This window comes from Bombina bombina, chromosome 4, assembly GCF_027579735.1.
Source record: "Bombina bombina isolate aBomBom1 chromosome 4, aBomBom1.pri, whole genome shotgun sequence".
NCBI classification, from domain to species: domain Eukaryota; kingdom Metazoa; phylum Chordata; class Amphibia; order Anura; family Bombinatoridae; genus Bombina; species Bombina bombina.
This window is the reverse complement of record NC_069502.1, coordinates 1152771818-1152843906: the sequence shown is the minus strand read 5'-3', so window position 1 is coordinate 1152843906 and position 72089 is coordinate 1152771818. Positions and strand designations below refer to the sequence as shown.

Below are 72089 nucleotides of genomic sequence, written 5' to 3'. Positions count from 1 at the left end.
GCTCCCGCTACCAGACCAGAGCAAGGGCGAGCTACATTAATTTTAATAGCGCAATCGGGCGCACTGTGAATAGACAGCATGCCCATGATGCGCTTAGCAGAAGAAAACAGACCCGCTCAGTAGAGCCAGGAACGGCATTCTGTTTTCTTTGCTAAATATCTATCTAACAATTTGCTTTAGAAACCTGGCGCTAAGCTAATGTTATATAATTCTGCACTTTGTGCAGAATTATATAACATTATTTGCTAGGTTTACCGGCCCTTAAATTGATCACTTCTAAAGAAGATGAGCTGTAACTTACATTTTAATCTAGCCCTTCCATTCTAATACCCTGTTCTCCGCCTGCCCACTTCCCCAAAATTTTTTTGAGAGTTAACTGTTCAATCGATGCTCTAGCTACAAAATATAGGAGAGCAGTTTAAACTGTTGGTTCACAAAAAAATATAAGTTTTGAAGTGGGCGGCCGGAGCACAGGGTATTAGAATGACGTGACTAGATTAACAAGTAAATTACAGCTAATGCTTTGCGACTCCGTTTTTTTTTCTAGGATAAGAAAGCATAAAAATATAATTTTTTGACTAGAATATCCTTTTAACATTGTGCAAATCTTTACTCTTACCAAATAATTTGTACTATATACCTGAGCTTGAAAGGGACAAATGTACTCAGTCAAGCATCTGATTGTATTCAAAGCAGCTGCAGGAAATACTTTCAAATGTGCTCTCCACCATCCCTATTGGGAAATTGATTTCTGCTGAAGTATTTTGTTTAACTTTTTAATAGATAATACTGCAGTACTGAAATTTGCATCATAGGTGGCATAAACAAAGCTATTTCAAATGACAAAATAAAGGTGAATTAGCTATTTGTAAACCATTTAAAACATTCCAGTGGTTACAATGGACCATTAGGAACATGTTACAGGGGAGAACATTTTACCGTTCTCTTCTGCAGAAAGAACAAACTGTGCAGAAAGAAGCTGCACCTGGGTGGGTACCATACCATAGGGTGGGCTATTAAGCACCATCCATTCCCAGTTGAGCATTTGTGTATTTTACAGTACAATATTACTTTAATTTACTGTATTTAAGATGAGCTTTGTGATGACAGCAGGTACTGTGCATTCGGGTAGCATTCCCCTGGCATCAGCCACACTCAGAGTCTTCCATCAAACTGCCAGATAACAAATGGTGATTCAACCTTCCAGAGGACACATTGCCACTACTCCAGAGTCCAGTAGAGCATTGCACATGTTCATGCGAGGCTTGTGTACAGTTGCTCGCCCCATGGAAAGCCAACTCACAAAGCACCAGATGAGCAGTTCTTGTGCTGATGTTTCCAGAGGTAGTTTGGAACTCTGTAGTGAGCGGTGATTTTTACACACTTCAGCACGTTGCAGCCCCTCTCTGTGAGTTTGCATGATCTACCATTTCATGGGTGGGCTGTTGTTGCTCCACAATAATAGCACTTACAGTTTACTGGGGCAGATCTAGTAGGGCAGAAATTTCATGAATTGACTTGTGTCAAAGGCCAATAGCATCCTATTACAGTCATTGAGTACGCCCCATTTACTGCAGATGTTTGTCTATGGAGATTTCATGGCTATCTGCTGGACTTTATGCACCTATTAGCAATGGGTGTTGCTAAAACACCTGAACTCAATAATTAGTAAGGGTGTCCACATATTTTTGGTGGAACTAACACTGAAACGTACCCATTGAGTTTGCTGGACTCCCTTAGTTCTCTAGCTGAACTGACATCCAAAGCACCACTGTTACTAGGTTGAACTTTCCAGAATCAACACAGAGTGTTACATGGAAACTAAGCTATCATAAAACCATTTGTTAAAACTATAAAAATAATTTGATTAAAAATCAATCTACATAATGGTAGTTATGACATTCGACCAGTTGGTGGTGTTGTTGCGCAGACTTCACTTTAGTTACTGATTCAACAAATTAGTGCAAGATTTATAGAAAGGTACAAAATCCTTTAGCTAATTCCAAATCTCTGTACAATTAAATCCAAAAGCTGAGATGATTATAGGATAGCTTTTAACATGCAATCTAAATAATACTATAGCCTTGATCAGTATTAACATCAGTAATTATGTTGTATCTATAATGATCGATCAGAGGTTGTTTAGGCTTTGAGGAGTACATTTATTGGTTTAAACAAGAACTGATATGTGGCTTTTCCCTTGAGAAAGAGTATCCAGGCATCTAGTACTCTGGTGTTCCCTGTAAACACCCTTGTGCTACTCTACTAATTATGGTAGCGTCCCAGGTGCACTCCTTCTAGTTGTTCCTGGTGATGCACCAGTGGTAGTATAGAGGAAAATGTTACTAGCCAGGACAGAAAAAGTTACTAGCCCCCCCCTTTTTAAATATAGGAAAAAGCCTACATCTGCTGGAATTCCTTACTAGTCAGGGCTTTTGTGTGTGTTTTGAGTGTGTGTGTATATGTATCTGTCTATGTCGATATATATATATATATATATATATATATATATATATATATATATATATATATATATCCATCTATCTATCAATCTATATATCAAAATAGTTTAAAAACAAACTAGCATGATGTCATGGGTGGTGCCATAAATGATGTCATTGTTGATGCCGTAGATGATTTCACTAATAATGCCATTGAAGTCAATGTAATATAATGCGTGATGCCTCCAGTGGGGTGGCAAGCAGTGTTCCATCTAAGGCCAGTTTTGTGAACGGCCCAGCAGTAAAATAGTTAATTATAGCAATTAGCAAACACTGCACAATGCAGACTGCAAGGTGTGGTTCCCTTATTATTTATTAACTGTTACACTGCTGGGACGCTCATACAACTGGCCTTAGAGAGAACACTGGTGGTGAGAGCAGTTTAATTTTGGAATTTTATATTTTTAAAATGTTTGAAAACTTTAAACTTAAAATCTGGCATTAAATAGGTTTCTTTTGCGAATTAACTTTTGTTTTTAAAGTTCAAGGAGAAATAGCAAAAGCGCTACTGAAATGGAGTGGGGATGCTCCGTCAGGTTTGACTGTGAATATACCTTTTGATCTAAAGTGCTTGAGCAACAGGACAACTTACAAACACTGGTTTGAATCACAAAAGTAATTGAGATTCTGAGGTTGCACTTATCTAGCACTTCTAATACCCCTATGAATGTCAGACATTCAACTTGGACAGAGAAGAGCCAAAGGAAAGAGTTAACAAATTAAAACATAACTTTTATTATTACAAAAAATATATAAAATCAATGTGTAAATGTGCGTAATTTAAAAACACATAGAAGCTCGAATCTGCATCAATATTTTCAGTGAGTTGCGTGGGGGTAGCTAACTGTGATATACTACAGTTGGCAAATATGTTTGGAGGATTATAAAATTAGTATAATGTAATATACTTTTTAGATAGTATGTAGTTCTATTGGTTGTTCACAAAGGGGTATAAATGTATCCCTATCAGGGCCGCCACTAGAAATTTTGGGGCCCCTGACTTAACCATTGATCAGGCCCCCCCCCCCCCTTTGACATGTGCAATTTTTTACCAAGTGACTAAAACGTATATGCACCTAATTCTTAAGTGTCTATTTAAACTTGGAAATGTTGTAAAGGTATTAACATACACAAACACAGACACACTCATACACTGAAACACAAACTCACACATAAGGATTCACATATAGACACTCTAGTCTAGCAGACACACCAAGAAACACACTCAGACACAGACACCCAAACAGACACTCAGCACTTGTTTACATTGACTTGACAAGTAATGAGGTAAACTACAGTTTTGTAAAAAAAGGAGATTTAGAAAACAAAATATGGAGTTCTGATTATCTTTTTGTAAAGGAAGATGCCAACTAAATGATGACAACAGCATGCAGTGGCTGAAAGGAAGGGCCCTGAACTGCCTAAACAATAATTTAAAGATTAAATGGTGGATTGGTGACTTCCGGAAAGGTCTCATTAGTCTCAAAGTCTGTAGAAAGATGTGAATAATCAGTAGTAAGGTCAAAATGTCCTAAAAAGGAACAGACAATGGACACACACACACACACAAACTTGCACATACACCAAAGGAAACACAGACAGAGACAGCCTCAGCAAACACACAGACATACACACACATACACACACAGAGAACACACAAAGACATACACACAGACATACACCCACACCCACAGAAAACACACAAAGACATACACACACACAGAGAGACAACCACATAAAACACAGAAAGACAGACATACACACACACACAAACCCTCACTGAGACATCCACAGAAAACACACAAAGACATAAACACACCCTCACAGAGACACCCACAGAAAACACACACCCTCACAGAGACATCCACAGAAAACACAGACATACATACATACACACACACACCCTCACAGAGACATCCACAGAAAACACAGACATACACACCCACCCTCACAGAGGCATCCAGAGAAAATATGCACACACCCTCACAGACATCCACAGAAAATGCACAAAGACATACACTCCCACCCTCACAGAGAGACGCACAGAAAAAAAATACATACACACTCATAGAGACACAAACCAAAGCACAAAGACATAAACACAGACACCCACAGAAACACTCACATGAGGAAACATTTATGCACCTTGTATGAAGGCGTGTCAACAGCGTGTGACATGCATGATAAAAAAATTGCAGAAATTAAGAGATCACTTTTTAAAGAATCATATTTGTAAATGTGCAAACAAAAATAATTCTGTGAATTCAAAATTGACTCAGGCACACATTGTACAAAGTGCCAAGTCTGTCTCACACTGTGCATAGTGGTTTAGTGCACACTCAGAAATCCTCTCAAATGCTAATACTTTACTCCTTGTAATAACATCTCCCATGCTCAATTAGCACCACTCTGCTGTAGTACCCACTGGTGTCACCCCTGTCACCCCCTGATGGCGGCCCTGATCCCTATGGTTAGCTTTATTGAGAGTACTGTCTCTTTAAAATTTAAGGATATCAGGTTTGTATAGTCGTCTTGTACACAGACAATTTATTAAGTTTAAGTGGAAAGCAATATTTCAACTATCTAAATCTGTAAGGATATCTATTTTGAAGCAAGAGACTTCAAAAAGTCCTATTGGATATGTCAATTTTATGTTTCCCCTCTATATAAGTTTACTAGATGTCATTGTAGTTGTCTAAGTTAGTTGAGAACTACACCACTTTAATTTATAGGGGTATGATCGTTTGTATTCTGCTTACATTCTCACTTTGAATAATAATAGTAACAGTACAATATACCTAGTGTCCACAAAGATGGCTAATATTAAGATGGATACCTAATTGCTGAAATTAGTTGTATCAATCTGTATATTTATGCGGGGCCCAAATATGGGATCCCTTCTAAATATAGATAGTATGGTTTAGGGGTTGCTTGAATTATCGCTATTGTCGTGGAGTGACTGAATACTTCATTGTCTTGTTATTATGAATATTCTCGTAACTGCTAAATCTCCAGTGTGATATAGTCAATAGCGTTGTTACATGTGGTTGCTAAATCTAAATTGGAATATATAGATATGCAGGAAGCAGCAAAAGTAACCTTGTATTATACAACCTTATTTTGGTGTTCATACATTTATATGTGTAGTTATTCAAGCAGAATTAGAGTATTGCAAGATATTACAGGCATCAATAATAGCCATATAGACTGCTATTAGCACTTCTGAAAATTTATTCACAATCATATAACCTTATTTTGTGTAAATACACTTAGGTATGTATTCAATCAAACGAGTTCTGAATATTTCTAGGTACTGCAGGTAGCAGCAGGTGTGACCATATCGGTTGTAATTAGCATCTAGGTAATAGATTTTATCCATCAATATAAAGCCTTATTTTTGGCATTTGGCATATCTTACCCAGAATTCTCTTGTGCATTGGTAACATTGTATATAAGGAATTTCTGGGAAAAAGCAAGCAGGGAATCTTGCCTAGATGTGCTAATTTCCTATGCAAATATTTACATTGATTTAATTTTGAGACATGGAGGATTTTAATTTCAGTTTTTTATCTCCCCCAATAATTTTAATGAATTTATATATATATATATATATATATATATAATACACACACATATTCAAGCATAGATATTCACAGACTTGCATACATGTACCACAATACCAACACATATAGACCTGCAGAGAAAGGGCAACAGCATTCACAAAAAAATAATCACTATCATTGCAGAGCAGGGTCTCAGTCTGTAAAGGCCCACGCATAGGCTAGCACTGTGCTGTGTGCATGGGCGCATGATTTAAAATTTAGTTTTCCTAAGTTCAGAGGCTAGAGCAAATAGCAAAATCATGTCGTGCGATGTGCCGCTGCTCCTTTTGCACCCAACCAATATAGAGGGAACCGGCCCTGAAGCCAGTAGAGATATGGTGTCGGTGGGGGAGTTGTTGCAGTACTGACTCTGACTGTGCAGCCTCTTGAAACCCTGGTGCGTGCGGTGCTGGGAACCTATTAAACACTGCTGGATCCTGGAGGCCTGCGGCTGTGTGCGTTCGTGGGGGTGGGTGTACTGGAGGGGGCAGTGCTGGTTGATCGGGAGGGGACCGTGGGGGGTGTGCCATATGATGCGCTGCGCTGCGTGCACGGCTAAAAGGAAAATAAACAGGATCAGGAACATAAAGTTAAAAAAAAAATCAGGCTGCTCTAAATTGCGCCCCCCTGCTCTAAATTGCGCCCTAAGGGGGTTGCCTACATTGCCTTACACAATCCGCCGGCCCGGTATATATATATATGTGCATATATATATGTGTGTGTGTGTATGTGTGCATATATATATATAAATATATATATATATGTATATATATATATATATGTGTGTGTGTGTGTGCATATAGCATATATATATATATATATATATATATATATATATAAAACACAGGAATGGACCGCACTCTCAAAGACTGGACTGGGTACACATCCTAAGTCACTGTTAACTCCACAGCCCTGAACATTGACAGACAGCTGCACAGTTCCCAGCAACCTAGGCAGTTAAACCCTGAACAGCCTGGGTGACAGGCCCGCAGGGAAGCATTACAAACATTATAAACACAACACGCAGAAAACCTGGCACTCACTAGCAGATACTCAGTAATGTTTAAAAGCAAAACTGGGGGAAGTCAGTTACATTTGGCGCCAAAGGATCAAGCCCAGGACCACATCAAGGTCTCCCCCTTCCTGGTACCCTAAACTAGCACCCACAAAATGCATACTTTCAAACAAACTAACTGGGAACCTCCCAAGGTGACACAGGCTTTTGTAATGTCCCCTATGTAAATACGAAACACAGGACTGGACCACACTCAGAGACTGGACTGGGTACACATCCTAAGCCACTGTGAACTCCAAAGCCCTGAACACTGACAGAAAACTGCACAGTTCCCAGCAACCCAGGCAGTTAACCCCTGAACAGCCTTGGTGGCAGGCCCGCAGGGAAGCTATATATATATATATATATATATATATCTGAAATACAAATAGAGTCCAGCACCAAACCAAACAAATTTTCAAAATGTATGCCTGTCACAATGGAGTATATGTGTTCCTCTAAAAAATACAGTCCATTCAAAAGATGTGAAAGCACCACAGTAGTTACTGGTGATAGGTATTAGGAAGCAAAAAACCTCAAAAGGTGCGACATTTGGACCAACATAGTCCTTAATCATGCATAGTAAGAACAGGTGAATACATGATATATATAGAAAATGTAGAAATGACTGCAGCACTCCTGATATAATTAAATAATTTTAATAACAAGCAGTGAACATACAGGCGACGTTTCGGGCGTGTGCCCTTTCTCAAGCAACTTGTTATTAAAATTATTTAATTATATCAGGAGTGCTGCAGTCATTTCTACATTTTCTATCAATATCTGTTTGAGGTGAGACAGAGACTGCTTGCACCCATTAACACAAGTGAATTGGTGCTGGACTTTCTACTATTTATATATATTATATATATATATATATATATATATATATATATATATATATATATATATATATATATATATTATATATATATATATATATATACTAGTTGGTAAGCCTGTTGGTAAGGGCAGTCTATGTGTTGTTAAAAAAATAGAACTACAGAAAATAATAAACAAATTATCAAAATTTAAAAAATTAAACCTAATCCCTATGAAAATAAAAAAAATCCCCCCCCCCCCCCAATAAACCCACCCTAGTCTAATGCTAAACTACCAATAGCCCTTACAAGGACTTTTTGTAGGGCATTGCCCTAAGTTAAACAGCTCTTTTGCAGTTACAAATAATTCCAAGTCCCCCTAATAGTAAAACCCACCACCCACCAAACTCCCCAAAATAAAAAACCTAACACTAAAAAACCTAAACTATCCATTGCCCTGAAAGGGGCATTTGAATGGGCATTGCCCTTTAAAGGGCATTCAGCTCTTTTGCTGCCCATACCTAATCTAAAAAAACAAAACAAAAAAAAAACCCTAAGTCTAAAACCCCCCAAAAAATAAAAATAAAAATAAAACCTAATCCCTATGAAAATAAACAAGCACCCCAAAATAAAAACACCCCCTAATCTTATGCTAAACTACCAATAGCCCTTAAAAGGGCTTTTTGTAGGGCATTGCTTTTCATCCCCCTAATAGTAAAACCCCCTGTCATGAGATGCAGGACACAGCAAAGAGGGTACAACACTATTTTATTGCAGAGCATGGAAGTATACATCTGGTACCATAGATCTCACTTAGTAACTGCGACATAGACAAATGGACCTAAGCCCTGCCCCCATCCGGTGACGTCACTTCCCACTCTCATCACATCTTCCCCCTTTTCAAAGGACAAAGCATACATTTTTTATTTTCATTTGAATACAACAAATAACAGGTTAAAGAGAATATCTGTATAAACAACATATATTACATCCTGACTTGAACATCGGGGTAGACTACCCTAGTCCACAGTGACCATGGGATTATTCTGCTCATACTTCCGGTCATTGTTCTAACTAGTGCTAATCCCAATATCGGGTTTCACCACTCTTCCGCTTGATGTAATTCTACATGAACTGTCCTCTGATACAGAAGAAGGTGATTCAGAGTCTGCTGGAGGCAAAAACGTATCCCTGCTGTGATCTTGCTGAGGGGAAGGCACCCCTCTCAAAACAGGGGATCACACCAGCGGTGGTACAGAGGCATCCAACTCCAAACTCTCAGGTACAGGCTGAAGATGTTTTCGATTTCGACGTGTGACTGTCCCTCCATCAGTAAGGACTACATAAGACCTTGGTTCTGGAAAGCGTCCAATTACCGTAGCAGGCGTCTTCCATTTCTTCTCATCATCCAGTTTAATTCTGACACTTTGGGGGGCGGAGATAGCCAGCAACTGAAGCAGAAGCAATTTTGCAAAGCTCTGTGCAAAACTTGCCATTTAACAGTTTTTAGGGCACTAATCTAAATTTGTTTAGAAAAAACCCTGATACAGAAGCTACACAGTCCCAGTCAGTCCATAACTGATTTTGGGCAGCTTTGAGAGATTTTGCTGCCCACCCAGAAAACAGAACCAGAGAATTCCTAGGAAAGACTGCGGACTACTTCGGGTGCACCGGCTGCAATAAAGACATCAAAGGCATCAGAAACCTCACCAAAAGCAGACGATAAGTGGAGTAACAAGTTGGAAGTAGTGATCTCGCAAACATAAAATTTTGGGTTTGCGAACGGCGAACGCGAACTTCCGCAAAAGTTTGCGAACGGCGGGCGAATCGCCATAGGACTTCAATAGGCAGGCGAATTTTAAAACCCACAGGGACTCTTTCTGGCCACAATAGTGATGGAAAAGTTGTTTGAAGGGGACTAACACCTGAACTGTGGCATGCCGGAGGGGGATCCATGGCAAAACTCCCATGGAAAATTACATAGTTGATGCAGAGTCTGGTTTTAATCCATAAGGGGCATAAATCACCTAACATTCCTAAATTGTTTGGAATAACGTGCTTTAATACATCAGGTATGATGTTGTAGTGTAAGGGTTACGCCCGCTTCACAGTGCGCAATGTAGGTGATATGCCTGCCCTGACCATGCTTTGCAGACCAGGTATCAGTGGTCAGATGGACCCTTGCCCCAACACTGTGTGCCAGACATGCCATTATAGCAGACTTATATGGCTTTGGCGTTGCTTTTTGGTAATTAGAAGGCTGCTAATGCCACTGCGCACCACACGTGTTTTATGCCCAGCAGTGAAGGGGTTAATTAGGGAGCATGTAGGCAGCTTGAAGAGTTTAATTTTAGCTTAAGTGTAGTGTAGTAGACAACCCCAAAGTATTGATCTAGGCCCATTTTGGTATATTTCATTGCCACCATTTCACCGCCAAATGCGATCAAATTTAAAAAAACTTAATTTTTTTTTGCAATTTTAGGTTTCTCACTGAAATTATTTACAAACAGCTTGTGCAATTAGGGCACAAATGGTTGTAAATGCTTCTCTGGGATCCCCTTTGTTCAGAAATAGCAGACATATATAACTTTGGCATTGCTTTCTGGTAATTAGAAGGCCGCTACACGTGTATTATGGCTAGCAGTGAAGGGGTTAATTAGGTAGTTTGTAGGGAGCTTGCAGGGTTAATTTTAGCTTTAGTGTAGAGATCAGCCTCCCACCTGACACATCAGACCCCCTGATCCCTCCCAAACAGCTCCCTTCCCTCCCCCACCCCCCCAATGTCCCCCCCAGCGTAAGTACTGGCAGAAAGTCTGCCAGTACTAAAATAAAAGGTTTTTAAATTTTTTTATTTTACATATGCTGTGGTGTAGCATCCCCCCCCTTAGCCCCCCAACCTCCCTGATCACCCCCAAAAACAGCTCTCTAACCCTCCCCATCTGCCTTATTGGCGGCCATCTTGGGTACTGGCAGCTGTCTGCTATTATTTCACAGTCAAAAAAGTGTTTTTTTTTTTAAATGTACAATACTGTTACACCAGATATGAGTGGTGGCACTGGGCAAGTGGGCACAGTACACGCTGTGAGCCTGACACACACTCTGGCAGGCAGGCAACTGCAATTAGATTACACAGGGAAAAAAAAAAAAGCAGACTGATGTTCTAGCCCTAAAAATGGCTTTTTGGGGTGCTGTCCTTACAGCAGAGATCAGATGAGTCCTTCAGGACTGTAGTGGACACTGAATACACTAGCCTAGCTATTGATTTCCCTATTAAATCAGCAGCAGCTACACTGTCCCTCCTCTCACTAAGAATGCAGCTTCCGAATGAATCTAAAATGGATGCTGTCCAGGAGGTGGGAGGGTCTGGGAGGGAGGGTCTGCTGCTGATTGGCTGGAATGTGTCTTCTTACTGTGAGGTACAGGGTCAAAGTTTACTCAATGATGAGGAATAGGGGGCGGACCGAACATCGCATATGTTCGCCGTCCGCGGCGAACGCGAACATGCTATGTTCGCCGGGAACTATTCACCTGTGAACTATTCGCGACATCACTAGGAAGACCAATAGGGGTGAGAATATATATTTTTTTTGCCTAATAAGAGCGATAAACGCTCCAGAGACTATACTTCAAAACGGAGGGACTTGTTTTTAATTCCACACACTGGATCAATAAGCCTTAACATTAAGGGTAATCTGTGACTGCAAATAACACTTTACAGAATTTAATCTGACAGCTGTGAGGCTTGTATTATTCATCTACAAGAAAGATTAGAGGCGGGAAAAACCGCCATCTTTACTCTCAGCTCCTGTTGCATGGCAGTGCTTTTATTATACTAGTTCTAGTTATACCTGGCACAACAGACCACAGATCCAGTATAGCCCTGTAGGAAGACACGATTGGCACTTTTTCCTTTTGTGTTGCTATATGACCCAAGGTTTCTCCACAACCAAGCTATTAACACGTATCACCATATGATATCAAAGCTGCTGGCCCCCTGCAGGACCTTAACGCAACTAAAAGTTTGGAAGTACTGGTCAAGCAGTAATAATCTCATAGTATGCACTGCTCTCTCGCCTCCCTCTTCCCGCCATCCTATGTGGTGGTGGGTCGTATCCTGAGTTCCCTTCTCCATTATCGTCCTGTGAGGACACTGACCCTGGGGAGTAGAGCCATGCTTGTGAATTTGTACACTTAAATTACATTATCTGAACAGGTGTGTTCCACAGCTAAGATACCTTAGACCAGCACTTTGTCACCTTCTCTGGACCTGGGCTTTTTCTCCTGGAGGTCTGAGATACCGCGGGAGGCACAACACACAGGCCTCAGTGCTGACACCCTATTGTCTTCAGATATATCTCCTATCAATGACCAGCCAAGCTTAAAGAGATGATACAACATTAGAATTCAACCCTGAATGTGGACTCAGTGGATTTACCTTGTTATGTATCTACCATAAATTATTCCAAACTACCTTAGCACCTAGGTCCTGTGTGCTATATACTGCTTTACTGTACTTCAAAAGCTATCAGCCAGTTACAATGAAAGGCTGGAACCAATCCGTCAAAGACTGCCTATCAAGGTCTCATCTTGAAACAGATTGCTTTGGATCTTTGCTCCAGACACAGACTCACAACCTTCCTCCCCTAAAAGTCCTCCACCAACATCCGCTGTGGTCTCATCAAATGGAGAGCTCCTGCAACAGATTAAACAACTATTCAAAGAAGAAATGAGAGCAGCCCTTTCTGAACTAAAGCAGGACCTTACAAATATTGGAGACCGCACCTCCTGCCTGGAGGATAAAGTTGATGATATCTCTGACAAAATACCCAACCTTCAGTCAACAATACAGGTGCAACAGGAACAGATTCAGAAGCTGGAGGATTCCTTGGAGGACCTTGAGAACAGGTCCAGGAGATCAAATATCAGAATTCGCAATCTCCCCAAATCATACAGCAACCTGTTAGAAACCATAAATTACTCATCAGAGCAATGTAAAACCCCAGAGACCAGGTTGCATTAGTTGAAGGTTAATTTAAGTTTAAGTACACTATCCGCCACCCACCTGTGATGTCTCACTAAATAATGCAGCAGTGTAACAAACTTAGGCCTAGATTTGGAGTTTGGTGGTAGCCGTGAAAACCAGCGTTAGAGGCTCCTAACGCTGGTTTTAGGCTACCTCCGGTATTTGGAGTCATTAAAAAAAGGGTCTAACGCTCACTTTTCAGCCGCGACTTTTCAATACCGCAGATCCCCTTACGTAAATTGCGTATCCTATCTTTTCAATGGGATTTTTCTAACTCCGGTATTTAGAGTCGTGTCTGAAGTGAGCGTTAGACTCCAGCCGCAGAAAAAAGTCAGTAGTTAAGAGCTTTCTGGGCTAACGCCGGTTCATAAAGCTCTTAACTACTGTACTCTAAAGTACACTAACACCCATAAACTACCTATGTACCCCTAAACCGAGGTCCCCCCACATCGCCGCAACTCGATTAATTTTTTTTAACCCCTAATCTGCCGACCGCCACCTACGTTATCCTTATGTACCCCTAATCTGCTGCCCTAACATCGCCGACCCCTATATTATATTTATTAACCCCTAACCTGCCCCCCACAACGTTGCCGCCACCTACCTACAATAATTAACCCCTAATCTGCCGTCCGCACGTCGTCGCCAGCTACATTATAGCTATGTACCCCTAATCTGCTGCCCCTAACACCGCCGACCCCTATATTATATTTATTAACCCCTAACCTGCCCTCCCTAACAACGCCGACACCTAACTTCAATTATTAACCCCTAATCTGCCGACCGAATCTCGGCTGCTATTCTAATAAATGTATTAAACCCCTAAAGCTAAGTCTAACCCTAACACTAACACCCCCCTAAATTAAATATAATTTTAATCTAACGAAATTAATTAACTCTTATTAAATAAATTATTCCTATTTAAAGCTAAATACTTACCTGTAAAATAAATCCTAATATAGCTACAACATAAATTATAATCATATTATAGCTATTTTAGGATTAATATTTATTTTACAGGTAACTTTGTATTTATTTTAACCAGGTACAATAGCTATTAAATAGTTAAGAATTATTTAATAGCTAAAATAGTTAAAATAATTACAAATTTACCTGTAAAATAAATCCTAACCTAAGTTACAATTAAACCTAACACTACACTATCAATAAATTAATTAAATAAAATACCTACAATTACCTACAATTAAACCTAACACTACACTATCAATAAATAATTAAATACAATACCTACAAATAACTACAATGAAATAAACTAACTAAAGTACAAAAAATAAAAAAGAACTAAGTTACAAAAAATAAAAAAATATTTACAAACATAAGAAAAATATTACAACAATTTTAACTAATTACACCTACTCTAAGCCCCCTAATAAAATAACAAAGCCCCCCAAAATAAAAAAATGCCCTACCCTATTCTAAATTACTAAAGTTCAAAGCTCTTTTACCTTACCCAGCCCTGAACAGGGCCCTTTGCGGGGCATGCCCCAAGAAGTTCAGCTCTTTTGCCTGTAAAAAAACCCATACAATACCCCCCCCAACATTACAACCCACCACCCACATACCCCTAATCTAACCCAAACCCCCCTTAAATAAACCTAACACCATACCAGGTTCACCGATCCGTCCTGGCTGCAAAATCTTCATCCAACCCAAGCGGGGGGCTGGCGATCCATCATCCGGCGGCTGAAGAGGTCCAGAAGAGGCTCCAAAGTCTTCATCCTATCCGGGAAGAAGAGTAGATCTGGACCGGCAAACCATCATCTTCCAAGCGGCATCTTCTATCTTCATCCTATGAGGACCGGCTCCATCCTGAAGACCTCCACCGCAGACCCATCTTCATCCGGCGACGTCCAACTGAAGAATGACGGTTCCTTTAAGGGACGTCATCCAAGATGGCGTCCCTCGAATTCCGATTGGCTGATAGGATTCAGCCAATCGGAATTAAGGTAGGAATATTCTGATCCAATCAGCCAATCAGATTGAGCTTGCATTCTATTGGCTGATCGGAACAGCCAATAGAATGCAGAGCTCAATCTGATTGGCTGATTGGATCAGCCCAATCGGATTGAACTTGATTCTGATTGGCTGATTCCATCAGCCAATCAGAATATTCCTACCTTAATTCCGATTGGCTGATAGAATCCTATCAGCCAATCGGAATTTGAGGGACGCCATCTTGGATGACGTCCCTTAAAGGAACCGTCATTCTTCAGTTGGACGTCGCCGGATGAAGATGGGTCCGCGGTGGAGGTCTTCAGGATGGAGCCGGTCCTCATCGGATGAAGATAGAAGATGCCGCTTGGAAGATGATGGTTGCCGGTCCGGATCGCCTCTTCTTCTCGGATAGGATGAAGACTTTGGAGCCTCTTCTGGACCTCACTTCATTTTTTTTTCATGCTAAAGACCAGATCATGCAAGCAGTGCGAAAACTACCTAAAACTACCTTTGCAGGCCACACGCTACAATTATACACAGATCTCTCCCCGACAACCCTAAGGAGAAGAAGGGAACTCAAACCGATCATATCAGTCCTCATTAAGGCGCAAATCAAATATCGATGGGGATTTCCATTTAAACTCATCTTCATGTATGATAGAACTTCCTACTATTGCTCTTCTCTCCTGGAAGGACAAGCAATCCTGGAAAAGCTGAACCTGGAAAAGACTTCCTCAGAGGTTTCTTCCTCTCCCAAACCGCAGCGTAAGGCAATAGGAAGTGAGTGGACGCCAGTGAATAAAAATGGAATGAACTCTAGACTTAGACAAGAGCCAGAGAATCCTACTTGAAGTAACTTATGCAAGTGATATGTGTCCTTTTCTAATATGACTTAAGTTTACAGCCCTACTGTTCTGGGTCTAAAATATGTAAACCTACACCCCATCGGGGGTTTACTAAGTTTAGAATATCCTGGCACATTCAGCTTTCCCCCCTTCCCCCCCTCCCGTCCCTACCCACTCCACTACTTTATTAATTAAGAATGGGTGACATTCGGTCCCCCTATGTTTTCAGGTTTTTTATCCTGAGTTTCAGGTTATGTTTGTTGTTAAAGTTTAATGTTGTACTGCAGTTGCAGTTGTTTGCAAATAATACTAACTTCACTTTCCTCAGCAGGTTTTGTCTACAGGTCCATTCAGGTATGGAGTACCACATATGTCTAAAATGGTCGTCAAGGTCCAATTTGTGTAATGTGCTTCAATGCTTTAGGTTCAGTTGTAATGCAATCAGATATGTATCTTGGATTTTTGTAAAAGTTATTGGTCAATTTATGAGATCTACTGCAATCCCTAACCAATTCACAACATGACACTTAATATACTTACACATAATGTGAGAGGGCTACACTCTAACATGAAACGTTGCAAGGCCATTATCACCTATAAGTCACTGAATGCACACGATGTATTCATGCAGGAAACTCATTTTACTAAATCCCTAATGCCTAAGTACTGGGAAAAAGCTTATTCTCAACAATTCCATGCTACATGCCATAAAAAGAAGTATGGAGTCTCCATCCTTCTCCATGATAGCCTTAACTTTCAAGAAGATGAATCCTATGTAGATAAGCAAGGTCGTTATATAATCCTAAGAGGTAGAATTCATGACACCTCAGTAGTCATAGGCAATGTATATGCTCCAAATGAGTCCCAGGCACCGTTCTTGTCCAAGATCAGTAAACTACTAACACACTGGAAACAATATAGATTAATTGTTGGGGGCGATTTTAACCTAGTAGTAGACCCCAAACTAGATAGATCAAATAGTAATACCCCTTCTCAGACCCATACCAATAGGAAAATCCTATATGATTTTTTGCTCCACCATAATTTGCTGGACAGTTGGAGGGCATATAATAGCAACTGTAAAGACTTCACTTTTTATTCACCAGATCACAAGGTATATTCATGAATTGACCACATTCTAGTCAGCCAAATTTTAGCACCACTGATTGTTGACTCTGACATTGTCACGAATGTCTGGTCTGACCACAACCTAGTTATAACTAGGCTCACAGGGTTAATAGACTTTCTGAGAAATAAAAGCTGGACCTTAAACCCCTCCCTACTTAAAGATAAGATATTTCTTCAGATTCTGAAAAGAGAAATGGGGGACTTTCTGGAAGCTAACACCCATTCAGTAAAGAATCCTACTTTCATTTGGGGAGCACTTAAGGCCTACATCCGTGGACTCTTGCTCAGAGAATCCAACAATAAATCCAAACAGTCTCATTACTTATAAACACAAACTTAAAACCGAAATAAAACAACTTCATACCCAACACTGCTCTGCCCATTGCTCTGCCCATTGCCCCGCAACACTTTGAACACTAAACTCCAAGAGGGCAGCTCTAGATGAGTTGCTATCCAGGGACGCGGCTCGATCACTTAAATTAATAGACACACAATATTTTATATATGCCAATAAGCCCGATAAGATGCTTGCACATAAATTAAAAGATTTAACGAGACTAACAACAGTTCCCCAAATCCAAAAACCCGAAGGATCCACCTCCAACCACCCACAAATAATTGCAGACACATTTGCAACATATTATCAATCTCTATATGCCCTACCTTAAACAGCGATAGTTGTACAACCAACACTCAAAAATTTCTGCATAGATGCAGTCTGGCTAAACTGGACATAGACGATTTAGATAGCCTCAATTCGCCAATTACACTGAACAAGGTCAGACTGACAATTAAAAACTTAAAATCTAACAAGGCACCTGGACCGGATGGTTATACAGGTATTTTCTATAAATTGTTTCCAGATGAAATAGGGAGATGTCCCCAGAGAATTCTTAATGGCCCGAATATCAGTTATCCCAAAACCAGGGAAAAAGCAAACAACATTGTAAAAAACTATAGACCAATATCATTGATAAATCAGGATGTTAAGATCTTTTCTAAAATATTTGTCCACTAGGCTTAACAAACTAATGCCTAAACTTGTACATCTGGATCAGGTGGGCCTTATTCAGAATAAAGAAGCCCCAGATAATGTTAGGAAAATAATAGACTTGATAGACTTTGCTAGTGTGAACAAGGTGCCTTCTCTGTTCCTGTCTCTTGACGCAGAGAAGGCATTTGCCCGTATTTATTGGGATTATTTGGATGCAGTGTTGGTCACTATGGGTATAACAGGCAAATTTAGGACTGCAGTTTCATCTATATATTCACATCCCTCTGCCTATGTTAAAATAGCTGGATGCAAATCGAAACCTATAAATATTGCTGATGGGACTAGGCAGAGTTGCCCTCTCTCTCCACTGCTCTTTGCACTTTGCATTGAACCCCTTGCAGCCCATATTCGACAAAAACATTGATTATAGCAGGGATAACTGTGAATTCTAAAGAATATAAGATAAGTCTGTTTGCGGATGATATCATCCTTTCAATCACTAAGTCTTTATTGTCCCTCCCCCTAATTTTCTCTACTATTGCCCAGTTTGCTATAATCTCAGGATATAAAATTAATAACGACAAATGTGAAGCTATCAGTGTGCATCTACCACCGCATACTAAAAAACTGGTAGAGATCAATTTCTTTCATGTTGTGACAAGACCAATCTCACCACTGTGCATTGGAGGAGCCTGGTTGCCCGCCTGCTGCCTTTAGACTATGGCCCCATGTTGAAACGCTTGATTTTCCCCTGCAGGGAACCGAAGGCCGGGTCGTTCGGTGCTTGCCCTATTTGAACAGTGATACCCCTGATAGCTATGCCATGGAGCCCATTTGTATAACGAAAGACTATGTGAAAGACTTTGGCTCCATGGCAATTGAACTGTATGTGTGTGATCTGAGCGCAATTCAGTAATAAGGTGCGCTCAGATCTAGGCTATGTGGGGATATCTTGAATGTGTCTGTTTTGTGCAGTGGCTGCGCAGTTGTATGTTTTTATGTATTTTATTGTCTTTTGCTACCATGTGTTCAATGGAGTTTTGCCTCTGTCCTTGGAGATAATTGGATTACTTCCCAATCATCTCCAGGATAGAAGACTCTGTGGAACTGGTTTTTGGGCAGAAAGCCATGCTTCATTTGGTCCCAAAGGACTCTGATCTATCTTTTGAACCACCGGACCAATTCGGATGATTTTGACATATGTTTGTATTTGGAGTGTGCTGAATCTGAAAATGTAAGTGTGATGTATACTTTTAGAGTTATGAATAATGTTGAAAAAACAGGCAGAGGGGAGGATTTTGTGGGGGAGTGTCTGAGTGTATTGTATGTGTTTATTGGTTGTTTTACAAAACCCTGTGGGTGGTACTAATGTGTAAGAATGTGTTTAAGAACAATAAACCCACAGCTCTGTCTGTTCACTGCTTTGACCCCTCAACACGGTGCCTTGTCTCGTCTTTGGGGGGATTTACTGTATGCTGTAAGAGACTGATTGCCAGAAGTGTAAGCCGCTTGGGTGCTTGTCCTGTTCGTCTGCTAGCAGCTATTTGTGAGGTTCCAGTTCGGGACTTTGGTGTTCTGCAGTAGCTGTGCCTGTGTCTCTGGAAGGGGAGATCTACTAAACGGCGGTTTAACCCCTTGTGTACAAAACGGTCCGTTACACATGTAATTAGCAAGAGTCCATGAGCTAGTGACGTATGTTATATTACAATCCTACCAGGAGGGGCAAAGTTTTCCCAAACCTCAAAATGCCTATAAATACACCCTCTCACCACACCCACAATTCAGTTTTACAAACTTTGCCTCCTATGGAGGTGGTGAAGTAAGTTTGTGCTAAGATTTGATATGCACTTCTCAGCATTTTGATGCCCGATTCCTCTCAGAATACAGTGAATGTCAGAGGGATGTGAAGGGAGTATCACCTTTTGAATGCAATGGTTTTCCTCACGGGGGATCTATTTCATAAGTTCTCTGTTATCGGTCGTAGAGATTCATCTCCTACCTCCCTTTTCAGATCGACGATATACTCTCATATTCCATTACTCTACTGATAAAACGTTTCAGTACTGGTTTGGCTATCTGCTATATGTGGATGGGTGTCTTTTGGTAAGTATGTTTTCATTACTTAAGACACTCTCAGCTATGATTTGGCACTTTATGTATTTATATAAAGTTCTAAATATATGTATTGTACTTATATTTGCCATGATTCAGGTTTTCAGTATATTTCCTTTTGCAGACTGTCAGTTTCATATCTGGGAAACGCTTTTTTATGAAAAAAAAAAATACAATTCTTACCTGGGCTATAGTCTCTTTTTCAAATTGACTGTCTTTTAAATTCGTGGGCAGAATTAGGCTCGCGAGGGGCGCAAAATGCCAAAGTTTATTGCGTCATTCTTGGCACAAGATTTTTTTGGCGCGAAGTTACGTTCGTTGACGCAAATTCGTAATTTCCGGCGTCTTAGTTGATGCCGAGTCCTTCACAAGGTTGCGTTATCTATGATGCGAGTGTGCCATTTTCGGCGGCAAAAAATATTTTTCTGTTTGTTGTGCGTCATACTTGGCGGCTAATATTTTCATTAATTAAGACCCCATTTCTATATGCCTCTTGCCTTTTTCTATGTCAGAGGGCTATGCTGTTTGCATTTTTTCCCATTCCTGAAACTGCCATATAAGGAAATTGATAATTTTGCTTTATATGTTGTTTTTTTCTCTTACATTTGCAAGATGTCTCAATCTGATCCTGTCTCAGAATTCACTGTTGGAACCCTGCTGCCTGATAACAGTTCTACCAAAGCTAAGTGCATTTGTTGTAAACTTGTGGAGGTTATACCTCCAGCTGTGGTTTGTAATAGTTGTCATGATAAACTTTTACATGCAGAGAATGTATCCATCAGTAGTAGTTCATTACCTGTTGCTGTTCCCTCAACATCTAATGCTCAAGATATACCTGTAAATTTAAGAGAATTTATTTCTGATTCTATTCAGAAGGCTTTGTCTGCCATTCCGCCTTCTAATAAACGTAAAAGGTCTTCTAAAACTTCTCATAAGTTGATGAAATTTCAAATGACCGGCAACATACTGAATTATCCTTCTCTGATGAGGATCTATCTGATTCAGAAGATCCTGCCTCAGATATTGAAACTGATAAATCCTCTTATTTATTTAAATTGGAGTATATTCGTTCTATTTTAAAAGAAGTGTTGATTACATTAGATATGGAGGAAACTAGTCCTCTTGATATTAAAACTAGTAAACTTTTAAATTCTGTTTATAAACCTCCTGCGGTTATTCCAGAGGTTTTTCTAGTTCCTGGTGCTATTTCTGATATGATTTCTAAAGAATAGAAACGGCATGGTACTTCTTTTATTCCTTCTTCAAGGTTTAAAAAAATGGTATCCTTTGCCAGCAGTTAGATTGGAGTTTTGGGAAAAGATCCCCAAAGTTGATGGGGCTATCTCTACTCTTGCTAAACGTACTACTATTCCTATGGAAGATAGTACTTTTTAAAAGATCCTTTAGATAGGAAACTTGAATCTTATCTAAGGAAAGCTTATTTATATTCAGGTCATCTTCTTAGGCCTGCAATTTTTTTTGGCTGATGTTGCAGCTGCTTCAACTTTTTGGTTGGAAACTTTAGCGCAACAAATATCGGATCATGATTTGTCTAGCATTATTAAAGGGACAGTCTAGTATAAATTAAACTTTCATTATTCAGATAGGACTTTTAATTTTTTTATTTTTTTTTTGAAACAGCTTTATTAAGAAATTAGTAGGGTTTGTACAGACAGTGCATGTTACATTTCGTTAGAGAAAAAAAATCACATTGATGGTATCAAGTACAGGGTATACTGACTGTTGACGGAGAATAATGCTGTCAGTTAGAAATTAAAGCTTTAAACAAACAAACAAACATACAGTAAAATGAAAAATATATTTGTGTGAGAAACAACAATGTCTGAGTGATTAATTTCGTCGTGAAACTGCGTGAGAAACTTCTTACTGTGGAACCTGGGATCTGGAGTTCACATAGTCCTCCCATATCACTTTCATTTGGGCATATGAATCTATGTTCTTGTTAGTCAAGTAGGAGTACTCCTCTAGCTCAAGAATTTGATTAAAAATGTGTAGCCATTGTGCTATATCTGGTACTATTCTGCTTTTCCAATTTTTTACCATTAATTTTTGAGACTGTTGCTACCAATAAATAGTAAATTCCTTCTATCCTTTGAAATCTTGCATGGGATGATATTAAAGAGCCACAGTAGGGGGTCCACAGGCAGAGAAATACCCAACATAACCGACATCTCACGTGCTACTTCCCTCCACATTCCCACTATTAGGGGACATGTCCACCATATGTGGGACATAGTACCTAAATGTACTCCGCATCTCCAACATCTATCGCTACGAGTGGGGAATAGTTTATGGAGTCTGGCAGGGGTAAGGTATCATCTCTGAATTATTTTTAAATTCATCTCAATCAATCTGCTGGATGCAGAAATTCTAGTCACTGTCGAGAATATTAGTGTTCTGTCTGTGTCGGTCAAGTCGATCCCCAGTTCTTTCTCCCAACTATCAATATAATATGGGCTATTTGTTGTGGACTGTAGAAGGGCATAAGTTAGTGAGAGAGCTCTTCTAATGGGAGCCTTAGAGTTGCATAAGGCCTCAAACGGGGTTAGTGTGCGTAAAAAGTTATTCCTATCTTTATGTTTATAAATATAAGAGTGGCACTGTCTCAAGACAAACCAATTACTGAATGCCATGAGGCCTGACTCCATCAGTTCAGGGCTTGTATAAAGATGCTGTTCGTTCCCTAAATGCACCATCATGATTACTCTATTATTTTCTGTGGCAGGGGCTTGTCTGAGGAGGCCCGTCCCCGGGGGAAAGTCTATATTATCGGTAAGCGGAGTCAAGGGTGAGAACCTGGATGAGATGTGCGGATATTCAGTCAGGATCCTATCCCACGCTTTCAACGTTTCTAGAATGAGTGTATTTTGTGTGATCTTATCTGGAAAGGTCGCCCGTCTCTGCCAACATAGTGCCCCCAGGTGTCTCTGTTCTGTGATATCATGTTCCAACCTCACCCATGCCTTGTGTTCATAGTTTGTATACCAGTCTATCACCCTTTGCAGGAAGACAGCCTGTCTATATTTCGTCAAGTTAGGAACTCCCAAGCCTCCATCCTTAACGTGCATGCACATAATTTTTTTATTTATTCTAGCTTTTCTTCTATCCCAAATATAATCGAATATTACTTTCTGGAGGGTGTCTAAGAAATTAGAAGGGATAGTAATTGGTACTGTCTGGAGTATATATAGTATCCGTGGCAGAACATTCATCTTTGTGGCCTGGATTCTACCTAACCACGTTATGTGTTGGGAACGCCATGAAGACATGTCTGCAGTGAGGGTTCTTTGTAAAGTTTTGTAATTAAGTGCAAACATCTCCTTTTCGGAGGGGGCTAGCATTATCCCTAGATATTTTAGGCTATTTCTCTGGATTCGGAATGGGCATAACTCCCTAATCCGTTCCAGTGTATGTCCTTCACACTGAATGGGTAGCATTTCAGATTTGTTTTAATAATCAAAAAATTGGATGCCAAATGGAAGCTATCCAACTCTTTCAACAAATGGGAAATAGTCTCAGCTGGGGAGGTTAGGAAAAACAGCACATCGTCTGCGAATAGTAAAGTTTTATGTTCCCTATCTGCTATTGTGATGCCTAGGATGTCCCTATTTAGCCTTATCTTTGCTGCCAATGCTTCTACTACGCACGCGAACAGCAGGGGCGACAATGGGCATCCCTGCCTCGTTCCATTGGAGATGTCTAGTTTCCCTGAGAATACACCATTCACCCTAACTTTAGCTGTTGGAGAGGTATACAGGGCCATTATTTTTGAGATAAAACTATCACATATACCAAATTTCTGGAGTATCCTCCTAAGAAAAAGCCAACTGACGCGGTCGAAAGCTTTCTCCGCGTCAGTGGAGACCACCACTGTTGGTATTTTGTTACTTTGTACATAGTTGACAAGATGAATTGCCCTTACTGTGTTATCTTTCGCCTCTCGGGCCTGTATAAAACCCACCTGATCGTTACTTATGATGGACGGTAGGACTAATCCTAATCTGTTAGCCAATATCTTTGAATATATTTTCAAGTCAGTATTTAACAACGAAATTGGGCGGAAGTTCTCAGGTCTATCTGGTGGTTTGCCCTGTTTCGGGAGCACCATAATATATGCTTCTAAATTAAGCTGCGGGAATGGGACCTCCTCTGTTATATCATTGAACAAGGACACCATGTGTGGGATCAGAATATCTCTAAATTTTTTAAAATAGTTGTTAGTAAATCCATCGGGACCTGGAGATTTATTTGATGGGAGTTGGGAAATAACTTCCTTTATCTCTTCGAGGGTTATAGGAGCTTTAAGAGTGTTATTCTGGTCTTGCGTTAGCTGAGGTAAAGGAATATTTCTTAGATAGTTCTGAATATACCTGTCATGGCCAGGGCTATCAGTATGTAAGCTTTCCAAGTTGTATAAACGTTCGTAATATGTCCTAAAGGCTTCTGCTATTTTGTCTGAGGTATATACTTCCTTATTGTGGTTATTTTTAAGTGTCAAGATATAACTCCTATTTATTTTTCTTTTTAATTTCCTGGCTAGAATTGGGCCACATTTGTTATCCCCTTCATAGTATTTTTGTCGCAATCTAAATGTCTGTCTCTTGCATTCCTTTCCCATGAGTGAGTTAACTGCCTCCCTACATTCAGTTATTTTCTGCTGAAGAGCTAAATCTGTAGAGTCTGACTCTCTTTGTTTTTCCAGTGTCTATAGTTGCTGTAATAACTCGTTGAGGGCCCTATTTGTCTGTTTGGTTTGGTGGGATTGAATACTAATTATCTCCCCCCTTATTACAGTCTTGTGTGCCTCCCATACCATTCTGATGTCTGTCTTGGGGGTCGCGGTCGTGTTAATAGTAAAATATTCCGTTATTGATTTTTCTAAGCATTGAATAATGGTTGGGTCTCCCAGGATGCCTTCCTCCAATCTCCATGAGTGTTGTCTGCAGGGGATATGTGGCCAGTTAAACTCGCAGCTAACTATAGAATGGTCAGACCATGAATTTGGTAGTATTCTTAATCGTGTGACTCTAGCTAGGTTAGTGACATCTACCATTATGTAGTCAATGCGTGAGTGTCTTTGATGTGGATTGGAGAAAAAAGTATATTCTTTCCTATCGGGATAAAGTACCCTCCAGGCATCATGTAGGGCAAGATCTTTCAGTTGTATTTTAACAGAGTTAATCACCCGGTGAGGAGTAGAAGAGGTATGGTTAGAGTTATCCAGTATGGGATTCATTGTAATATTAAAATCCCCCCCCATGACCACCGCCCCCTTAGCTAGTTGCAATAACAGATTAGATAATTGTTTAAAAAAGTTATCTTGTTTTAAATTTGGGGCATAAACATTCACCAAGGTGACTACTGAGTTATAAAGTTTCCCTATTAAGATGAGATATCGCCCCTGTTTATCCGCGATTTTCCTAGTTAGTGTGAATGGGATACCCCTCTTTATTAGGATGGCAACCCCATTTGTTTTGGCAGTGTTCGAGGCGTAGTATGAGTCTCCAAATTTATATGTAAAGGTCCTGGGTTCCCTACCTCTAATAAAATGTGTCTCTTGTAAAAAGACCACCTCTCCTTTTTTCTGTTTGAGGTCTTTCAGTGCTATATTTCTTTTGTACTGGCTGTTAAGTCCCTTTGTGTTAGTTGTAAGGAAGTGGAGATTGCTCTTTGTGTATAACATTTTAACTAGTTTCCCTTCCTCCACCCATTCTCAAGGTTTGAAAAGTGACTATGCTATGTGGGGGCTTCTTAAGTGATGGTATGACATTCCCAGAAAGAGGTACAAGTATGCAGCATTGTATATATTCCCAGTTCCGTTCAACTATCATCTTATCACTTATGCAGCTATATTTGAATGGCAGTTGATTCACTCCATGACATTTGATTATAAGATTAAAACTAAAATTTAAGCATAAAAATAAATAACAATAAACAGTAAACAAAATCTTTGTCCCTTTGAGAGAACCGTCTCTCAGGGCCATAATATGGATGGGGAGTGTGTCCAGGACCACTCCTTAAACATGCAAATTTCTGAATTTCTTTCAACCTAAGGGTATGTGAAAAAAAGGCAGAAAAATGTAAACATAAACATTAACGTTAATTTTAAACTTTAAACATTAAACATTAAACATGGTCACAAGACTATTGTCCATAATGGGAGGTTCATTGGGTGAGCTGTCTGTGCTCGCTAAGTAAGCACAGCAGTGTAATTGTTCTTCCAACGGGCACCTGGGAGGTGAATGTCAATTTGGAGCTACGAATAAAGCCATGGCCCGGGGAAGTCATTGTCTATTATAATGAACGCTCCATAACATCTGGGAATGTTTATAATCTTTTAGTAAAGGGAAAAAAGGAAGAGTAAATTAGATTGATCTCACCCATTACTTGGTCAGTTCACCAGAGCTGAGAATTTAAGAGTCCACTTCTACTTCAGGGCTTGATGGTTGATCCAGTTCTTTTGCCTTCTTTCTCTTTGGTGGTACTTTGGTCCACCTCTGAATTGAGTCCTGATTGGGCTGTATGCGTTGTCTGGTTTCTTCCTTCCCTACATCTGAAGGATGCGGCCGTCGAAAAGAGAGTTTCAAATCTTCTGCTAGGGCAGGTAGATCCTCTTCTGTTTTATAGATAATTGTACGCCCCTCATGAGTCACTATTAAACTGAATGGATAGCCCCAGCGGTATCGTATTCGTTGCTCCTGCAACACTTTAGTAATAAACCTTACTTCTCTTCTTCTTTGTATAGTAGCTGGGCTGAGGTCCATGAATATTTGTAGCTTATGGTCCACATATTGGATAGTAGGGGTGGAACGGGCTGCCTGCCAAATCTTTTCTTTTTCTGCGTAGCGTAGGAATCTTAGGATTATGTCTCGTGGCGGGGCATTTGGAGGCGGGGGCGGTCTGAGGGCCCTATGCGCTCTGTCCAGTTCTATGTCAGGAATTGATTGATCATCCAAGAGAAGTTTAAACAGACCCTGTAGATAATTAGGGATATCTAAATGTGAAACGGTTTCAGGGACGCCCCTGATCCTCAGGTTATTACGGCGCCCCCTGTTGTCCAGCTCCTCTATCTTATCTTGCAGGGTCTCCATCTGAGCTTGGTGTATATTAACCTGTGTGGTTACTCCATCAAATAAAGTATTCATAGTCTCTTGTGTTTCTTCTACATATTCAATTCTCTGCCCCATTTCATTTAAATTCTGCTTCATATTTGCTAGATCTTTTGTTATTAAGTCCTTAAGAGCATCAAAGTCAGCTTTGGTGGGTAGGTTGGCTATGTCTGCTTTAATCTGCGTGGCATAAGACCATGAGATGTCCGTGGCTGAATTCGCAGAGGTTTCTATACTTGGTGAGTCTTGGCTATGTGAGTCTCCCTCTTTTTGATTATTTGTAGGGCATTGGAAAAAATTGCTTACTGAAGTGGTAAGCTGTGAGTGCGATTTGGCCGCTTTGTCAGCTTTATTTTTAGCTTTAGATGTCATGTTGAATTTGTGGTAAGGCCTCTGCAAATTGTATGCACGTGGGAGAGGATTACAACACAATAAAAATTGATTCACTGTTTGCGTTACTGACTCGCTCTATCTTCTCTGCTCCTTTATATCAAAGAATTTATGAAAAGTGTCCTGCTTGGGGGCAGCGATAAAATCAAGGCCTCTCTCCTCTAGGTTATTTCCCAAGTCTGCTTAGTTTTTCTGCATTTTCCTGTGACCGGATTATGAGGTGCCTTCTCTACACATCGTTCAGTGTAGGGGGACTTGCTTCAGTTATTAAGAGGCTTGAACGCTCCATTGTGAGTGAGCCTGCCTCCGCTCCAAACACTTCAGTATCGCCCTTTAGCTAGGCCGTAATGGCGGCGAAACTTTAATGTTGTCGTCTTTAGTAAACAGCTGCCGCAAGGTTTGACGGCCGTCAAAATTAGTATGCCTGGTGTTTGGGCTTTAGCAGCGCTTATTGTCCCGGTGTAGTCAGTGTGTCAGTTCTTACCAGATGGCGATGCCCTTAAGTATCGGTGACGACTTTTAGCGTTGTGACGGATCTGCTCAAGTGCCCATGTCGGATCTTTCGGTCACCTCCACCTTTGCCGGGCATATCCTTGTCCACAATCTGCACAAAATTTTTTTGGTAGAGGTCTGTAACCCTTAGTTAGTGCACAAAAGGAGTAGTCCCGGTGCCGGAGCTTCACACACAAGCGGCCATTCACCTGCGTGGCCAGGCTCCGCCCCCCAGGACTTTTAATTTTAATCAACTTTCAAATTTACTTTTATCATCTAATTTGCTTTTTTCTCTTGGTATTCTTAGTTTAAACTAAACATAAGTAGACTCATATGCTAATTTTTAAGCCTCTGAGGGCTGCCTCTTATCACATGCTTTTTAAATCTCTTTTCAGAGGCGTAACTAGAAACCACAGGGCCCAGGTGCAAGAATCTAAGAAGGGGCCCCCCTCCAAAAAAAGGTGAATTTAATACATATATTTTTTTTTTTTACATTTAACACAGAAAAAAATGTGAATCAGATTAAATGTCTGCAAAAGGAGGTACCCTGTGCCCACAGTCTGTGAGATGGTCTGACCCCTATTACTATATATATACAGGGAGTGCAGAATTATTAGGCAAGTTGTATTTTTGAGGATTAATTTTATTATTGAACAACACCCATGTTCTCAATGAACCCAAAAAACTCATTAATATCAAAGCTGAATATTTTTGGAAGTAGTTTCTAGTTTGTTTTTAGTTTTAGCTATTTTAGGGGGATATCTGTGTGTGCAGGTGACTATTACTGTGCATAATTATTAGGCAACTTAACAAAAAACAAATATTCATTTCAATTATTTATTTTTACCAGTGAAACCAATATAACATCTCAACATTCACAAATATACATTTCTGACATTCAAAAACAAAACAAAAACAAATCAGTGACCAATATAGCCACCTTTCTTTGCAAGGACACTCAAAAGCCTGCCATCCATGGATTCTGTCAGTGTTTTGATCTGTTCACCATCAACATTGCGTGCAGCAGCAACCACAGCCTCCCAGACACTGTTCAGAGAGGTGTACTGTTTTCCCTCCTTGTAAATCTCACATTTGATGATGGACCACAGGTTCTCAATGGGGTTCAGATCAGGTGAACAAGGAGGCCATGTCATTAGATTTTCTTCTTTTATACCCTTTCTTGCCAGCCACGCTGTGGAGTACTTGGACGCGTGTGATGGAGCATTGTCCTGCATGAAAATCATGTTTTTCTTGAAGGATGCAGACTTCTTCCTGTACCACTGCTTGAAGAAGGTGTCTTCCAGAAACTGGCAGTAGGACTGGGAGTTGAGCTTGACTCCATCCTCAACCCGAAAAGGCCCCACAAGCTCATCTTTGATGATACCAGCCCAAACCAGTACTCCACCTCCACCTTGCTGGCGTCTGAGTCGGACTGGAGCTCTCTGCCCTTTACCAATCCAGCCACGGGGCCCATCCATCTGGCCCATCAAGACTCACTCTCATTTCATCAGTCCATAAAACCTTAGAAAAATCAGTCTTGAGATATTTCTTGGCCCAGTCTTGACGTTTCAGCTTGTGTGTCTTGTTCAGTGGTGGTCGTCTTTCAGCCTTTCTTACCTTGGCCATGTCTCTGAGTATTGCACACCTTGTGCTTTTGGGCACTCCAGTGATGTTGCAGCTTTGAAATATGGCCAAACTGGTGGCAAGTGGCATCTTGGCAGCTGCACGCTTGACTTTTCTCAGTTCATGGGCAGTTATTTTGCGCCTTGGTTTTTCCACACGCTTCTTGCGACCCTGTTGACTATTTTGAATGAAACGCTTGATTGTTCGATGATCACGCTTCAGAAGCTTTGCAATTTTAAGAGTGCTGCATCCTTCTGCAAGATATCTCACTATTTTTGACTTTTCTGAGCCTGTCAAGTCCTTCTTTTGACCCATTTTGCCAAAGGAAAGGAAGTTGCCTAATAATTATGCACACCTGATATAGGGTGTTGATGTCATTAGACCACACCCCTTCTCATTACAGAGATGCACATCACCTAATATGCTTAATTGGTAGTAGGCTTTCGAGCCTATACAGCTTGGAGTAAGACAACATGCATAAAGAGGATGATGTGGTCAAAATACTCATTTGCCTAATAATTCTGCACTCCCTGTATATATATATATATATATATATATATATATATATATATATATATATATATATATATATATATATATATATATTGACACTATTTAACCCCCCAGTACTGTATATAGTAAGTTAGTGACACAGTCTGTAATCTGCCGGTGAGATGCTAGCCTGACCCTACCCGCCCAGTACACCCCCCATACTGTATATAGTGGTACTCTATAGTGACACTGTTTACCCCCTACCCCCCCATGCTGTAGTAACAAGGTCTGTAATTTGCTGGTTCCACAAACATACACAAACACACATACATGCATAAATACACACACAGTCACATACATACACACACCATACACACACACATAAATACCAATGGGTAAAACAGAAACACTAACCCCTGTAGTCATGTCACACTCACATGATATCAGTGCAGGCAGTGGTAGGTTAACGTTTTTTATTTAAAAATAAATAAATTATAATATATATATATATATATATATATATATAGATATATATATATATATATATATATATATATATATTTTTTTTTTTTAAAGCTGGGCCCCCACCCTCAGGGGCCCAGTCGCACCTGCGACCTCTGCACCCCCTGTAGTTTCGCCCCTGTCTCTTTTCAACACAGAGACAGAAAGTACACGTGGGCCATATAGATAACACTGTGTTCAGGCACAGAGGGTTATTTAAGATCTAGCACAAGACAATGCTAAATTTAAGACAATAGATAATAAACAGTCACAGTCATGTGATCAGGGGGCTGGAAGAAGGTTCCTAGATACAAGATAATCACAGAGGTAAAATGTATATTAATATAACTGTGTTGGTTTTACAAAACTGGGGAATGGGTAATAAAGGGATTATCTATCTTTTAAAACAATAACAGTTCTATGGTAGACTGTCCCTTTAAGTTAATTCAACATGCTAATAATTTCATTTGTGATGCCATTTTTGATATTATCAAAATTGATGTTAAATCTATGTCTTTAGCTATTTTAGCTAGAAGAGCTTTGTGGCTCAAATCTTGGAATGTTGGTATGACTTCTAAGTCCAGATTGCTATCTCTTTCTTTCCAAGGTAATAAATTATTTGGTTCTCAGCTGGATTCAATATTTTCAACTGTCACTGGGGGAAGAGAGTTTTTTTGCCTCAGGATAAAAGACCTAAGGGTAAATCTAAAGCTTTTAACCGTTTTCGTTCCTTTTGACATAATAAGGAACAGAAACCTAATCCTTCCCCCAAGGAATCTGTTTCCAATTGGAAGCCTTCTTCAAATTGGAATAAATCCAAGACATTTAAGAGATCAAAGTCAGCCCCCAAGTCCGCATGAAGGTGTGGCCCTCATTCCAGCTAAGCTGGTAGGGGGCAGATTAAAATTTTTCAAAGATGTTTGGACCAATTCGGTCCAAAATCATTGGATTCAGAGTATTGTCTCTCAGGTGTACGGAATAGGATTCAGAGTAAGACCGCCTGTGAGAAGATTTTTTCTCTCACGCATTCCAGCAAACCCAGTAAAGGCTTAGGATTTCCTGAAGTGTGTTTCAGACCTTGAGTTATAAGGGGTAATCATGCCAGTTCCGTTTCAGGAACAGGGTCTTGGGTTTTATTCAAATCTATTCATTGTCCCAAAGAAAGAAAATTAATTCAGGCCAGTTCTGGATCTAAAGATTTTGAATCGATATGTAAGAGTACCAACTTTCAAAATGGTGACTAAGGACTATTCTGCCTTTTGTTCAGCAAAGGCATTATATGTCCATGATAGACTTACAGGATGCATATCTTCATATTCCGATTCATCCGGATCACTATCAGTTCCTGAGATTCTCTTTTCTAGACAAGCATTACCAATTTGTCGCTCTTCCATTTGGCCTAGCGACAGCTCCAAGAATCTTTTCAAAGGTTCTCTGTGCCCTACTCTCTGTAATCAGAGAGCGGGGTATTGCAGTGTTTCCTTATTTGGACGATATCTTGGTACTCACTCAGTCTTTACGTTCTGCAGAATCTTACACAAATCAACTAGTGTTGTTTCTTTGAAGACATGGAGTATCAATTTAAGAAAAATTTCATTGATTCCTCAGGCAAAGGTAACCTTTTTAGGTTTCCAGATAGATTCAGTGTCCATGACTTTGTCTCTAACAGACAAGAGACGTTTGAAATTGGTTGCAGCCTGTCGGAACCTTCAGTCTCAGTCATTCCCTTCAGTAGCTATGTGCATGGAAGTTTTAGGTCTCATGACTGCAGCATCGGACGCAATCCCCTTCGCTCATTTTCATATGAGACCTCTCCAGCTTTGTATGCTGAACCAATGGTGCAGGGATTATACAAGGATATCACAATTAATATCCTTAAATCCCAATGTTCGACTTTCTCTGACTTGGTGGTTAGATCACCATCGTATAATTCTAGGGGCCTCTTTTGTTCGTCCATCCTGGACTGTGATCACAATAGATGCGAGTCTTTCAGGTTGGGGAGCTGTTTGGGGATCTCTGACAGCACAAGGGGTTTGGAAATCTCAAGATGCAAGATTATCAATCAATATTTTGGAACTCCGTGCAATTCTCAGGGCTCTTCAGTTTTGGCCTCTGTTGAAGAGAGAACCATTCATTTGTTTTCAGACAGACAATATCACAACTGTGGCATATGTCAATCATCAGGGTGGGACTCACAGTCCTCAAGCTATGAAAGAAGTGTCTCGGATACTTGTTTGGGCAGAATCCAACTCCTGTCTAATTTCTGTGGTTCATATCCCAGGTATAGACAATTAGGATTATCTCAGTTGTCAGACTTTACATCTGGGAGAATGGTATCTCCACCCAGATGTGTTTTCTCAAGTTGTTTAGATGTGGGGGCTTCCAGAAATAGATCTGATGGCATCTCATCTAAACAAAAAACTTCCCAGGTACCTGTCCAGGTCCAGGGATCCTCAGGTGGAAGCAGTGGATGCATTGACACTTCCTAAATCAATCTCTCCTCCTTGGAGTCTTAATTTGGTTTTGAAGACTTTATAGGCTCCTCCATTTGAGCCTATGCATTCTTTGGACATTAAGCTACTTTCTTGGAAAGTGTTGTTTCTTTTGGCCATCTCTTCTGCTAGAAGAGTTTCTGAATTATTTGCTCTCTCTTGTGAATCTCTTTTTCTGATTTTTCATCAGGATAAGGCAGTTTTGCAGACTTCATTTAAATTCTTACCTTAGGTTGTGAATTCTAACAACATTAATAGAGAAATTGTTGTTCCTTCCTTGTGTCCTAATCCTAAGAATTCTTTGGAGAGATCTTTACATTCTTTGGATGTGGTGAGAGCTCTGAAATATTATGTTGAAGCTACTAAAGATTTCAGGAACACTTCTAATCTATTTGTTATCCTTTCTGGTTCCAGGAAAGGTCAGAAGGCTTCTGCCGTTGCCTTGGCCTCGTGGTTAAAACTTTTTATTCATCAAGCCTATTTGGAGTCGGGTCCAGCCCCGCCTCAGAGAATTATAGCTCATTCTACTAGATCAGTTTCCACTTCATGGGCTTTTAAGAATGAAGCTTCAGTTGATCAGATTTGCAAAGCAGCAACTTGGTCTTCTTTGCATACATTTACTAAATTCTACCATTTTGATGTATTTGTTTCTTCGGAAGCAGTTTTTGGTTGGTGATTTTTCTGCTTTTTATTTAAATTTTTTCCTCTCATTTATGAGAATTAACTTATATTTTGGGTTGTGGATTAATTTTTTCAGCGGAAAATGGCTTTTTTTTATTTTTATCCCTCCCTCTCTAGTGACTCTTGGGTATTGCTATCCCATACATCACTAGCTCATGGTCTCTTGCCAATTACATGAAAGAAAACATAAATTATGTAAGAACTTACCTGAAAATTCATTTCTTTCATATTGGCAAGAGTCCATGAGGCCCACCCCCTTTTTTATGGCGGTTATGATTTTTTTGCATAAAGCACAATTATTTCCAAATTCCTTTGTTGATGCTGTTTACTCCTTTCTTTATCACCCCACTTTTTGGCTATTCGTTAAACTGAATTGTGGGTGTGGTGAGGGGTGTATTTATAGGCATTTGAGGTTTGGGAAACTTTGCCCCTCCTGGTAGGATTGTATATCCCATATGTCACTAGCTCATGGACTCTTGCCAATATGAAAGAAATGAATTTATCAGGTAAGTTCTTACATAAATTATGTTTTTTCCTTTTCCTGGGCAGAAAAAGGTATGCAATATTTGGGAGTATCTCTTTCAGGCAGAGTAGATTCCCTGTACCATAACAACTATCAACCTATGCTGTCCCATATAAGAAACCTACTGCAGAAGTGAGGAAAAATGAAACTTTCACTATATGGTCGAATAATCGGAGTCAAAATGTCGATACTTCCAAAATTACTATATTTGTTTAGATCCCTCCCGGTCTCTGTCCCTGCCCAAGTCCTTAATAAACTCCAAAAAGCCGTTATATCATTTATTTGGCAGGGAAGGCGATCCAGAACTAATAGACGCACTTTGTGTAGGGGTAGAGGGGGAGGAGGCATGGGATTACCAGATCTTCTAACTTACTATTATGCTGCAAGGTTAGCCCAAACATCTCTATGGCATAACAAAACAGATAGCATTCAATTGGTCCAGCTAGAATCTGATATGGTTATAATTGACTCAATTTATAAATTACTTTGGTCTAGCAGGCCTTCCAGACCTTCAAACTGGAAGACTTTCCTATCTATCTCACACACTGTCTCACTATGGGATTCCCTGACCATGAAGTTCAAATTACTTTCAAAGAAATCCAGAGCAACCCCACAAGTGACTTTCTCCTTGACCCCAGATTCGGGGCTCCAGACTAAATGGGCAAATAAGGGAGTATATAGAATAGCAGATTCATTGCATAACCAATCTTTCATGGATTTTAAGACATATGTTGACCTTGGCAACCAAGACGGTCCTAGTTGGTTCCATTATTTGCAGTTTAGGGCAAGAGTGGCTGACATTATAGGTAATTCCAGCAGGGAAGGCTCTACCTATCTAGAACATCTTTGTTTAGCTACTCACAGATTAAAATGAACTATTTCTAGATTATATTCCATATTTAATAACCCATTAGCATCACCTAAACTTCCCTTTATGCTTAAATGGGAAGAAGACTTTAATTTTTCTTGGTCACTCGAGAAATGGAGTACCACCCTTCATAGGGGCACCTCATTCTCCATTTGTGCACATTTAAAAGAAAATTATATGAAGGTTGCATTTAGTTTGTACTTCCACCCTTCCAGATTACATTGCCCAGACCCAGGGGGGGGAAATTGTTTAAGAGGCTGTGATGAGAAAGGGACTTACCCTCATATGTAGTGGTATTGTCTGCATGTTTCCAACATTTGGTCACAAACCTCAGAATTACTGAGTTCCATTTTTGATACTTCTATAAAATTAACGCCCACACAGGCCCTTCTTCATGAACCCCTGCCTGGGCTGGGCAAATCAAGAAATAAACTTCTGTTCTTTATCTGTACATTAGTCAGATTAACTATAGCTCGATACTGGAAGTCAGTGGTTCCAACCTTTCAGATTATTTTGAACAAAATAGCCTACTACTACCAAATGAGCAGTAATGCTGCCGACCTTTTAGACACTAAAGAACAGTTCATCTCCATATGGGAACCGTGGATTATGTACTCAGAGTCTAGCACTAGAAGGCAATAAAGTTCGCCTGTGCTACGTATTAGTTACTGTAGGTTAGATAAGATTGTCGCTACTATACTGAAAGCATTGCTCAAGAATAGATGCTAAAGCTGTATACACAAGGTTTTGGTAACATGGTTGCTCATCATGGTTGTAGAAGTGAAGGTTTGATTAGTGGAAACCCCCTTTGGGTCGGGACAACAATGATGTGAAGGAGGCATATTGTAATGACCAACTATTTTTCCTTCCATTCGCCCTTGGCTGTGACTTGTTATCTATGACTGTGACCTGTACCTGTAAGATTCATTTACTGTTATATTACTGTTGTGATGTATACTTGAGGAACAAAATAATAAAAATATTTTTTCAATTAATTCTGACACTTTGCCCCGCATTCAGCTTCTGCAAGGGCCTCACAGAGTGTCTCCTGTCGTAGAAGAATCGATAGCCCCTTTTTGCCTCTACATCTCTCCTAAGGACCTCGTCCTGGGGAATAGAGCCAGTTGGCTGGAAGACACTCACAGAGGGTAAGGTGGTGCGAATCTGACGTCCTAGCATCAGCTGCGCCGGGCTAAAACCCGTGGCTTGAATGGGAGTTGCCCTATAGGACAAGAGGGCCAGGTATGGCTCAGATTGCTTCAAAATAAACTTTGTTGTTTGAACTGCCCTTTCAGCCATTCCACTGGCCTGCGGGTAATGTGGACTTGACGTGGAATGTACAAAATCATATTCCCTGCTGAAAGAACTGAACTCTGTGGAAGCAAACTGCATTCCGTTATCACTCACCAACTCCATTGGTATGCCCCACCGGGCGAACAAGCTCTTGAGACGAGTGATAACGGCTTGACTTGTGATTTCATTCAAAGGTGCAATTTCCAAATACCTGGAATAGTAGTCGATCATGACTAGGTACTTTTTCCCGTGCAGCTTGCACAAATCAGCAGTTATTTTCTGCCAGCGGAGTAGAAATCAAGGGCTCCCTTCTCTGAGTAGGCCTGCGTTCCCGGCAAAAGGTGCATTTTGACACATGGCTTGCAATGTCTGAACTAATCCCCGGCCACCATACTGCCGTAGCTGCCCTTTCTCTGCACTTTGTAATGCCCAAGTGGCCATCATGAATCCTGCTTAACATCTCCTGCCGCATGCTAACAGGAATAACAATGCGGTCCTGGAACAGCACCAACCCATCCAGCTCCGTAAGCTGCAACCTTTTTGACTGGTAAGAACTTAAAGACATCCAGGCTGCCCGACTCTCGGGCCAGCCTTCTTTAATGTAATTAATAACTTCTTGAAGGTCTGTATCTAAATATGTCTCCTTTCTTATTTGTTCTAGCTTCCCTGAAGAAATGGACTTGGAGGCCAGAACTGAATCTACATACACCTTCACGTCTGATTCCATTGAAGATTCTTCAGCAGCAGCCAGCGGGGGCCTGGAAAGTGTATCTGCCACAACCAGTTTCCCCGGCACATGCACTGCCTAAACGTTGAACCTGAGCAACCTCATTAGAAGTCTCTGGCATCTTAGGGGTGTTTTGTCAATATCATAGGAGTTGATTAGAAGGACTAGCGTTTTATGGTCAGTCTTCAGACTAAATTTCTCTAAACCTACTAGGTAAGGCTGAAAGCGCTCACCGGCCCAAACTGCAGCCAGACACTCTTTCTCAATTTGGGCGTATTTCGACTCAGCAGCCGTCAGTTTACGGGAACAGTAAGCGATGGGCTGTAGTTTGTTCTCATTCAACTGCAGGAGGGCGGCCCCTAACCTGTAACTGCTTGCATCAGCACTAACCACAGTCTTTTTGGAAGGGTCATAGAACCCCAACACTGGGGCAGACCCCAGCAGGGACTTGACCTGCACAAAGGATTCTTCCTGTGAAGGTCCCCAGACCCAGGCAACATCTTTCTTTAGCAACTCTGTGATAGGGTGTAGTATTGTGGATAAATCTGGAAGGAACCTGCCCACATAATTTACAAGGCCCAATATTTGTCTCAGCTCATGTACATCAGAAGGACTTTTCATCTGTTCAATAGCACAGATTTTGTCGTGGTCCGTCTTGATGCCATGCCCAAAGTAACATACCTCAGCTTTCCTAAAATGGCATTTCTCCTTATTTAATTTCAGCCCAGACTCTTTAATGGCCTGCAGCACACAGCTCAATCGCTGATCATGTTCTTTCAATGTAGACCCATACACCAAGATGTCGTCCATGACGACTGCAGTGCCCTCGTGGTCTCTTAGGCGAGAGCTCATTTCTCTTTGAAAGATTTCAGGAGCAGAGGATATCCCGAAGGGGAGTCTGCAGAAGCAAAACCGACCTACCGGTGTAATAAAGGTAGTCAGTTTGCAGCACTTTGGATCTAAGGGTATCTGCCAGAAGCCGCTGGAAGCATCCAGTGTTAAGAAGAACTTCGCCCCAGCCAATTTCAGAGCTATGTCTTTAAGTGTCGGCAGCACATATCTCTCTCTCTTCACCGCCTCATTCAGCCTTTTCAAGTCTACGCAGATGCGTACTTTCCAGGCACAATGGGGGCACACCAGTCAGTTGCTTCAACAACCTCTTCAATAACTCCCATATTCTTCATACGCAGAAGCTCCTTCTCCACTTGAGGCATGAGTGGGAACGGAATTCTATGGGGAGTGGTAATGCTGTATGGGACTGCGTCACCTTTAAGTGATATACGGACTGGGTTGCAATTCAGTAAGCCCAATTCACCAAATATATCTTCTGAGATCTCATTCACTCTGGCTACTAGGCCCAAACCACAGGCTGCTTTTCTGCTCAATAAATTGTTAACAAACTGACCTCTTATCACATGCACCCACACAGGGCCATCTTTAAAATTTACTGGACCCTGGGCAAAACATTTCTTGGGCCCCCCACCCCATGCAATTTCGCTCTCCACCCCAACATCCCAAAAAACAACTAAATCAATTTATTTTATAATTTTTTTTAAATTATTAGCCCAGCAGTGGATCATCCACTGCTGGGCTCATCATTTTAAAAAAAAAATGAAACAAATTGCAATATTTGAAACTGTACCTAAGCAGCACTAATAAGTAAATAAATATATAAATTCCTCCACTGTGGATTCATTTAATATTCTTTTGAATGTGATTCTGGTGTGAGGTTACCTGGTTAAAGAGATTTAGGGCAGCCAACAGGAGCAAAGCAAGGTAAAGATTGAGGAGGAAGCATGGAGGTGCAGGCAAATATAAGTTTACTGACTGGAACCGCAGAACTACTATGGGAAGCTGTAATATCTGCAACAGAGAAAACAAAAACTATAAAAATAAACCTTACATTAATGTGTGAAGTATCAGCATGACACTATACATCAGCCACAGCAGCACATGTCACTTATTTGCTAGGAACAAGTTCCCTCTCACCCTGCACTAGACAATGCTGCATTGGGAGGGGCCTGTGTGTGCACTCACTTATTCTTCCCACTGACACCTTTCTACAAAGCACTGTTCCCCTAACAAACTTCAGTTAGTTGATCTTAGGGCCACAGCAGAAAGAGCAGGGCTAAGGGGACCAGCGGACTGGATGCTGTCTGTCCAAGGCTGCATGGATACAGTGTGAGATGAGTCACACAGCCTCAAGACTGAAGAGAGCAGTATATGCAGCTGCACAGATGCTCAAATCCTCACGTGCCTGCCACTCCAGCTTTCTGCTGCATGCGCCTACAGTCAGTCCAACCCAGAAACAATCCCCACCACCAGAGCAGTTACCTGGTAACAGTGGTAACCCCATTAGGACCTTTTCTGATGCAGCAGGAATGGCTGGATGCTGAGTTAGGGCTTTGCATTCAGTGCTGCACAGTGCACATCTAAAACAGCACATGGCACTAGCTTGGCATGTCACATGACACCGGCACGGTCTGGCACAGTTTTTTAAAAATATATATATAAGCAGAGTACTTTTGACTGTGACAGTATTAGGACTGAATGTGTGTGTTCCCCATGTCACATCAACAGTCTGGTATGAACCATTAAAAAAAAAAAAAAAATATATATATTTTTTTTAGGACTCTTGGGCCCCTCAACAGAGACTGGGCCCTGGGCAGCTGCCCCTTTTGCCCTGTGTTAAAGACGGTCCTGCACCCACATGGTGAATTTCCTTTGCTTGTACTCGCAGCTGGCAAGAAATTTCCCCACACAATCAATGTGGCCACCAGGACCATGGACTTTTTTTTAACTTTCGCCAGCTGAGGCTGTCAAGGCAGTTTTATGAATGCTGCAAGGGACATAACAGTGATGTCTGCTCCTGTGTCAATCTTAAAGGCAACTTTGGCTCCCATTACAGTAAGAGTAACCCCTCTAATCTTCATCTGAACCAGGCCGTTCAACAACAGACCCTACAAAGGACACTTCTTGACCCTCCTGGTTGCTATCCACCTGCATCTCCTTAATATATTCAGTTTTACACCTCTTCAAAATGGCCCATTCGGTTACATTTTCTACATCTTTTGTCTTTAACAGGGCATATGACACTCTGATCATGGGTACGGTTGCACCGTGTGCAGCGGGCATGCTGCGCCCATCCACTTCTGGGCCCATCTGTTGCCCTTGGTCTACCACTCACACTGTGCCTTTCACTAGCAGCCCTCTTGAACTGCTGCACTTAATTCACAATACTCTCAGACCTCAGATCAGCACTTTGCTTTTTCACCCCAGTTCACTCTGGCGGGCCATCCTAATAGCCCCATCTAATGTTAAATCAGCCTCCAACTGTAGCTTCAGTGAGACTTCAGCATCTGCAATTCCTATGACTATTCTGTCTCTGATTTGCTCCTCTTTAGCAACCCCAAACTCACAGAATTCAGCTAGTTCATACAGGCTGCGCACAAATGACTCCACAGATTCTCCCACACGCTGGGCACGTTTGTGAAAACAAGCCCTCTCATGAATCACATTTCTTTTGGGCACAAAGTGGGCACTGAGTTTGTTCATAACTATGTCAAAGTCAAATTCTTCCCCTTCTTGGAAAGTAAGGGCATTGCACAGTGGCTCCACATCTTTCCCCATAGAGTATAAAAGAGAATTAACTTGTACTTCACCACTCTCCTTGTCCAGCTTAGAAGCAATCCTGAAGCGCTGAAACCGCTGACACCATGTGGGCCAAGCTGCAGACTGAGAAAAATCAAAAGGCTCAGGTGGGGTAAACTTCGACATCGTCATCAATCAGGAAACAGAAGCGCAGGCAAGAACTTCTGACACCATGTCATGAGATGCAGGACACAGCAAAGAGGGTACAACACTATACTTATTGCAGAGCATGGAAGTATACATCTGGTACCATAGATCTCACTTAGTAACTGTGACATAGACAAACAAGCCTAAGCCCCGCCCCATCCGGTGACATCACTTCCCACTCTCATCACACCCCCACCCACCAAACCCCACAAAATAAAAAACCTAACACTAAAAAATCTAAACTATCCATTGCCCTGAAAAGGGCATTTGTATGGGCATTGCCCTTAAAAGGGCATTCAGCTCTTTTGCTTCCCATCCCTGAATTAGAAAACAATATAGCAATAACATTTAGTTAAACGCAAAAACACCTATAACCACAGTTATTGAAGGCTTTTCAACCAAGTTTACACAGAAATTTTTAGAGACCTTTCTGGAAGTAAAATATTTGAAAAGTTAAACATGCCAAGCTAATTCATTTAATTTTGATGACTGCCTAATATGTTTACATGCAATTTTTCACTTAAATAATAATGTATTAATAATTAAAACATTTTTTATAATTAACATGCTTAAATCTTCAAACACTTAATTGTAAACAAAACAGAACATTTAAATGACCAGATTTAGCTCATGTAAAGACTTCTGTACATTTTATTTAAAAATCTAATCTTTTAAAATTTGAACTGCACCTGTTGAAAAACTGTAACATTGAATAGAAGCAAATTCAATTGTGACAGCACAAATAAACTTATTAAAGCAAACTATGTTAAAGCAAGTGCACGTAAGGAGGTACTGTCACTACCCCTAAATGAATATATGTATATATACTCCCAGCACAAGAATACAGAGACAAAGCAGCTTATATAATGTTTATTCATTAGCTCATATCAAACAAGATGATGCAGAATAAATTTCAAGGGCCCCAAGTCATCACACACACTCATCACACATACAACAAAAAAATAAACAAATAAGATACATGCAGAGATACCCCCAAGGCATCCTAAGGGGGGGGTCACCAGCAGTCCAGGGTAAGCAGGCAAGTAAGCAGATTAGTATTGTACATCACAATCCCTGAAAGTCTGTTTATGGTGTATTTCCCAAGTAGTAAAAAGTTTACGCTGTTTATAAAATATTCCCCCTAAACAGACCCAGGAACACAAAGGCTAATCCACTGACCAAACAAATAATATATTAGGCAACAGTCCCAGATTAATGGGTTCAGTAATACTGTACAAAGTGTGTCAATACAAGCGTGAGCAGTCATAGTAAGCACTGATATCTCTAATACGGCAACTTCTCACAGCATGAGTGACTATAGAGGAAAGTCTTTAGTATTCGGCTCAATCCTAATCAGGTCATCCACCACCACCTGTTTCGGTCAGTATCTATTCAGCGGCCCAACCTGTCCGGATCATCCACCGTTACTTAGTTTGAAAACGCTTGGACACAGCACTTGTAATGCTTGTGGCTCTCCTGTCAGCTGCTGATGACGTCACTCCCATTCTGTATATACAAAATTACAAAACCAAAAGCAGAATAATATACTTAAAGGAGCACTGTATGAATTAGATCATAGAGATATAATATGAATACATACAAATGTGTAAAGGACATAAATGCAATAGAATACATCAATGAAATTTATTGCAAAAATGCATGAAATTAGATGACAAGTTCAATTCGAAAAAATACAACCTACCACAGCCCTGATTTATGTAAAAGTGCCCCAAGAGATTTCTTGATTTAGACCCCTAGAAGACATAGTATCAAACTTTTTTATCAATTTGGCCTATTTTTTAAAGAGGATATTTTGTCTGTCGCCTCCCCTTCTTAAAGGGGCAACACCATTCATAATATGGAAACGTAACTGGCTTTTATTGTAGCAAGCAATCGTAAAATGATGGGCAACAGGGGCATCCTCATCCAATTTGCCAATCGCTGCTTTATGCTTATGAATCCTGTCCTTAGCATGTTGGGTTGTTTCTCCCACATATGGAAACCCACATGGGCATTTAATAAGATATATAATGTACTTGAAGTTACAAGACAAAATAGACACTAATAGGTATACTGGGTACTGAGAATTGCTTAGATTGGCGAGTGCTTCTAACAAGAAGGGATTCTCTATCTTTTGTTGCAACCTTAGCAAGGCTGTTATCAAGAACATCCTGGGGATAACCTGTATTCTTGAATTTAAGGGACATTTAATCAAGTCTCCTTTGGCATTTGATTGGGTCATCCACTATCCTTTTTGTATGTAGTAATTGACTATAAGGTAAGCTCTTAATCATCGCTGGAGGATGAAAGCTATCGTAATGCAACAGATTATTTCTATCTGTCTTCTTTGAGAAGATGTCACAGTCCAGAGAACCCCCCTTGATTGAAACCCTAGTGTCCAGAAAACAAATTTGTTCAACATTCATATCCATAGTGAATTTTAAATTTTCTGAAGCAGTATTCAATCTGGAGATAAAACAATCTAGATTAATAGAGGTACCTGTCCAAATCATAAAAATATCATCCATATAACGAAACCAACATAAAATGGACCTCTTAAATGCTTCATCAATATATACCACCTCCTCCTCAAATTTGCCTACGAAGAGGTTGGCATACGTGGGGGCCACATTTGAGCCCATTGCAGTTTCATTTCTCTGGACATAGAAAGTGTCCTCAAACATAAAGTAATTTTCATACAGGACCAGTTTGAAAAGGTCCTTGATGAATCACCTCTCATTAGGAGAGTATAGCCCATCTTTGTCCAGAAAATAGAAGACACTTTCTATGCCCAAAGCATGAGGTATCGAAGTATATAGACTCAAAATATCAATTGTCCCAAGGGTACAAACAGGTGGGATCACTAAAGCTGAGACTCTGCCCAAGAAGTCTGTAGTATCTTGTAAATAGGGCTCAACGTATCCTAATAATGGTCTAGTGAGATGGTTCCAAAAAAATGGTAAAAGCTTGGAAGTCGCAGTCTGTACCTGCCACTATCGAGCGTATTGGTGGATTAGCAATGTCCTTCTGTATTTTGGGTAATACATAAAACACAGGAATGATCAGATTTTCATTGATTAGGAATCTAGCCTGTTTATTGGTAATAATATTCATCATAGATGCCTCAAGGGCTAACTTTTTAATTGTGAGCAGCAATCTAGAGGTGGGATCCAGTCTAAATACCTCATAATTAGTAACATCCTTTAATTGTTTAAAAACTTCCTCTCTATATTGATTCCTATTGATGATGACTAAAGCGCCGCCTTTGTCCACCGGCTTCAGAATGATGTTAGTATAATTCTAAATATCCCTGATGAGGCCCTTTTTCAGATGGAGACAGATTAAATTTAGTCTTCATATTTATACTTCTGCGCAGTCTATCTAACTCCTGTTTGACCAGTGTGATATATGCCTCCACCATTGCATTAGATTGGGGAGGATTAAAGGTACTCTTAGGTTTGATATGCTGCACATGGAACTGAAAGGGAGTAATACAAGAAGATTTGGCAGTGCTCTTAAAATCTTGATTATTAAAGAAACTCTTTAATCTCAGACTCCTAAAAAATGTTTGTAGATATCATTCTGTAGTGAAGAAGTCTGGATACATGGATGGCATGAAACATAACCCTTTCTGCAATACTCTCAATGTAGCATCATCTAGGACCCTACCAGAGATATTCACAACTAGATTCTCTTCCTCTGCTATCGTCTGTTCTGTCTCATTGAGATTTGGTACCCAACATTTCCTGTGTTTCCTCCCCCCTCTTCTTTGGCTCTTCTTCGACTCCTTGATCCACGGCCTCTGATAGAAAAAACGGGGATGAGTCACTATACGAAGAAGAGTCTCCTAGGAGCCCCTGTGAATAACCAGGTCTCCTATTATCCCTCCGAAAGGGGACAAAGTCTGGATTACGCAATCTATAGACTTTGTTGTTCTGAGAGTCAGATAGGTCTCTTTGGAATTTTTTATATTTTTTACTTTCAAGTGTCTTTCTGAAATTAACCAATTCCCCATCCAACTTAGATTTCAAATTATTAAATTCTGTTTAGGATTTGAGTGATCTCAATGCTGATTCAGCAGACTCAATCTCCTTTTGAATTTTGATACTAACATCATTTTGAAGCTGGCGGACAAAGGCTGTGCTTTAGTCATCATGAATAGGAATCGATATAGAGAGGAAGTTTTTAAATAGTTCAATAATGTCACAAATTATGAGGTGATTAGACTGGATCCCACCTCTAGATTGCTGCTCACAATTAAAAAATTAGTCCTTGAGGCATCTATGATGAATATTATTTCCAATAAACAGGCTAGATTCCTAATCAATGAAAATCTGATCATTCCTGTGTTTTATGTATTACCCAAAATACACAAGGACATTGCTAATCCCCCGGGACGTCCGATAGTGGCAGGTACAAACTCAGTCTTCCAACTTTTGGACATTTTTTTGGATCATCTCACTAGACCATTATTAAGATACGTTGAGTCCTATTTACAAGATACTACAGACTTCTTGGGCAGAGTCTCAGCTTTAGTGACCCCTCCTAGTTAAACCCTTGTGACACTTGACATTTCGAGTCTATATACTTTGATACCTCATGCTTTGGGCATAGAAAGTGTCTTCTATTTTCTGGACAAAGATGGACTATACTCTCATAATGAGAGGCGATTCATCAAGGACATTTTTAAACCTGGTCCTGTATGAAAATTACTTTATGTTTGAGGACACTTTCTATGTCCAGTGAAAAAAAATGCAATGAGCTCAAATGTGGCCCCTATGTATGCCAACCTCTTTTTTGGGTAATTTGAGGAGGAGGCAGTATATGTTGATGAAGCATTTAAGAGGTCAGTTTTATGTTGGTTTCATTATATAGACAATATTTTTATGATTTGAACAGGTACCTCTATTTATCTGGATTGTTTAATCTCCAGATTGAATGCAGCTTCAGAAAATTAAAAATTTACTATGGAGATGAATGTTGAACAAATTAGTTTTCTGGACACTAGGGTGTCAATCAAGGGGGGTTCTCTCGACTGACATCTTCTGGAAGAAGACAGATAGAAATAATCTGTTGAATTACAATAGCTTTCATCCTCCAGCAATGATTGAGAGCTTACCATATAGTCAATTACTACATACAAAATGGAGAGTGGATGATCCAATCAAATGCCAAAGGAGACTTGATGAAATGTCCCTTAAATTCAAGAATAGAGGTTATCCCCAGGATGTTCTTGATAACATTGAATTATACAATAGAGAAAGAGAGAGCGCTGAAAAAATCACCTCAAAGTACACAGGTTGATATCAAAAAATCCCCAGATTAAATTGATAAGTGAAAGTCTATGTGTGTGATCTTCCTGCGCTAAGGACCAATATAATTGGTTCTAGAGCTAAAACTGTTGAGGTGGGTAGGAATATAAAGAAACACTATAGAGAATGAATTTTTATATATAAACAAATTTTCTTTTATCTTATACAATAAAAAGGTAAAAAATGATAAAAAATCCTCCTTGGCTCTTAAAATAAATTGTTTAAAAGCAATTGCTAAAAATTTTTTTCTTTTTTCAGCGAATGGCAAAGGCAAAAAAATCACAAAGGCAAAAAAAATCAAGCAGTAGATATAGTTAGTATACACAGTGGATTAGGAGGCATGAGAGGTTAGTAGACAAAGAAATGGGGTTAGAAAGATCAAGATATGTTGGACAAATAAAGATAGAAGGATATTAGAACATAAAACATTTTTTTCTTTAAAAGTTAAGCAAAGTGCTATATTAGCAGGTTACCAAATTATTGCATGTAAAAAGCAGTTTGCTGCATATATTAGGTAGCGTATTGCACACCAAAAGAGCGTGTTGCACAAAGAAAGCGTATTGCACATAAAAAGCAAGCTTTAGTATATGAAATCCAGCCTATATGAGTCAAAGCAGGGTTATATTTAAAACGTTGTATGCAAATGTTCTTTTCTGTGCACAGGTAAAGATTATGGCAGGTAAAAGTTAATGCCGTCTCTTTATATTAAGGGTACCTTATATGATCAAGATATAGCTTGTTCAGTGTTCCAATCCTGACTTTTTGATAGGAATATTCCCGAATTTTTGGAGTAGCGGTAAAGCCAGGTTACCTTTAGATTGTTGGTTCCAAAGTGAGCGTCTGATGGTTTACAGATACGATGTCGTTGTCCTGTTTCTTTCACTTAATGGTAAATCCAGGTTACCATTAAGTTTTTCCAAACGGCATACAGGCCTGGTGAGTTGTAGATGCAACGCCTTTTTTAGCGTCTAAAAGCAGGGTAATTCCCGTCCGGTCTTTTCCTCACTGGTTTGCTGGAGGTAATAGTCTGACGTCACAGACTACGGTGGCTCAATATTGCCAAAAAAGAAGTAACGCGTTTCGGTCGTGGACCTTTCTCAAACTTCTGATTTGGTTAGTGTCCATGGTGCTCTTTTTATAGCGGAGCATGTGTCCTAAAAAAGTGTATAAGCACCTCCTTATATTTAGCAATTTGATATGGCTTATGTATAAATAGCAAGATGGCAAATTCAAGCCATAGTTGATTTGTATATATTCAACAATAAGATATATATAATATAACGCACAACATTAAAAAAGTTTATAAAAGAAAAAGCTGAGTATTTAGAATATGTGTATATTTATTTAAGTAGGTTTATATGCTGTACTCTGTAAGTGGAAATGTCTGGGGCTGGAAGCAGGAAAAACATTAAAAAGGAGTTCTCTTTTTGCCTGAGAGGTTGCGCTGTTTTTTTGAGCAATATTACTTGTAAGCCAGAGACAGTTTTTTTTCTCTGTGCTTATTTGTAAAAAATAAGAATAAAGATAAACATAAAAGATATATACACAATAGTGGTGAGAATAAAAAATCATCCAAAATTAATGAATGGAGACATAGTATATCTATTAGAATACATTGTAGTTATATTATATATACAGAATGATTATTTGCAAAGAGGGTAATGCTATATATATATTTTCAGAGGGTATTTTAGAGAATAAGTTATGTAAGCCTATATATATATATGTGTAATAATAAAATATAATAAAATATATTTCTTATCTTCAATTGACAATTAGTGTAGAACATTTTAAATCCCTAGACGTCCATCAGAGGACCTTAAGTTCAACATATGTCTTATTGGCTATCAATAAATTATTCCTGCATAAAACTGCCTAGATTAAACTCTAAATTCATGCCCTTGGGGGTTAGGGTGTCTAAGTCAAAAATCCACTTTGCCTCTGATCTCAAAAGGGCATGGGTCGGATTCCCTCCTCTCCAATTTTTTCTTAGTTTGTCTATGATAGTGTAGCTAAAGTGCTTCAGATCGCCATTGTTACATTTTTTAAAATGTCTTGGTACTGGGAGTTCTCTATTCCTATCATCGTTCATGTGTTCAATTGATGAAATGTGTTCCCTAATACGATCCCGAGCTGTTCTATCCGACTCGCCCACATATTGGGCCCCACAGCTGCATTCTAATAAATATATAATATGTTTGTCCGTACATCTATAGGTTCCTTTTATGTAAAATTCCTTCCCTGTTGTTGTGGATCCAAAGGACTTTCTTTTTGTGGCATATTTGCAGGCCTTGCAGGTGCAGCATGGAAAAAAGCCTTGCACATCCTTTCCCCATAAATCTTTCTGGTTTTTCATATTCAATTTCTTTTTGAGGTCTGTTGGCACTAACATATTCTTTAGGTTTCTAGACTTTCTATATATTATTTTTGGATGTTCGGGTAGAGATGAACCTAAAACTACGTCTTTTTTTAGGATAGGCCAGTGCTTTTTCATGATTTTTTCTATGATCCCTTTGTTGCAATTGTACTGTGTTATAAAGGGGAGAAACATTTCTCCAATCTGCGGCTGTTCTTGTTTATGTTTGTTGAGCAATTGTTCTCTTGGTTTATTTTTACAAATTAACATATCTGCTTCTATTTTTTCTTTTTTGTATCCCCTCTCTTCAAACCTTTTTATTAAAATGCTTGACTGTTTTAGATAGTCTTCATCGTTATTACAGTTTTTTCGAATCCGAGTGAACTGGCTTTTGGGAATGTTATCCTTCCATCTTTCTAGATGGCAGCTGGTCGCATGTATATAATTATTCGTATCAACGGGTTTAAAATAGGTCTTGGTTAAAATTTTATTGTCCACTATTCTGATATCTAAATCTAGAAATTGGATGTTTGAGTGGCTGCTGGTGTAAGTAAATTTTAAATTGTTTATATTGTTATTCATGCGAGATATAAACCAGTCTAGATCTTCTATATTCCCTTTCCACACTATCAGAATATCATCTATATACCTTTTATAGAGAACCAGGTTTGCTCCCAGATCTATGGAGTCCAGAAAAATATGTTCCCACAGACCCATGAATAAATTGGCATAACTGGGAGCAAACCTGGTTCCCATTGCTGTACCACATTGCTGGACGAAATATTTGTCTTCAAAAACAAAAAAGTTATGGTTAAGGATAAATTTAATACTTTCTGTAATAAATTCTTTTTGCTCTTTGGGTAGAGAGTGATCTTTGTTTAGATAGAATTCAACTGCTTCCAAACCTTTTATGATGTTCTATACATGTGTAAAGTGCCGATGCATCACACGTGGCCAGGATATAATCGCTTTCCCATTCTAAATTTTGTAGTGTAGTCAGGACTTCTGTGGAGTCTTTTAGATATGAGGGGAGGCTTACTACATATTTTTGTAGGTATTGGTCTACATACTGTGATAAATTGGCCGTTAGTGAACCTATCCCCGATATTATTGGGCGGCTTGGAGGAGAAGTGAGACATTTATGTATTTTGGGTAGGCAGTAAAACAGTGGGATTTTTGGAAACTTCATAGACAGGAAGCCATATTCCTTATCATTCAGAATGCCTGATTCGTTAGCCCTTAAAAGAAGTACCTCTAATTCCTTTTTATAGATAGGGGTAGGATCTCTTTTTAGAATTTTGTATGTCTTAGTGTCATTCAATAGAGTGTATGCCATATCCATATATTTTTCTTTATCTAAAATAACAATACCCCCACCTTTGTCTGCCGGTTTGACTACAATATCTTTGTTCTTTTCTAGTCTTTTTATAGCTTCATATTGATTTTTATCTATATTTGAGCGTGTTTTATTTAATTTATTTTCGTCTAAGCTTTTAATATCATCTAGGACCATTTTTTCAAAGGTTTCTATTGCTCCCCCTTTTATGTGTTTTGGGTAAAAAGTGGATTTTTGTTTTAGGTTAGTGTGTACAAAATTATCTTCTTCTAAATCTTGGTTCGAGGTAATTTCTCTTTCCAAAGAGGTTTTCAAAAACCATTTTTTTACTGTTAGGTTTTTTATGTATTTATGCACATCATTATAAGTATTACATTTATTCAACCTTTGTGTAGGGGCAAAGGACAATCCTTTATTCAAAATCTTAATCTCATTATCATCAAGTGGGTTTTTGCTAAGATTATATATTCCTTTACTCTCTATCTTTGTCTTATGTTTTTTATTTGTATGTTTTCTTCTCCCTCTCTTTCCTCGTTTTCTGATGCTCTTCTTTTCCTTTGTGCTCTTGCTGATTGAGATATATTTGTTTGTGTAGGTGTTTGTGGAACATTTTTAGCTCTAGAACCAATGATATTGGTCCTTAGCGCAGGAAGATCACACACATAGATTGTTCTTGATAACAGCCTTGCTAAGGTTGCAACAAAAGATAAAGAATCCCTTCTTTTTAGAAGCACTCACCAATCTAAGCAATTCTCAGTACCCAGTATACCTATTAGTGGCTATTTCTCTTGTAACTTCAAGTACATTATACATCTTATTAAATGCCCATGTCGGCTTCCATATGTGGGAGAAACAACCCAACATGCTAAGGACAGGATTCATCAGCATAAAGCTGCGATTGGCAAATTGGATGAGGATGCCCCTGTTGCCCATCATCAACAGCCTTGCTAAGGTTGCAACAAAAGATAGAGAATCCCTTCTTGTTAGAAGCACTCGCCAATCTAAGCAATTCTCAGTACCCTTTGTTACTCAATTTGGTTTACACAGTGGAAAATTACAATCTATCATATTAAACACAAGATGGCCATATTAATTCTATTTTCAAAAATCCACCTCAATTTTCATACAAACGTAATAGGAAACTTAGGGATGACTTAATTCGGGCAGATTTAGGGACACTAAAATGCCCCCCCCCCCTGATTAATAAGAAAGGTTGCTATGTCTGCATAAATGGTGCCCAATGTCACTCCCTACAACAGGGAGATGCTATAACCCATCCACACAAATGGTGATTTCTCTTGTAACTCCAAGTACATTATATATGTTATTAAATACCCATGTGGGCTTCCATATGTGGGAAAAACAACCCAACATGCTAAGGACAGGATTCATCAGCATAAAGCTACAATTGGATGAGGATGCCCCTGTTGCCCATCTTTTTACGATTGCTGGCCACAATAAAAGCCAGTTACATTTCCATATTGTGAATGGTGTTGCCTCTTTAAAAGAAGGGGAGGTGACAGACAAAAGATCTTCTTTAAAAAATAGGCCTAATAGGTGTCGTGGAAGCATTTGCTTCTGCTATTCGATCTAACGAGGATATTCGGGGCATACAGATTCAAGACACTAGCCACAAGATACTCCTATATGCTGATGACATTTTGTTTTGCTTAGCAAACCCAATATCATCCATTCCCCCGTTAATGTCAGAACTAGATCAATTTCAAGCAATCTCCAATTATTTAATTAATAAATCATAAACAGAGCTATTAACTATAAACTGCAATGATACTATGCTAAGCCAGATCAATGACCTGTGCCCTTTTCACATTCAATCTTGTTCTCTAAAATACCTAGACATACACCTCACACCTAATACAGACACACCGTGCAATCATGATTTACCAACTACATAATGAACAGACCCTCTTTCATTTGTGTGACCTGATTGAAGGTAGTTTTTCCATGTTCACAGATTGGTTACTGCTACATCAATGCCACTCCTTTATCATAAAACACCCAGACAGGAAAAACCTACTCCGCCAGACGACTCCATATGAATCTCTATGTAAGGCTACCAACCCCACAAAATGCACCCTATCCATAGTATATTCTCTATTGCAGTACAAACCCCAGTGATACACCCCGTATTTCATAAACCGTTGGTCTGGTGACTTTAATGTCAAAATATCTCAATTTGACATGTCCCGAATCTTCTCTAACGTAACTAGTCTCTTCCTCTAGCAGGGTTATCGAGACCAACCTAAAAATGATCCAAAAGTGTAATTGGACACCCTCAAGCTATTAAACAAGCTATACGCTTCTGCTAACGATAGGTGTTGGAGGTATGAAAAGTCTACGGGTACCATGGGCCATGTTTGGTGGACATGTCCTCCCATAAAAGCTTGCTGGGAAAACATTATTAAAGCCACCTCAAAGATGATAGAAGTTGAATTACCTTCTGATCCCCTGTTATGGCTACTCAATAATATACCTCACAAACTTCCAACCCACAAAAAGAAAATTAATTTCGTAGCTAGTAATAGTATAAAATCCCTCATAGCCCAAAAGTGGAAAAGCAAAGAGACACCCACAATGGCTCTCTGGTACAACAAATTTCACAGTTTTCTAGAATTAGCAGAATACGCCTACATGCTCCACAAATGAGAGCCCATTTATGCACAAATGAAAATAACTTGGGAAACCTTTATAGCTGAAGAGTTTCAACATCAATTTGACTCGACCACACAATCCTAAGATGAAGAGTAGAGCACTAAATCACATTTTACTTGATTTTCTGACTTATATGTGATTTGTTTGTTGTTATTATTGTTAATTTGGTTGTATAAACGTATATATAAGCTAAAATACATGTTAGCGGCTTTTCACAAATGATACTAGCGATATGTATGTATATTTTCGCTCAATTTGTAATGACACACTTAACTTTTTTCAAATAAAGCTGCTTTGAAACCAAAATAAATAAATAAATGGTTCACAAAATTACTGTGAATAACTGTATAATCGCAATAAAGAAAATATGAGCTGTCAAAAAATAGGCCCAATGGATAAGAAGTCTTGATACTATGTCTCCTAGAGGTCTAAATCAAGAAATCTCTTAGGGCACTTTTACGTAAAGCAGGGCTGTGGTGGGTTGGATTTTTTCTAATTGAACTTGTCATCTAATTTCATGTATTGTTTTAAATATATTTCATTGATGTATTCTATTGCATTTATGTCCTTTACACATTTGTATATATTCATATTATATCCCTATGATCTAATTCATAAAGTGCTACTTTAAAGGGACACTGAACCCAATTTTTTTCTTTCATGATTCAGATAGAGCATGCAATTTTAAACAACTTTCTAATTTACTCCTATTATCAATTTTTCTTCGTTCTTTTGCTTTCTTTATTTGAAAAAGAAGGCATCTAAGCTATTTTTTTGGTTCAGAACTATGAAAAGCACTTGTTTATTAGAAGGTGAATTTACCCACCAATCAGCAAGAACAACACAGTGTGTTCACCAAAAATGGGCCGGCATCTAAACTTACATTCTTGCATTTCAAATAAACATACCAAGAGAATGAAAAGAATTTGATAATAGGAGTAAATTAGAAAGTTGCTTTAAATTGCATGCTCTATCTGAATTCTTTCTGTGAAAAACAATCACAAGGCAGGGGCGGTTCCTAGTGGGATATAGTAGAGACAAGGTGGTATAAGCAGATAACAAATGAATACTCACAAATGGAGCAGCACCTAATTGTAAACTATATAACATCATCAGTACTATTAAGTATGTATAGGATAACCATATGTTCCCAATGGGTGCAGCAAAACTGTGAACTAGAATAACAATGTTGCATGTATACTAGGTAGTGACATGATAGATACAAAGCAAGGTGTAAATTGTAAAGGGACACAAATAAACCAACAATTTTAGAAAGCAGCCATATCTATATTTTCGTTTAACCCTCAGGCTCTCCATTAGTTGGGCGTGTTCTATTTAGAATCACCTAAATGGCCATTGTTGGGTAGTACGTATCCATAGTGATGACGCTTTGGTTCTCAATAGGACAAGGTGTGGGACTAGTCAAATGACGCCTCCTATGACGATTACGGAATTAAACTCCGTGTTATGAAGAAACATTTCCCACTCGGTTTTAATTGTATACTGAGTTCTTAATCATAAGTTGTTAGTACAAAACATAAGGTAATATATATCTTGGGCCATATTTATCAAGTGAGTATACTCGGTATTTAATCATATACATTAACAACACACTAACCCTGCTCCATGTAAACAATATACAGGTCCTTTTTGGAATGTTCATTTGTGGATGCATCAATCAGGGTTACATAATTCAAACACCACCAAGACACTAACATACACATACATTGATGGGTGTCATATAATTTTCACACCATCAGGACATTAGTATGTATATATATATAGAAAATATATAGACCAGGATAAAAGACAGGGAATTCAGCACTCTTTTCAAAAAGTTAATTTAAGCTCTAAAATAGTTTTAATGGTGTGTCAAACATTTAATGCTTGTGTAGCTGCAAAGGAGAGAACTCTCTGGCACCTTAAGGTTTAATCTCAAATGAGTATATAGATAGGTAAAAAATACCAAAAACCCAAATTGTATATATAATCACTTTATAAAGATGTTAAATTGCATAGAAAATACAACATACAAACCTGACCGGTCAGGGGATAGTGTTAAAGGGACACTGTACCCAAATTTTTTCTTTTGTAATTCAGAAAGAGCATGCAATTTTAAGCAAATTTCTAATTTACTCCTAATATCAATTTTTCTTCGTTCTCTTGCTATCATTATTTGAAAAAGAATGCATTTAAGCTTTTTTTTGGTTTCAGTACTCTGGACAGCACTTTTTTATTGGTGGATGAATTTATCCACCAATCAGCAAGGACAACCCAGGTTGTTCACCAAAAATGGGCCGGCATCTAAACTTACATTCTTGCATTTCAAATAAAGATACCAAGAGAATTAAGAAAATTTGATAATAGGAGTAAATTAGAAAGCTGCTTAAAATTTCATGCTCAATCTGAATCACGAAAGAAAAATTTTGGGTACAGTGTCCCTTTAATGCATGAACAGAAATCATCAACATGATATGTAAATAGTTAATATGGCCAAAAAACCCACTTTAGTATACTGCAGTGTTATAACGGGGAACAGTAATCAGACTACTACACCCTACTGCTTGCGGCACCTTAGTATGTAAGGCTTAATGCCGGGCAGATATATAGCTGGGATCTAAGTAGTTACTGTTAGTGTGCCCCAAATCGCATTCATATGTGTTAGTACATATTAAGGCCTAGACATTTTGAAATACATACATGTATCATTAAAGATATATTACTGGGGGACAAATGTCAAGCTACTACACCCTGCTGCGTACGGCACCTTAGAGTATAAGGCTAAATGCCGGGCAGGTATTGTTGTGGGATCTAAGTAGGTTGCAATAATGTGCCCCAAAATATGTACATATATCTTATTAATATGCAAGCAAACAGCGTCAGACAATAATCATATTCAGCTAACTCAGCAAGATAGATAAACAGGTAGTCGCATAAAAGCAGCTGGTCGTGCTATTGGGTGTAAATGTCCCTTAAGTATAGTCATGCATGCAGGAAAGCAGTTAGCCATGAAGCAAGTAAAAGGATAATGCAAAGTACAGGATTTTGCCTTAATGATGCATGACGTTAGTATGCCTCAAGCATTTGTCAGAAGTAACAGTCTCCTTTAAGGACTTAGAGTATAACCCTCTCATCAGGGTAGCGATATCCAAATCAGTCATGCATGTGCCTATCAATCAGGCAGTGAAATGGCAGTATACGACCTGTTTCCTGAGTTTTCCTTAAGACTAGCTCTTAGTTGATGAGCCTTATCGAGTACAAGAAAGCACCGTTCTGGAAATCCATCAGGCGTGTTTGCTTGCAGCGTGTCTGTTCCATGAAATCAACACCAACCACATGTTCCGGTCGGCTTGTCCAATGCATTTTTAAAGGGACACTGAACCCAAATTTTTTTCTTTCATGTTTCAGATAGAGCATGCAATTTTAAGCAACTTTCTAATTTACTCCTATTATCAATTTTTCTTCATTCTCTTGCTATCTTTATTTGAAAAAACGGCATCTAAGCTTTTTTTTTTTTGTTCAGACTATGGACAGCACTTTTTTATTGGTGGATGAATTTATCCACCAATCAACAAGAACAACCCAGGTTGTTCACCAAAAATGGGCCTGCATCTAAACTTACATTCTTGCATTTCAAATAAAGATACTAAGAGAATGAAGCAAATTGGATAATAGGAGTAAATTAGAAAGTTGCTTAAAATTTCATGCTCAATCTGAATCATGAAATAAAAAATTTGGGCTCAGTGTCCCTTTAAGCCAGAACTCTCTTTTTTTTAACAGAAGCCTGATGAAACAGACAGAGATCTGAGAAATGCATTGCTTAATGTGTTTTTAATATCAGAGTCATATATTTGACATCTGTTTTTATGTTTTATATTAAATTGTGATACTGCAATTTTATCTGAGAGTCTGAGCTTTATTCAGCCAATTGAGGACACTTGGGATACCGGTACTCACGCTGGGCCAGTGATCTGCTCCATTTGTGAGTATTCATTTGTTATCTGCTTATACCACCTTGTCTCTACTATATCCCACTAGGAGGTGCCTCTGCCTTGTGATTGGTTTTCACAGAAATAATTTGTATCCAGATCAATTTTTCTGTCAAGGAGCTGACTCCCACTAGGTGTGAACTAATTTGTGGAATTCCATCAGTTTGAATTTGAAACCAGGATCAACTTCACTATAGGACTGACTCTCCTATGGATCCATCTATGGACTGACATCTGTAACAGCTAAGATTTATTAGGACTATTGTCCATTGACCTAATTAGTGATTAGATATAATTTAGGTATATTATATTGTCTTATATTTCAGTTTACATGTGTATTTAGATATGTTTATTATATAGCTCTCTAATTGTGTATTTCTTAGATATCCTATTGCGCCACATAGAGTTGACACGCAGGCTGTGTAACAACATATTAAGAGATTTTGTATATACAGAATGGGAGTGACGTCATCAGCAGTTGACAGGAGAGCCACAAGCATTACATGTGCTGTGTCCAAGCGTTTTCAAATAAAGTAACGGTGGATGATCCAGACAGGTTGGGCCGCTGAATAGATACTGACCGAGACAGGTGGCAGTAGATGACCTGATTAGGATTGAGCTCAATTGCACTGCAAGCCGCAAGTATACTAGAGACTTTCCTCTATAGGCACTCATGCAGTGAGAAGTTATTAGAGGTATCGGTGCTTACTATGACTGCTCACTTTTGACACACTTTTTACTGTGTTACTGAACCCATTAATCTGGGACTGTTGCCTAATATATTAATTGCTGGGTCAGTGGATTAGCCGTGGCTGCAGGCGACAAGCCTTTGTGTTCCTGCGTCTGTTTAGGGGAATACCTTATAAATAGCAGAGACTTTTTACTACTTGGGAAATACACCATAAACAGACTTTCAGGGATTGTGACGTACAATACTAATCTGCTTACTTGCCTGTTTACCCTGGAATGCTGGTGACTCTCCCCCCGGGACACCTTGGGGGTATCTCTGCATGTATTTTTATTTGTTTATTTTTTGTTGTGTGTTTGATGAATTGGGCCCCTTAAAATTTATTCTGCATCATCTTGTTTGATATGAGCTAATGAATAAACCTTAAATAAGCTGCTTTTTCACTGTATTCTTGTGCTGGGAGTAATTATATATATATTTTTATATTGAATAGAAGCAGTACCAGCAGCCAAGAAGTGTATCAAGAAAGTCCAAATGTTTTTTTTCAACATGTCCTAGGTAAATAATTTGAAACATCAAAAAAATCTTAGTAAAACTGCCTGTAAAAATGATGGTCATTTTTTAACTTTATGATAATGGATTTTGTTAATGTTATTTATATGTATTGTCGCTAAGTTTTTTTAAAATGTAATTCATTTATATATAAATACTTATGATACTATTCTGGCATTCTTATGGTCCGGCCACTTCTACTTCATTGATTTTGCACTGCAAGTTAGGCTGCGTTCGGGCAGCGCTCCAAGTGAACTGGGACTCGCTTGGAGCGTTTTCTTCACACTTGCAAGTGAGAGGCTGGGCGTTTTTTGAGCGCTCTGCTGACGTAAGTCCCAGCCCTTCCAGTGTGCTGGAAAAGCTGGGACTTTTCAGAGCAAGCTCAGATGCTTGGCAACATGGCAGCCTCCACACACGTGTTGCTGTGGAGGCTGCCATGTTTTTATAAGCAGCAGAGGGGGGACAGGTGAGGCGGATAAGCCTGGCAGCAGCAGCATTTAGTACAGGACAAAGTGGAGATAGGTTAAGTAACCTATCTCCACTTTGCCCTGTACTAAATGCTGCTGTCAGGCTTATCAGGTGTTATGCCGAGAATGGTTTCCCCAGTGTCTCTGGTTTCCCCTGCCTCTCGGCAAACATCGGAACTCTGACCCACCTCCATTCAGTTGCTCTCAGCTCAGCCCCTGTAGCTTAAACTGCCCCATGTGAGTGATGGGAGCTGCAGCCCTTATATCTTTATTTATTATTAGCTGAATGGGGCAGGATAAGCTACAGGGGCTGAGCTGAGAGCAGCTGAATGGAGGTGGGTCGGAGTTCGGAGTTCCGATGTTTGCCGAGAGGCAGGGGAAACCAGAAACACTGGGGAAACCATTCTCGGCGTAACAACGGTGTTGTGTAACAGCTACAAGGGAGCTTAGTAAAAACGTTCGCATGCGCAAAGTCCATTATTGTGCAGCAGATCCCTTTGCGCATGCGAACGTTTTTTCTAAGCTCCCTTGCTTGTGACGTCACCTAGCGCCTCGTCATCGCTGGAAGTGAATCGCCTCCACTAGCTCCTGAGTGCTGCCTGAACGTGGCCTTAGAGAGCTGTCCCACCTGTTCTCTAAGTATGCATGACGCGCTGCTGGCGTTAGCTAAATTTATCGCGCATGCTCAACGCTCCCCAGCCAGCTCTAATGTAAACAATGAATCACGTGATTCATTGTTTATATAAAGAGCCAAGAATAGCGACGGGTACGATTTGTGCATGTTCCGTACCTAATAAGCTGTGTTTCTCGGTTTCTTCAAAATTGTTAATACGCATACGTTGTTTTTTTAACACTCAAACATTCCAAAATGCCACTAATCTGATTAGAGAACAGTGAAAAAGTTATAGGGAAAAAAAAGATCTTAGTGTCGGAGCTGCCGGAGAGTGCTATAGAATCACGGTTTGATAGAGATTACAATAGTAAGTCTGAAAATTTTAATTTTTCATCAATGAAACTCATATTGATTTTTATATTTACATTGATTGCCAATAAACAGCCGTTTTGAATTTACCTTCACTTTAAAGGTGTTTCAAGGATAATTGTAAATGATCCAAATTTAAGGTTTAGGGAGTGTTTTCATAGCTCAAATCCATTAAATATAAGTTGGTTATTGTGGGTTTTGCAAATGATGTGGAAGCAGGGGTGTCAGACACACAATCTAGGGGGCTCATCTGACCCTGCATTCAGTAGTGACATCATTTCAGGGGGGTTTGGGCTGTACCTAGATCATGTCTGGTCTCTCTGAGTGCCTCCTGTTAATAAGTAGTCACAGTTTAAAGAAAGGGGATGGATTTACCTTTACAATATGAGGGTCGATCCGATAAAAATCGTCGCCCGCAAAAGTCGGCGACGCCAATATTTGCGCGGGTTTGGTATCCTATATACGGCGTAACCTAGAAGTTACGCGCGTATATTTCTGCCGTCGCCCGTAGTTTTTTGGGCCATAGGCAGGTATACCAAACCCGCGCAATTTGGTATCCAATATACAGCGTAAGGACTTACGTGGCGAAAATGGAGAAATCTTACTCCATTTTCACCTCGCCACAAAAAGCAGCCGTAAGAAGCCTTACGCTGACTATTGGAGCCCCGTAACTCCCTAAACTGGCTGCTAAAATAAACCTAACGCATGCGCAATGTCTATCTCCCTGTCAACCGCGATCTGCTAAAATAAACCTAACACCTAACGCATGCGCAATGTCTATCTCCCTGTCAACTGCGATCCCCCGCCGCAATCCCTAATAAAGTATTTAACCCCTAAACCGCCGCCATCTACATAAACTAACCCCCTACTGTGAGCCCCTAAAACCGCCACCATCTAACTGATCTATCCCCTAATGTGAACCCCTTACACCGCCGCCATCTATATTAAAATTATTAACCCCTATTTTAATCTACCTACCCCGCCGCCAGCTATATTATCTATATTAACCCTAAGTATATTATAGTTAATATAGTTATTACATTATATATATTAACTATATTAACCCTAATTATATTAGGGTTAATATAGTTAATATAGTTACTATAGTATTTATATTAACTATATTAACTCTATCTAACCCTAACACCCCTAACTAAATTCTTATTAAATAAATCTAATTCATATTATAAACTAAAATATTCCTATTTAAATCTAAATACTTACCTATAAAATAAACCCTAAGATAGCTACAATGTAATTAATAATTACATTATAGCTATGTTAGGGTTTATATTTATTTTACAGGTAAATTGTTAATTATTTTAACTAGGTATAATAGCTATTAAATAGTTATGAACTATTTAATAGCTACCTAGTTAAAATAATTACCCAATTACCTGTAAAATAAATCCTAACCTAAGTTACAAATACACCTACACTATCAATAAATTAAATAAACTACAAATATCTATCTAAAAATACAATTAAATAAACTAAACTAAATTACAAAAACAAACAAACACTAAATTACAAAAAATAAAAAAAAGATTACAAGATTTTTAAGCTAATTACACCTATTCTAAGCCCCCTAATAAAATAATAAAGCCCCCCAAAATAAAAAAAATCCCTACCCTATTCTAAATTAAAAAAGTTCAAAGCTCTTTTACCTTACCAGCCCTTAAAAGGGCCTTTTGTGGGGGCGTGCCCCAAAGAAAACTGCTCTTTTGCCTGCAAAAAAAAACACAATACCACCCCCCAACATTACAACCCACCACCCACATACCCCTAATCTAACCCAAACCCCCCTTAAATAAACCTAACACTACCCCCCTGAAGATCTCCCTACCTTGTATTCACCCCGCCGGGCAGAACTCCTCATCCGATCCGGGCGATGTCTTCCAGCAAGCGGCATTGAAGTCTTCTTCCATCCGGGCGATGTCTTGAAGCAAGCAGCAGAGAGTCTTCTTCCATCGGCGATGTCTTCAAGCAAATCGGCATCTTCAATCTTCTTTGTTCAGCCAATCAGATTTTTCTACCTTAATTCCGATTGGCTGATAGAATTCTATCAGCCAATCGGAATTCGACGGACGCCATCTTGGATGACGTCATTTAAAGGAACCTCATTCGTCGGGAAGTCGTCGTGCCGGATGGATGCTCCGCGGCGGAGGAGCGAACAAAGAAGATTGAAGATGCCGATTTGCTTGAAGACATCGCAGATGGAAGAAGACTCTCTGCCGCTTGCTTCAAGACATCGCCCGGATGGAAGAAGACTTCACTGCCGCTTGCTTGAAGACATTGCCCGGATCGGATGAGGAGTTCTGCCTGGCGGGGTGAATACAAGGTAGGGAGATCTTCAGGGGGGGTAGTGTTAGGTTTATTTAAGGGGGGTTTGGGTTAGATTAGGGGTATGTGGGTGGTGGGTTGTAATGTTGGGGGGTGGTATTGTGTTTTTTTTTGCAGGCAAAAGAGCAGTTTTCTTTGGGGCATGCCCCCACAAAAGGCCCTTTTAAGGGCTGGTAAGGTAAAAGAGCTTTGAACTTCTTTTAATTTAGAATAGGGTAGGGATTTTTTTTATTTTGGGGGTTTATTATTTTATTAGGGGGCTTAGAATAGGTGTAATTAGCTTAAAAATCTTGTAATCTTTTTTTTTATTTTTTGTAATTTAGTGTTTGTTTTTTTTTGTAATTTAGTTTAGTTTATTTAATTGTATTTTTAGATAGATATTTGTAGTTTATTTAATTTATTGATAGTGTAGGTGTATTTGTAACTTAGGTTAGGATTTATTTTACAGGTAATTATTTTAACTAGGTAGCTATTAAATAGGTAATAACTATTTAATAGCTATTATACCTAGTTAAAATAATTAACAATTTACCTGTAAAATAAATATAAACCCTAACATAGCTATAATGTAATTATTAATTACATTGTAGCTATCTTAGGGTTTATTTTATAGGTAAGTATTTAGATTTAAATAGGAATATTTTAATTAATAATATTAATATTAGATTTATTTTAATAAGAGTTTAGTTAGGATGTTAGAGTTAGATAGGGTTATTATACTTAATGTATATATAATATAATAACGATATTAACTATATTAACCCTAATATAATTAGTGTTAATATAGTTAATATATATAATATAATAACTATATTAACCCTAATATAATTAGGGTTAATATAGTTAATATAGCTGGCGGCGGTGTAGGGGGATTAGATTAGGGGTTAATACATTTATTATAGGTGGCCGCGGTGTAGGGGGATGTAGATTGTAGGCAAAAGAGCAGTTTACTTTGTGACAAAGCCCCGCCAAAAGCCCTTTTAAGGGCTGGCAAAAGAGCTGTTACTTTGGGGCAATGCCACGCAAAAAGCCCTTTTCAGGGCTATTTGTAGGGTTAGACTTAGGTTTAGTGGTAGGGATAGTTTAGTATTTTAGGGGTTAAATAATTTAATATAGATGGCGGCGGGGTAGGGGGATTAGATTAGGGGTTAATAATTTTAAAATAGATAGCGGCGGGGTAGGGGCTCACTTTAGGGGGTAGGTAAGGTAGATGGCGGCGGTGTTAGGGGCTCACTTTAGGGGGTTATAGATTTAATATAGCTGGCGGCGGTTTAGGGGTTAATAACTTTATTAGGTAGCTGCGGGCTCCGGGAGCGGCGGTTTAGGGGTTAATACATATTTTATTGTTAGGCTAGTGAGTGGGGATAGCGGATAGAGGGTTAGACGTGTTAGACGTGTCGGGCTATGTTAGGGAGGCGTGTTAGACGTGTCGGGCTATGTTAGGGAGGCGTGTTAGACAGCGCGGGTGATTTAGACTTTAGTCAGGTTTTGTAGGCGCCGGCAGTTTCTAACGTGCCGCAAGTCACTGGCGACGCCAGAAATTTGTACTTGCGCAGATTTCTGGACATCGCTGGTTTGTCAGACTTACGGCACGTTAGCATCTGACGGCGACATATATGGGATAGCTCGAGTTGCGAGCTGAAACTGCGGGCGACGCGGGTTCCCTCGCTTGCACTGCAAACTACGATCTATATCGGATCGCACCCCTGGTATCTGGGTTTCTTAGATGGCAACCACAGTATTTCTGCACAGAAAAACTTAGTTACACCCCTGCTTGGGGGGCCTCACTAGTTATGATCCATTTACTACAACACATTGCTCCCTGTCTTTTATCAAGTTATTTATCCATGAACTAACATTTTCAGTTAAATTCCCAGTCCCTTCATTTGTACAACAATCTCTCATGTGGCACTGTATCAAATGCCTTTGTAAAATCCAAGCAAACATCAACTGATTCAGCGTTATCTAAAATAAATATTATCTCCTCATATAATTTAATTAGAGCTAGCTGAACAGATTTGGTAAGCGAATAACTAGAGACCTATGTCACCCCCAAGCTTCCAGTAGTACATTGCTACTCCTAAATCTACCTAGGTAAGCTTTCCAGCAATAAATACCAAGAGAACAAGGTATTGATAACAGAAGTAAAATTAAAAGTCTCTTAACCCCTTAACGACCAAGGACGTACGCCACACGTCCTAAAAAAAAATGCAGTTAATGACCGAGGACGTGTGGCGTATGTCCTTGGTCTGGAAAGCAGCTGGAAGCGATCCTGCTCGCTTCCAGCTGCTTTCCGGTTATTGCAGTGATGCCTCGATATGGAGGCATCATGCAATAACCCCCCTTGGCCATCCGATGCAGAGAGAGCCACTCTGTGGCCCTCTCTGCACCGGACATCGATGGCCGGTATCGTTGGTGGGTGGGAGCTTACGTGGGAGGCGGGTTGGCGGCCATCGGTGCTCTATGTGGAGTGGAGGGGGGCGGGATCGGGGCGGGAGCTACGGGGGCGCGCACGGGAGCGCGCGCGTGCATGGGGGATGGTGGGCGGGCGCGTGCACGGGGCGGGAGCGGGTGGGAACCGCTACACTACAGAAAAAAAAGTTAAAAGTTAAAAACACAAATGCAGTAAAATGCAATCTAAGGGTCCTGGAAGGGGTTGGGGGTTGGTCTCGGTGGGGGGGGAAAGCTACACTACAGAAAAGGGAATTTTTTTTAAAAAAAGGCACATTTTGTTACAAAACTGGGTACTGGCAGACAGCTGCCAGTACCCAAGATGGCGCCCATTATTGCAGAGGGGAAGGGTTAGAGAGCAGTTTGGTGGGGGATCAGTGAAGTTGGGGTCTAAGGGGGGATCCTACACATCAGCATATGTAAATATGCTTTTTTTTTTTTCTTTTTTTTTTTTTAAAAAGGGCCAAATACCTTTTATTTTAGTACTGGCAGAGTTTCTGCCAGTACTTAAGATGGCGGGGACAATTGTGGGGTGGGGGAGGGAAGAGAGCTGTTTGGGAGGGATCAGGGGGTCTGATGTTTCAGGTGGGAGGCTGAGCTCTACACTAAAGCTAAAATTAACCCTGCAAGCTCCCTGCAAGCTACATAATTAACCCCTTCACTGCTAGCCATAATACACGTGTGATGCGCAGCGGCATTTAGAGGCCTTCTAATTACCAAAAAGCAATGCCAAAGCCATATATGTCTGCTATTTCTGAACAAAGGGGATCCCAGAGAAGCATTTACAACCATTTGTGCCATAATTGCAGAAGCTGTTTGTAAATAATTTCAGTGAGAAACCTAAAATTGAGAAAAAATTAACGTTTTTTTTAATTTGATCGCATTTGGCGGTGAAATGGTGGCATGAAATATACCAAAATTGGCCTAGATCAATACTTGGGATTGTCTACTACACTACACTAAAGCTAAAACTACCCCAAAAAGCTCCCTACATGCTCCCTAATTAACCCCTTCACTGCTGGGCATAATACACGTGTGGTGCGCAGTGGCATTTAGCGGCCTTCTAATTACCAAAAAGCAACACCAAAGTCATATATGTCTGCTATTTCTGAACCAAGGGGATCCCAGAGAAGAATTTACAACCATTTATGCCATTGCACAAGCTGTTTGTAAATAATTTAAGTTAGAAACCAAAAGTTTGTGAAAAAATTTGTGAAAAGTGAACGATTTTTTGTATTTGATTGCATTTGGCGGTGAAATGGTGGCATGAAATATACCAAAATGGGCCTAGATCAATACTTTGGGTTGTCTACTAAAAAAAAATATATACATGTCAATGGATATTCAGAGATTCCTGAAAGATATCAGTGCTCTAATGTAACTATCGCTAATTTTGAAAAGAAATGGTTTGGAAATAGCAAAGTGCTACTTGTATTTATGGCCCTATAGTTTACAAAAAAAGCAAAGAACATGTAAAAATTGGGTATTTCTAAACTCAGGACAAAATTTAGAAACTATTTAGCATGGGTGTTTTTTGGTGGTTGTAGATGTGTAACAGATTTTGGGGGTCAAAGTTAGAAAAAGTGTGTTTTTTTCCATTTTTTCCTCATATTTTATAATGTTTTTTATAGTAAATTATAAGATATGATGAAAATAATGGTATCTTTAGAAAGTCCATTTAATGGCGAGAAAAACGATATATAATATGTGTGGGTACAGTAAATGAGTAAGAGGAAAATTACAGCTAAACACAAACACCTCAAAAATGTAAAAATAGCCTTGGTCCCAAACGGACAGAAAATGGAAAAGTGCTGTGGTCATTAAGGGGTTAAAAGTGCATTCTCTTCAGATCTATGAAAGTTTTAGCTTTGACTTTCACATCCCTGTTATTTCCCCTATCACATGTACAATTATAGAAATTAATTATTATGGGGAACTGTTTCTTTGTGGGATTATGCAGGAGACTCTTTATTTCATACCAAAGCTTGGCCATTAAACTGTAAGCTTCAGAATAGCTGTCTGTCATTATAGTGCAAAGGTTAATACTAGATTAGGGTTAGGTTACCATTAGGGTTAACACTTTGGATTCTAGAGAGAGATGCTCTGCATTATGAACTCAACCATAATCCTGGTATCTATTCCAGTCCATAAGAATTCTTATCTAGAAGTCCCCATGATAACCCATTATTACAAGGTATTCAAATGTTTCTGCGAGCTATTCTAATCGATTAGAGTCACTGTATAAACACATTTTTAAAGAATTTTATTTCCAAATTTTATACCTTGAAGCCATTAAAACCTGTTTTTGTCTGTTTTTGGTGTTGTCTCTTGTTTGTTCACTGTGCTTTTTTTAATTTCCCAGTTTACATTTTAATAAACATAGATTTACAAGGTAGGCAAATCATGGGAACACAGCAGCAAAATAAAAGAGATAGAATCAGTAAGCAATAATTACAAACACAAATTCACTGAAACCATTAGATGTAGCGATCATGATTGTGTTGTATATATACTCCAATGCACGTGCAAATTACAGTACTTGGGTGAAAAGACTAGATGCCTCTGTACTCGTATTTGAGAACATTTATGGAATATAGAAAAGGGGGAACAAGAAACCAACTTATACAAGCATTTTAGACGGATAATTCAAGGGGTTCAAGGACTTTTTAGCAAAATCAACACGGAGAGTAAAAAGGAATCGCTGTTATCTAACATTTGGACAGAGAAGTAGCCGATAATTAGGATAAGAAGAAACCGGTAGCCCTGGTGAGCCGCCACTCACGTAAGAACCGTCATGTTGAAATTTGTTCCGTGACGTCATATTCTAGAGGTCTGAGTGAGACCGGAAGCGTGAAGGAGAGACACGCATATTTTCCGGATATATGTTTTTAGAGGAGACGTCCTCACTATACAATTTTGTCTTACTATTGTTTTAGCATTGTTTGATATTGCTCCAATCCTTTTAAGTTTATAGTTTTATTAAATAGTATTCATGTAACACTGACATCAGTAATCAGGTATTTTTTTTTCTCATATTTGTCTTATTTTATTATTGTATCTCATTTGAACAATATTGTTTTATTTTATATTATATGATATTTTTTTAAACCGTATTGCCTTGTTTGATGCTTAACCCTTAGCTTTTCAGTACCCTTGAGTACTTTTTAGCGCTTTTGTAAATGTCACTTTGTTCACCACTTCCCTTTGTTCTGGCAGTGAGACCAGTCCCACAAATAGCTCCTTAAAGGTTTAAGTATAGCGCTTTTAGTTACCCTTGTTTTTTCACAGAATGTTAAAATTTGTCAGAAAAAAAATCTACTGCTCATTTAAAATTCAAGTAAGTGCTACTGCTTTGTCTTTTTATTATACATTTGTTGACTATGCAAGTTTACTGAATTTAAAGGTTCTTAACCCCTTCAGGTTGGGGGCAAGTGGATAAGATTGGAATGAAGTAAACAAACTGGAAAAACTGAAGTTGCTTGATCATTGATGTATGTGTGCATATGTAAATATGTATTCATATGTGTATATATGTATTTACATACGTATATATGCCTTTAAACCCATAGATACATATGTACACACATCTATGTATATATACTGCATTGGAGCCTTTTATAGTCAAATAACTCAAAACATGAAAAAGCTTTTTATATATTTTACATTCCAATGTACTTCACAAAGAGAATATGCTTTAAGTATTTTTAAATAGATCTCTCTCTCTCTCTCTCTCTCTCTCTCTCTCTCTCTCTCTCTCTCTCTCTGGGTTAGCACACTTGGTTAAACGCCACCTTTGATTTCCTTTCTGGCACAATTGAGATCCTGTGCAGTAAATCAATCATTGTTGCAGGAATCTACCGCCCACCTAGCTCCCCTGTGCATTCCCTTTCTGACATAGCCCATCTCCTTAGTGAAACCATAGCTCAAAACCCAAAAAGTGAAATTTTGGTCTTTGGAGATTTTAATATTGATTGGCTGAATCCTAAAAACAATAGTTCTTGCTCACCATTTAAGACTTTGCAGCTAACGCAATTAATCTCCTCCCCAACTCTCATAAACATTAAAAGCCATAACCACACCCTGCTCGATTGGATTCTCTCCACTTCTCCTGACCGAATCCAGGAGGCAGGTGTTCTCCCTAACAGTTTCAGTGACCACTGCTTAGTGTACTGCGTGCGCAAAATAAAGGCTACTAAATCCTCTCCCAAGGTTAAAATCACCAGGTCGTTCAAAAAATGTAATCTTCAATCATTTCTAAATGATATCAAGAACCTCCCCTGGCACAGATTAAACCTAATTCCAGATTTAGACTCTGCAGTTGAATTCTTTCAGTCCGAACTCCTACAAATTTGGAATTTGCATGCCCCGCTGCGTAAGGTGAGAGTAAAAGGAGAGCATATGAATTGGATCACAGCTGACCTCATTCAAATGTACCAGTTTCAGGATTCATTGTGGTCAAAGTTCAAGCATACTGGCTCTATGAACGATCACTGTGTATATACACAATGGCAAAATATATGCACAAAACAAACAAAATTGGCCAAGGCCCAATATTTCTGTGAAAATCTTAGCAATAGCATATCAAACCCTAGAAAGTTTTGGAAAGTCATAAATAACTTACACACTCCCCCAATCCACTCCCAACCCTCCACTGTCAAAGTTGACAACCAAACCCTGCAACTTCCCTTAGAAGTAGCAAATGCCTTTAACAAGTCTTGAGAAAGGCTTTGAAGGGGCCGAATTGCGTTGACTATTAGCTGGTAAGCTCATTTTCAATCATCATATACAAAGTTTGGACATTCTACACTATTGTTTACATTTTCACAGGATACCTCAATAGGGACTAAATCGGATAAAAGAGAGACCACCAGGATCCAGCAAGATTCTCATCACTGGATATCTCACCACCAAGAAACAAGTTTGACTTTGTTTTTCACTTCAAGTTGTTTTTTACTTCAAATTGGATAACTTACTGACTTAACATTATCGGATATATAGCACTGACCCAATCACCGTTGTTCACCTTTCTTTTTTGTGATACACATATTTTTTGTGATACACATATTTTTTGTGATACACACATATTTTTTGTGATACGCACCTTTTTTGATATATATTTTTTATGTATTTTTATTGAATTTTTATTGATTTTTTATTGCATGTTTTCATTGCATACTTGCACTCACTAAGGGGCCTATCTATCAAGCTCTGAACGGAGCTTGAAGGCCCGTGTTTCTGGCGAGTCTTCAGACTCGCCAGAAACACAAGTTTTGGAGCAGTGGTCTAAAGACCGCTGCTCCATAACCCTGTCCGCCTGCTCTGATGAGGCCGTCAGGAATCGCCGGAAATCAACCCGATTGGGTTGATTGACTCCCCCCTGCTGGTGGTCGTGAGTCTGCAGGAGGCGGCGTTGCACCAGCAGCTCACAAGAGCTGCTGGTGCAATGCTGAATATGGAGAGCGTATCGCTCTCCTCATTCAGCGATGTCTGTCAGACCTGATCCGCAGTGTCGGATCAGGTCCAACAGATATATGATAAATAGGCCCCTAAGTGTTCACTTTATCATTTTTTGCACGTGCAAGGTCTTCCTCTTTTTGCCAATCTTTGCAATTTTTTATATACAACTGTTATAGATAAATCACTCACAAGTCACACCTGACACACATCACATAATCCCATTGTGATCACAGGTCACAACTCAGTTTCAGCTCCAGCTGGTCACCATCATACACGCTGCGCAGAAATTGACTTGGCCTTCTTACATACCTAGAAGCCTAGGCAAGGTAATAATATTCACTAGTGAAAGGTGTTAGTCTAATTTCAGACCACCAGGAATATACCAGTATAACATTATCAATATTGTGTGTTTACGCCACTTTTATTCATTGAGAGTTTATTTTATAGATTAATTTAGGAGATCATGTTCAATGTGGATCCACAATTCAAATTTTAAACTTAAAGGGCCATTATACACTCACTGTAGATGATTATTTATAAAGCCCATAAAGTTTTTTTTTTTAATTTTTTTATAATTTTGCTTATTTTTAACCCCTTAATGACCGCAGCACTTTTCCATTTTCTGTCCGTTTGGGACCAAGGCTATTTTTACATTTTTGCGGTGTTTGTGTTTAGCTGTAATTTTCCTCTTACTCATTTACTGTACCCACACATATTATATACCGTTTTTCTCGCCATTAAATGGACTTTCTAAAGATACCATTATTTTTATCATATCTTATAATTTACTCTAATTTTTTTTATAAAATATGAGGAAAAAATGGAAAAAAACACACTTTTTCTAACTTTGACCCCCAAAATCTGTTACACATCTACAACCACCAAAAAAATCCCATGCTAAATAGTTTCTAAATTTTGTTCTGAGTTTAGAAATACCCAATGTTTACATGTTCTTTGCTTTTTTTGCAAGTTATAGGTCCATAAATACAAGTAGCACTTTGCTATTTCCAAACCACTTTTTTTCAAAATGAGTGCTAGTTACATTGGGACACTGATATCTTTCAGGAATCTCTGAATATCCCTTGACATGTATATATTTTTTTTTAGAAGACATCCCAAAGTATTGATCTAGGCCCATTTTGGTATATTTCATGCCACCATTTCACCGCCAAATGCGATCAAATAAAAAAAATCGTTCACTTTTTCACAAATTTTTTCACAAACTTTAGGTTTCTCACTGAAATCATTTACAAACAGCTTGTGCAATTATAGCATAAATGGTTGTAAATTCTTCTCTGGGATCCCCTTTGTTCATAAATAGCAGGCATATATGGCTTTGGCGTTGCTTTTTGGTAATTAGAAGGCTGCTAAATGCCACTGCGCACCACACGTGTTTTATGCCCAGCAGTGAAGGGGTTAATTTGGGAGCATGTAGGGAGCTTGTATGGTTAATTTTAGCTTTAGTGTAGTAGACAACCCCAAGTATTGATCTAGGCCCATTTTGGTATATTTCATGCCACCATTTCACCACCATATGCGATCAAATTTAAAAAAACGTTAAATTTTTCACAATTTTAGGTTTCTCACTGAAATTATTTACAAACAGCTTGTGCAATTATGGCACAAATGGTTGTAAATGCTTCTCTGGGATCCCCTTTGTTCAGAAATAGCAGACATATATGACTTCGGCGTTGCTTTTTGGTAATTAGAAGGCCGCTAAATGCTGCTGCGCATCACACGTATATTATGGCTAGCAGTGAAGGGGTTAATTAGGTAGTTTGTAGGGAGCTTGCAGGGTTAATTTTAGCTTTAGTGTAGAGATCAGCCTCCCACCTGACACATCCCACCCCCTGATCCCTCCCAAACAGCTCCCTTCCCTCCCCCACCCCACAATTGTCCCCGCCATCTTAAGTACTGGCAGAAAGTCTGCCAGTACTAAAATAAAAGTTTTTTTTAATTTGTTCTTTTTTTTTTTTTTTAGCATATTTACATATGCTGCTTTGTAGAATCCCCCCTTAGCCCCCAACCTCCCTGATCCACCCCCAAAACAGCTCTCTTACCCTCCCCCTCTGCATTATTGGGGGCCATCCTGGGTACTGGCAGCTGTCTGCCAGTACCCAGTTTCAAGAAAAAAACTTTTTTTTTTTTAAAAAATAGAAATTCTGTAGTGTAGCTTCCCTCCCCCCCAACACAGACAAACCCCAACACCTTAATTGAGTAATAAAAAAAACTTTTATTCCCTTTTTTTTGCATTTTTTTGTTTAACTTTTTTCTGTAGTGTAGCGGTTCCCACCCGCTCCCTCCCCGTGCATGCGCCCGCCCCCGCCCTTCCATGCACGCGCGCGCCCCGATCATCCACGCCCACGATCCCGCCCCCCCTGCACGTCACCAAGGCCATCGATGGCCACCACCCGCCTCCCACCAGCCTCCCACCCAC

General features: G+C 39.4%; 1 long non-coding RNA gene across 1 annotated transcript; it reads right to left on the bottom strand.

The window, feature by feature from the left end:
* Positions 1–41901: 41901 nt before the first annotated feature.
* Positions 41902–47508, bottom strand: LOC128658095 (uncharacterized). Its single transcript, XR_008402135.1, has 2 exons — positions 47074–47508; positions 41902–42552 (listed from the first exon to the last, which is right to left on the bottom strand). It is a non-coding gene; the product is annotated as an uncharacterized LOC128658095 (long non-coding RNA).
* Positions 47509–72089: the final 24581 nt, after the last annotated feature.